Raw genomic sequence first — 72,089 nt, 5'->3', positions numbered from 1 at the left:
CTTCCTCTCCCTACCACATTCACATGCCTTCATTCTGCCATCTTTCTCAGTCCAGCTCAGAGATTTCCCTTATTTGTTAAGACTAGAAGTAATTTCTCTCTATTGCCCACTTTTATAATCTTCTCACTGTAGATTTCTGATGAATTAATCACTTTTCATTTTGTAATGTGGTTTTACATTTGAATCTCTTTTGACTCAAGGGCAGAATCTATAATTGACTCACTTTTTCATCTTCCCCAGATCCTAGCTTTTAATAATGAAAATGTCAGATTTAGAAAAAAAAAATTTATGATACCTAATTAAACTTGAGCTCCAGTTAAAGATTAATTTTAAGTATAATATTTTGAGTATTTTTCATATTTAAATATTACATGGAGCATACTTAGAAGAAGTAATTTTTCCTCACTCGAAATTCAGATTTACAGGTAACCTGTATTTTTATCTGGCAGCCTTACTACAGATGACTGACCAAATAGTTCTTAAATAAATGAATTTGATCTAAGTGCTCCAAATCTGACTATAAGATCACTAGCACTGAATGAACTAGCCTTTCATTTCAGTCACTCAGTCATGTCCAACTCTTTGTGACCCCATGGACTGCAGCATGCAGGTTTCCCTGTCTATCACCAACTATCAGAGCTTGCTCAAACTCATGTCCATCGAGTCGGGGACGCCATTGAACCATTCTCATTGTCTGTCGCCCCCTTCTCCTCCTGTCTTCAACCTTTCCCAGTGTCAGGGTCTTTTCCAATGAGTCAGTTCTTCGCATCAGGTGGCCAAAGAATTGGAGCTTCTTTGCATCATGTGGCCAAAGCATTGGAACTAGCTTCTGTTACTCATAAATTACAGGTAGCCTTGGAAAGGCTCATAGTGGTAATTTAGTCCAACCTTCTAGTTTTAGGATTACTTTTAAAAGTGGGATCTTTCTGATTGCTCCAAATCATATAATTAGCCAATGTCTTAGTATGTACCTCTTTGAAACTGGAAATTTTAAAAACATAAAGTAGATCATCAAAGCTTCAGAGGGCCATAAGGATGAAGATAACTTGAACTGCACTTCTATGTGTGCTCACTTGCTAATTCTGCTGCGAGCATTTGCACCTAGTTCAGCCCTTGTTTTACTGTTCTATATGAACATCCATCTGCACACATTGTTTCAAATAGGAAAGTCCTAAGAGTCAGTGACTGTCCTGTCTAGTGGACAGAATCCTGTATACGAAATATAATTTCAAACAGAACCCCTGAAATAGATCAATAGAACCAGGCCAGACCCAAGTAAAGTGATGTAGGCTACAGCTTTGTCTCCCCCCACTTCTGGCAGAGCTTTTCTTCCTAGCAGCCCTGCTGTATCCCTGGGGAGACTAAAGGAGCCCTGACTTCCAGACTTCCCTCCTTGTAAGGCTCTCTCTGGCACCACTTCCTCCCATCAGAGCTTCCCTGCTCTGCTCTCATCAAACTGCCAGGTGGAAAAACAAACTGATAAACTAATCTGAGCAAGGCGTTAAAGGCTACCACGGATTTCATAGGCTTAATGTGCACCTACTCCAAAGTGAAAGTCAAACAATCATGTCTGAATGTGACCCACAGTGCATGGAATTTTCCAGGTCAGAATACTGGAGTGGGTAGCCTTTCCCTTCTCCAGGGGATCTTCCCAATTCAGGGATTGAACCCAGGTCTCCCGCACTTGCTGGTGGATTCTTTACCAGCTGAGCCACAAGACCTACTGATTCTTTACCAGCTGAGCCACAAGACCTACTCCAAGAACCAGCTTAAATGTCATGCTTTCTGTGGCGCCTCTGTGATTTCCCTAAGAGGTCAATTGCGTCCTCCTGGGTGTTACTCTACGCTTCTATCCACTCTCTAGTATGTCTAGTAGTCCTCTGGTGGAGGTACATTAATAATCTCAGATATGCAGATGACACCACCCTTATGGCAGAAAGTGAAGAACTAAGAGCCCTTGATGAAAGTGAAAGAGGAGAGTGAAAAAAGCTGGCTTAAAATTCAACATTCAGAAAACTAAGATCATGGTATCTGGTCCCATCACTTCATGGCAAATATAAGGGGAAACACTAGAGACAGTGTTAGACTTTATTTTGGGGGGTTCCAAAATCATTATAGAAGGTGACTGCAGCCATGAAATTAAGACACTTGCTTCTTGGAAGAGAAGTTATGACCAACTTAGACAGCATGTTAAAAAGCAGAGACATTACTTTGCCAATAAAGGCCTGTCTAGTCAAAGCTATGGTTTTTCCAGTGGTCATGTATGGATGTGAGAGTTGGACTATAAAGAAAGCTGAGCGCCGAAGAATTGATGTTTTTGAACTGTGCTGTTGGAGAAGACTTTTGAGAGTCCCTTGGATTACAGGGAGATCCAACCAGTCCATTCTAAAGGAAATCAGTCCTGAATATTTATTGGAAGGACTGATAGTGAAGCTGAAACTCCAATACTTTGGCCACCTGAGGCAAAGAACTGACTCATTTGAAAAGACCATGATGGTGGGAAAGATTGAAGGCAGGAGGAGAAGGGGACAACAGAGGATGAGATGGTTGGATGGCATCACCGACTCAATGGATATGAGTTTGAGTAAACTCTGTGAGTTGGCGATGAACAGGGAGGCCTGGCGTGCTGCAGTCCATGGGGTCGCAAAGAGTTGGATATGACTAAGCAATTGAACTGAACTGAACTTATAAATACACACACAATGACCTTTTCAAGGACAGGTAATATCTTCTTTGATATCTCTTTATTTAATATTTATTTAAATATTTTGCAGCACGGCAGCTCTCTAGTTGTGCCTCACAGGCTCAGTAGTTGTGGCACATGGACTTAGCAGCTCCATGGCACATGGGATCTCAGTTTCCCAATCAGGGATTGAGCCTTCATTCCCTGCATTGCAAGGTGGATTCTTAACTATTGGACCATCAGGAAAGGCCCCCTTCTTTGTATTTATACTGCCAACACCTAACATGCTTTCTGCCTAATAAGAGGCCATCGATATATATTTGTTAAATAAATGTTTTGTTGAATTTATTCAAATGGGGATTCCTAAATATACAACAATCAGATACTGACTCTTTAATGATTAGAGGGTCACACACTGAGAATAGCTAAAAAGGCTTTTTTTGTTTTTTTAAAGCCTTCCTTTCTAGTTATTTTAGCTCAGTTGAGTGCATGCATGCATGTTCAATTGCTTCAGTCGTGTCCAACTCTTTCCAACCCTATGGACTGTAGCCCACCAGGCTCCTCTGTCCAAGGGATTCTCCAGGCAAGAATACTGGAATGAGTTGCCATTTCCTTCTCCAGGGGATCTTCCTCACCCAGGGATCAAACCCACATCTCTTACATTTCCTTCATTGGTAGGCAGGTTCTTTACCACTAGCACCACCCAGGAAGTCCCTTTAAAAAAGCCCTGTGGTCTAATAATCATCTTCAGTTATCTCTAGCTTGTCAGCCCTGAAGATCCCTTATGAGAATAGAACTATGACTTGATTCGAGAGTGTTTGCAGTGTAAACATTATAAACTGTTTCATTAAACATTAAACTGTTTCATTTCTTCTAATTATTACCTCCAACTAGGCCATCTTAAATCTCTCATTTAAGAGAATCTTAGACAGATTCTGTAATTTTCTGGTCACTTTTAATTACTAAACACAGAGTTGTTAGTTTAAAATGGGAGGGGAGTAGGTGAAGCATGGCATCTCTTCCACTTCTTCCCTCCTTTCTTGGGTCTATTTTCACTGAAATTAGGGGTAAGGCAGGGGGAGGGACAGGAGAACCAGGGTCATCTGACAAAACCATCCATACACCAAGGTGTAAGGCATTTCTAGAATCTCCCTGGCTTGGAATGGCTCTGTCCTTTGCTGGTGGAGTACTTAGTTCTTGAAAAGGTGTTCAGTTGTCCTAAGCCTAGTGTTTCTCCAGCCCTGCTGCAATATTTTTTCTGGATGGGGGCTCAGCCTCTAGATCCTATGGCTGTCTGAGGTACTTCAGGGATCCTGCTTCCCGCCCTCCCCCCCTCCCCGCCCCCGACCAGTATATCCTTTCTCATGCAGCCTCACAACCCATGGGTTCTCTTCCCAAATATTCCTTACTTTGGTGCCTTTAAGCCTTACAGGTGCAGGCTACACTAGTAAGCCTTCTGCTTTCAGAATAGCTAAATAAGAAATAGGCACTTTCTTTCATGTTTAAAACATGCTCTTTTGAATTCCTTGTCAAGCTTTCCTAATAATTCTCTCCTACCCCACTGTGTTCTAAAGGGAACTCTAAAGCAGGCCTGTAGGTTCTACAGATGAGCAAGGAGTAAGAGGACAAGCTCTCCCTTTCGTTGGCATCTCTATTTGTGATTCTCTTGCACCATACTTCCCTTACTTTATCCTCTCAGCCAGATTTTAAGTAGGGTCACAGGTCCTCAGCTGATCAGTTGTGACTGACACTACAAAACTGTGGTGCCCAATGCTGGTATATGGCTCCCTTCAGAATGATATGGATATAACATGGATCACTGATCACTGACTACACACATTAAAACAAAGTTTGTCAGTGTTAGCAAACTACTAGCACCTCACTCCAGTACTCTTGCCTGGAAAATCCCATGGACAGAGGAGCCTGGTGGGCTGCAGTCCATGGGGTCGCTAAGAGTCGGGCACGACTGAGCGACTTCCCTTTCACTTTTCACTTTCATGCATTGGAGAAGGAAATGGCAACCGACTCTAGTATTCTTGCCTGGAGAATCCCAGGAACAGAGCCTGGTGGGCTGCCGTCTATGGGGTCGCACAGAGTCGGACACGACTGAAGCGACTTAGCAACAGCAGCAGCAGCATGCTATCAGCAGGCTGGAGTTTGGGCAGATTTTTAAAGTTGTTTTTAAACTGATACATGCTCACTCTATTATGTTCCTTTCAACTTTTATTTCTGTGTATTTACTAAGCAGGCTTCCCTGGTGGCTCACTGGTAAAGAACCTGCCTGCTAATGCAGGAAATGCAGGTTTGATCTCTTGCTTAGGAAGATTCCCTGGGGAAGGAAATGGCAACCCACTCCAGTATTCTTGCCTGGGATCCCATGGACAGAGGACTCTAGTGGGCTACAGTCCATGGGGTTGCGAAAGAGTCAGACACAACTTAGCAACTATACAAACAACAATTCACTAAGTGCATAGTTTTAGAATTCAGAGACACTGTCAGTCCTCAGTAAATTAGGATAGCCGTCTATGATCTTTTGAATGAAACCTACTTTTCTCTATGACAAGACCCAAAGTGCCACCAATTCAATTACCTTTGCTTGTTCCCTTTGAAGATATTCAGACAGTGCTTTTTAAGAGTTCTGTTTCTGAGAAAAATAAAATGAAACACATAAATTGAGCATGTTGCACTCAAAGGACATTAGTCAATATAAAAATAATAAATTAGTACTCAATTTAAAAAGGAGGTACAAAAAAGGATTGCATTTTGCTCTGAGGAAAGCATGTACATCTGTCCTGGTTTGAACCCTCAGGCTATTTATAGATCCTGTTCAGGAAGGGTGTTGTGAATCATGTTTTATGGATTGAATTACACCCTTCATAAGAAATATGCTGAAGTCCTAAGCCCCCAAATCTCAGAATTTGACCTTATTTGGGGAAATAGGGTCTTTATAGAAGTCATCAAGTTAAAATGAGGTCATTTGGGTGATCCAATATGACTAGTGTCCTTATGAGAAATGTGGACACAGATACAAAATAGTGAGGATGTCATGTGAAGACGAAGGCAGAGATTGGAGTGGTATATTTGCAAACCAAGGAACACCAAAAATTGCCAGGAACCCATCATAAGCTAGGGGAGAGGCATGGAACAGATTCTTCCTCAGAACCCTCAGAAGGAACCAACTCTGTTGACACTTTAATCTGAGACCAAATGCCCCCAAGATCAAAACCCCCAAACTTTGTTTCCTCTGCAGTTTATGGTTAACCCCTCTATGCAAAATTGCATTCCCTTTCTTGTCCTGATCCTGTTCCCATCAAGATTGAGGAGCATCAAGTAAAAGGGGGATTGAAACTGCATACAAGCTCCTATATCCCTGTCCTTTGAAGTGAAAGGCTTTGCTTTAGTGTTCCAGGCCTCCCCTGATTCTGCAAATGTTGGCTCAAGAGTTAATGAGCAGAAAATCTGAAGATGTAAAAATGAGGAATAGCTGTTGGGCTAGGAAATTGGTAACAATTTAGACTATAAACCAGCTACAGCAGCAGAGTCACTCAACTCCCAGTTCCCTGAAAGATATAGATAGATAAAGTACAGACATACATTGCTAAGTTGTTTTTATAGGAAGCAGACTTCCATCAGATGAAAACTGCTGACTTCAACCATGTAGACCCCAGATTGGTTGAAACCAAAATGTCAACAATGCTCAAAATTTCTTTGATGTCAACCAGTCTGAGAATTGTACACAAGCCCTTCATGGCCTTTGCAGCCCCTTCCCTCACACTTGTCTTCAAAACCTTTGTCTTCCAACCTGAAACTTGGAGGTGGTCTTAGGACATTAGTCCACCAACCTTCTAGATTTCTGGTCTTCTGAATAAAATGACTTCACCTTTTCCACCAACACTTGTCTCTTGAATGCCGGACTTTCAGTTGGGAAGCAGCCAAGCCTGGGTTCAGTGATGGCCTTGTTTGCTTACAAATCTTGCACTTGTAGTCTTCAGAACTATGAGACGATGAATTTCTGGTTGCTAAAGATACCAAGTTTGAGGTACTTGTTATAGCAGCCCTAGCAAATTATTTAATAACACAAAATGCCTTTTTTATAATCTTTTAATTTCTGAATTCATATGCAAAAGAACTCATCTCATATTTGGGAGCAACTCCTATAAGAGGTAACACTAAAACAGAGGAAAGAGCTATGGGATTTTGATATGATTAGGCTACTGAAAGTGTGGTTTTCCCACTCTCTAGCCCCTGCTCGTTCTCCCTACCACATCTCCTTTCTGAGTCAAAGAGATGTCATCATATATATAAAAATTGACTCTGCTGCTAAGTCACTTCAGTTGTGTCTGACTGTGTGTGACCCCATAGATGGCAGCCCACCAGGCTCCCCCGTCCCTGGGATTCTCCAGGCAAGAACACTGGAGTGGGTTGCCATTTCCTTCTCCAATGTATGAAAGTGAAAAGTGAAAGGGAAGTCGCTCAGTCATGTCCGACTCTTAGCAACCTAGCTGCAGCCTACCAGGCTCCTCCGTCCATGAGAGTTTCCAGGCAAGAGTACTGGAGTGGGGTGGCATTGCCTCCTTTATTTTCCCTGAAATAAAATATTTTTTCCACTCTAAGTCTAGCATTTTACATTGGCAAAGTGGTAATAGTTGGAGAACTTAATAAAGACTTCTTAGTTTTTATTTATGAAATGGAAATTAGAAATTTCTGTCTTTTTTTTTTTTAAGAAGGAAAAATCTATTAAATTATCTAGAATAAGTTCCTGTTTTGAGTAGGAAACTGAAATAATAGCAACAATGCCCTTGCTTTCTGGAACAGAGTTCTTAAAACCTTTATAATTTAAGAGTTTCCTAAATGATAAAAGCACTAGGAGCATCTTTTGTTCTCATGATTGGTCTTTGACCCTAGTTTCTGAAACAGAGCTCCTAAATTCCTTAGAATTTCCTGGGTTATAGGAGTGTGTCTTTTGTTCTAATGAGGCAGTCTTGGTGGGCTCCTGGATAGCATCCAAGAGGGCTGGTCCCCAGGAAAAGCAAGCCATGACTAGACGCTTGGGACTTTTAGTTCCAATCCCCATTCTCTGGCAAGGGAAGAAAGGCCAGAGACTGAGTTAATGATTAATCATGCCTACATGATGAAGCCGTGATAAAAATCCCAACAGTATGGTGTTCAGAGAGCTTCTGGGTTGGTGAGGACATCTAGGAGGGTGAAAAAGTGAAAGTGAAGTCGCTCAGTCACGTCCGACTCTTTGCAATCCCATGGACTCTTTGGAGTGTACCAGGCTCCTCCATCCATGGGATTTTCCAGGCAAGAGTACTGGAGAGGGTTGCCATTTCCTGTTCCAGGGGATCTTCCCGACCCAGGGATTGAACCTGGATCTCCGGCATTGTAGGCAGACGCTTTACCGTCTGAACCACAAGGAAAGTCCCATCTAGGAGGGTAGGACATCTCCACTCCACAAGGACAGAAACTCCTATGCTCAGGACCCTTCCGGATCTCATCTTACGTATCTCTTCAGCTGACAGTTCGTTCATATCCTTTATTATATCCTTTACTGGTAAACACAAGTAAGAATTTCCCTGAGTTCGGTGTGCCATTCTAGAAAATTATCAAACCCAAGGAGGGATCACAAAAACCCTGGTTTGTAGGTGATTGGTCAGAAGTACAGGTAACAACCTAGGCTTTGTGATCGACATCTGAAATGGGGGAAGTCTTGTGGACTCAATTTCTTAACTTGTGGAATCTGATGGAAACTCCAGGTGGACAGTATCAGAAATGAACAGAACTGTGGGACACCCAGCTGGTTGTTGAATAATTGCTTGCCAGAAACTGCACTCCCCCTCTGAGTACCCTCTTTCCCCCATATCCGGTGTCAGAAGTATTGTGAAAGCGAATTAAGGAGAATTTCCCCAGACAGAAACCAACACCCAAATGTTTTCTAGACCATTTGGTTACTTGCTGGTAAGAAAAGGAGCAGCAGGAACCCGGCGATTAAGAAAGTACTATATTTCTGCTCCTTAATGACAAGTAGGATGACCTTGGCTTCGACAGTAATAAGAAAAAAAGACAAAAAAAAAAAAGTAACACACAATTGGTTGCAGTCAGAGTAATGTCAAATAAATTATGAGAAACTATTCTACTCATCAAAGTGTAAAGGAATTTCAAAGGAAGGAAAGGAAGTTAACTAGTATTTATTGACCATACTCATTGGACCACTACCTTATAGTCACCATCTCACTTAATCCTCATCTCAGCAGACTTATTAACCATATTTTCTAGAACAGCTGAGGTCTGTAGATGTTAAGAAACTTTCCCACCAAAAATGATGACTAGCAACTGGCACAACTGGGTCCTGAATCTAGATCTATAATTAGTCTGTTAGGTTAGCAGTTGTTCTCAACTCTAACGAACTGCATCAAAATGACTTGGGGAAACGACTTTAAAATGCTAAAATTCTTAAACCCAGAGATCCTGACTCTGTGGGTCTGAGGGTGGGGGTCCAAAAATTTGAATTTCAAACAAGTTCACCATCACAAATGGTTTTGACTACTGAACTACATTAAAAAAAAAAAAAAAAATTCTCTGTGAGAGTGATTCTTAACCTTTAGTTCAGATCACTTTACCAGAGAACATGGTCTGCCAGACAACAACTGAATAAAAAGAATCTCTCATTTCAGTGTTTACCAGCATGTACTCAATGTATTTAATATTTAATGCATTTTAAATTGAATTGGTACTCAACTGAAACTTGAATAAATGAGCCATGCAACATGAATTAAAGTAACTAAATCATTAAATTCTTATGTGATGGCAGTGAGGCTCTGACTTTTGCATTATCTGAAGCAGTACAAGCAAAAGTGAGGTACTGACACAGGACTGACAATTATGTACTTTGATGAACAGGAACATTTAGAAAACAGCCATCTATTATTACAGTCACCTTAGGAAAAAATGATGATTCAACGCAAAAAGTATAGAAAAGATATGATGTAATATTAAGCTGATTTTTAAACCAAACAAATCTAGCTTTATGAGAAACCCACATTGTCTTATTTTTCTCATTTAAATTGATAAAACTTTATCAGGGATCTAAATAGGTCCATCAGTTCAGTGCAGTCACTCAGTCGTGTCTGACTCTTTGTGACCCCATGAATCGCAGCACACCAGGCCTCCCTGTCCATCACCATCTCCTGGAGTTCACTCAGACTCGCATCCATCCAGTCAGTGATGCCATCCAGCCATCTCATCATCTGTCATCCCCTTCTCCTCCTGCCCCCAATCCCTCTCAGCATCAGAGTCTTTTCCAATGAGTCAACTCTTCACATGAGGTGGCCAAAGTACTGGAGCTTCAGCTTTAGCATCATTCCCTCCAAGGAAATCCCAGGGCTGATCTCCTTCAGAATGGACTGGTTGGATCTCCTTGCAGTCCAAGGGACTCTCAAGCGTCTTCTCCAACACCACAGTTCAAAAGCATCAATTCTTTGGTGCTCAACTTTCTTCACAGTCCAACTCTCACATGCATACATGACCACAGGAAAAACCATAGCCTTGACTAGACAGACCTTAGTTGGCAAAGTAATGTCTCTGCTTTTGAAGACACTATCTAGGTTGGTCATAACTTTTCTCCCAAGGAGTAAGTGTCTTTTAATTTCATGGCTGCAGTCACCATCTGCAGTGATTTTGGAGCCCCCAAATATGAAGTCTGACACTGTTTCCACTGTTTCCCCATCTATTTCCCATGAAGTGATGGGACCTGAAGTCATGATCTTCGTTTTCTGAATGTTGAGCTTTAAACCAACTTTTTCACTCTCCACTGTCACTTTCATCGAGACATTTTAGTTCCTCTTTACTTTCTGCCATAAGGGTGGTGTCATCTGCATATCTGAGGTGATTGATATTTCTCCCAGCAATCTTGATTCCAGCTTGTGTTTCTTCCAGTCCAGTGTTTCTCATGATGTACTCTGCATATAAGTTAAATAAGCAGGGTGACAATATACAGCCTTGATGTACTCCTTTTCCTATTTGGAACCAGTCTGTTGTTCCATGTCCAGTTCTAACTGTTGCTTCCTGACCTGCATACAGATTTCTCAAGAGGCAGGTCAGGTGTTCTGGTATTCCCATCTCTCTCAGAATTTTCCACAGTTTATTGTGATCCACACATTCAAAGGCTTTGGCAGTCAAGAAAGCAGAAATATATTTTTTTCTGGAACTCTCTTGCTTTTTCCATGATCCAGCAGATGTTGGCAATTTGATCTCTGGTTCCTCTGCCTTTTCTAAAACCAGCTTGAACATCCGGAAGTTCACGGTTCACGTATTGCTGAAGCCTGGCTTGGAGAATTTTGAGCATTACTTTACTAGCATGTGAGATGAGTGCAATTGTGCAGTGTCAGACTATATTTATAGACCAACTAAAGTTCACTGTTACAGGATGTATAAAGAAGAAATTTTAGGACTTGGGAGTAACTTTAGGACTTTAAGAGTATTTGCAATTTAATTAAGATAATCAAATTTACCTGTATGGAATGATCCAAGAACTTATAACATGGTATGTTACTATGTGGTACCTACTAGGAGAACAAATAAAAGAGAGATCTGTGTGGACTAGAGCAGGAAGTGAGGAATGGGTGAAAGAAGTGATAGCTGAATTCAATTTGGCTCGACAGGAAATAGAGGAAAAGAGAACCCTAAATGGAAAAGGAACAAAATACACCAGGATGGAAATAAGCTACTGAGGGCTGACGGTGATGGGAGCTGGGATTATGGTGAGGAGACCAGTCTGATGAGAACAGAGGGTATGTTTTAAAAGACAGTGAAAGACAGAAAAGACTCACAGACATACAGAACGGACTTGTGGTTGCCAAGGGTGAGGCCGGGTCCGAGAAGTGGGGGAGTGATGGAATGGAAGTTTGGAGTCAGTAGATGCAAACTATTACATATGAATGCATGGACAATAAGGTCCTACCACAGAGCATAGAGAGCAACGTCTTGGGATAACCCATAAAGGAAAAGAATATAAAAAGGAAAGTGTATATATGAATATATATACACACACACACATATGTATAACTGAGTCTGAGTCATTTTTCTGTACAGTAGAAATTAACACATTATAAATTAACTACACTTAAATAAAATACATGTAGTGGAAGATTAAGTTAAATAAGAAAAGTGGACTGGATGATGTGAGAAACACACTAGTACTGAAATAGTGAGTCTAAACATGAGCAGATAAAAGGACACTGTAGTTTCTTACTCTATTGTGATATAATAGAAAATTTGACTTTAGGCCCTGGCTCCTGGCCAGCACTGCTAAAACTTGTAATTTGCTAACTGATAAAGGTGCTAGGAATATCTTTTGTTCTAATAATTGGCCTTTGACCCTAATTCCTAACACAGAGCACCTAAACACCTTGGGTAATACGAGCATCTTTTGCTCTGAGGCAATTTATGGTGAGCTCCTGGATAACATCAGGATGAAGGCTGATCACCAGAAAGACCAAGCCATGATTAGAAGCTTGGAAATTTAGCTACAATCCCCATTCTTTGGAGAGGGGCCAGAGGTGAGAGGTTAGAGACTGAGTTAGTAATCAATCATGCCTGCAGGATGAAAGTGTGGGGTTCAGAAAGCTTCTGGGTTGAACACATCCATGTGCCAGGGAGCACCCCAACTCAATGGAGACAGAAACTCTTGTGCTTGGGGCCCTTCAAGACCTTGCCGTATGTAGCTCACATCTAGCTACTCCTTTATATCCTTTATCATGTAACAAACCAGTAGACTTGTTTCCCCGAGTTCTGAGTCATTCTAGCAAATTATTGAAACCTGAGGAAGGAATTGTGGTAACTCCAATTTATAGTCCATCAGTCAGAAGTACAGATAACAATGTGGGACTTGCAACTGGCTGCTGAAGGGGCAGTAGTCTTGTGAGAGAGAGCTCCCTGTTAACTTGTGGGCTTTGGCACTAATGCCAAGTAGATAGTGTCAAAAACAACACTGGTTTTTGTGCGTGAGTATTATAAAGGCTGGAAGGTATCTGGGCATACAGTCCTTCCTGGGAGGACCCAGGGACCCAACCTGAGGGACACAAGAAGGGGTCTGTGACAAAATTAACACTGCCCCTACCAGTTATAATCGGAGAAGGCAATGGCACCCTACTCCAGTACTCCTGCCTGGAAAATCCCATGGACGGAGGAGCCTGGAAGGCTGCAGTCCATGGGGTCACTGAGGGTCGGACACGACTGAGTGACTTCACTTTCACTTTTCACTTTCATGCATTGGACCAGTTATAATGGTTTGAGATTTGGCAGTACAGTAGAGTAGCTAAAGACAGCTTCCACTGTTTGACTGACTACATGGGTTCAAAGTTTGGCTCTTTTTCTAGATGTATGACTATAAACAAATTGTTTTTCTTAAGTGACTGAAGTTTTTGGTTTTACATCTGAAAAATGGGAATGGAAAGTACTTCATGCAGTTGTGAGAATTAATGAGAAAATGCATGGACCTAGCACCTAGAATATATTCTACGAATGTGAACTAGTATTATTTAAATGCTGTATGCAAAAGGTATATAAATGGAAATTGTCTTAATGGGTTGTCCTAGGGACAACATTCAGACATCAATTTGTTTATCTGTTGCCTGCTTAACAGTCAGTGAAAACTGAAGGGTAACTTTTTCAAATACTAATGACGAAATTAGATACTCTTACCTGGTACTTAGGAGAAGGCAATGGCAACCCACTCCAGTACTCTTGCCTGGAAAATCCCATGGACAGAGGAGCCTGGTAGGCTGCAGTCCATGGGGTCACACAGAGTCAGACACGACTAAAGCGACTTAGCAGCAGCACCTGGTACTTATATAGAAATGTTTTGATAAAACACACAGATACAGCCTTCTTTTTGAGAGAAATAAGATTAGGGGCTATGGAAAGATGTTGAGAACTTAGAAGTGATTTCCTTCTAAAAGTTCATTAAATAAAGTCCATACTAGAAGATTTACTCTAGATAACAGAAGTCACGAGCATAAAAGAATCTACTGGAATGACAATGTGACACTAAAACTCTGACAAAAAAAGCTAGTTTATCTCCAGAGTTTTCTGATACTGTCATTACTGGTCCTATTTTTTAACTTCCTTTTACAAAATTTGTTATAAATGATTAATTTATAATTTATAATTAACACATAAGTGTTCACATTTCCTAGCCCTCCTCCCCAAGAATCTCTTAAACTTCCTTGAAATCACTGTTAGCACTATAGGATATTACAATACCAAAATCAGAAATACCCAGAGTATAAAAATCGTATTTTAAAAAGTCACATTAGACAAATATTTTTATCAATATTCAATTTGCATGGGCTCCTGATTTCTTAGGCTCTCTGCTGCTGCTACTAAGTTGTTTCAGTCAAGTCTGACTCTTTGAGACCCTATGGACCATAGCCCACCAGGATTCTCTGTCCATGGGATTCTCCAGGCAAGAATACTGGCGTGGGTTGCCATGCCCTCCTCCAGGGGATCTTCCCAACCCAGGGATTGAACCAGCAACTCTTTTGTCTCCTGCATTGGCAAGCCAGTTCTTTACCACCAGCGCCACCTGGGAAGCCCAAGGTTCTCTACGCTATGTTACCATAATACAGGTTGATGTGAAAGTTGAGGATAGGATACTAGGAGGTTAAAGTAGAATATACCAAAAGTTTGCTTCCTTACATCCGGTTTAGAGTTCATCACAAATTAACAAAGGTCATATATTTTATCGTTTCAGACTAAAAATTTCATTTGAATCCAAAACAAAGATACTGTTTAAAGTAACTCAAATGTATAGCCCAGTTCCTAAATCTATTAATAAAGATGGACATAGATGAGGAATGAAGTAGATTAAGAGATTTGGAATGACTAAAAGGCAATACAGACACCTACTTTGAATTCAATGCTGTTTGTCTTAAGCCTGAACTCTAAATATGTATCTTAAAGCCAACAAATTCAGAATCTAACTTTTCCACCTAGAATACTGTGTTCAATGTTCATCACTCTGTTTACTTAGGTAAAAGAAAATGAAAACTTCTAAATTGTGTAAGGTCAACACTAATACAACAGCGCCACCCAGTGAATATGCTGTGGAAACAAAAATGCTACTAGAATTTACCTCTAAATATTAGTGCATCTGTAGTGGAATCCACTCCAGTGCTCTTGCCTGGAAAATCCCACGGATGGAGGAGCCTGGTAGGCTGCAGTCCATGCTAAGGGTCGGACACGACTGAGCGACTTCCCTTTCACTTTTCACTTTCATGCATTGGAGAAGGAAATGGCAACCCACTCCAGTGTTCTTGCCTGGAGAATCCCAGGGATGGGGGAGCCTGGTGGGCTGCCATCTACGGGCTTGCACAGAGTCGGACATGACTGAAGTGACTTAGCAGTACACCTAGAACCCCAACCTTTTAAATAAAATTATACACTAAAATGCCAATTCACAATATATAAAAGGATTATTACATATTCATTCATAATTAACTAGTTAAGATGTAAAAGGAACATTCCAACACTTGTAAAGAAAGGGTTTTGCCTGTTGGATACTACTTGTAATGTTAGCAAACAATAAATGTTAGCTGACAGGTCAAAGACGCACAGTGTTTTCTCTCATATGAATTGTTAGGCAGATATAAAAGTACCATACTCCTTTGGCTTGATAAGTTTTAACTATACCTCACAATACAGTTTCAAAGATTTCCTGATGCCCTTAATATGAAGTATGTGCTGATAATTTCACTTTTTTTAAGACATAAATAAATATTATTTATGTAAATGAACTGAACAACAGCAACAATGATATGATCATCAAATTTGTAAACAAGTTGATAATGTGATGTGGTCAAAAAATGCTATTAACAGTATGACTTCATATAGCATTAATATTCTACTCTGATCAGATCATAGGTGGAGTATTGTTTTCAGCTTAAAGTTCATACAAATTGAGCACTTCTCATCATTTTTATTTTTCATAGGAAATATAAGCAAATGAGGGAAAAGGCATGAAGAACCAAAATATATACAATAAAATCTTTTGAGCCCCAGTCTCCCTCCTCAGAGACTACTACTATTAATTTCTCCTGTTAGATGTACCATGTTTAAAACGGAGTAGTTCAGTTCAACAATGACTGGGTGCCCTGTTTGTGCCAGACATGGTGTAAGGTGCTAGGGAATCAAGTCATTTAGAATCAGCCCTTGTAGCCCAGCCAGGTGCTTTGTGATAACCTGAAGGGGCAGGATGGGGGTGGTGGTGGAGTGGGGTGGAGGGAGGCCCAAGGAAGTGATATATATATAATTACGGCTGATTCAAGTTGTTGTACAGTAGAAACTAACACAACATTGTAAAGCAATCTTCCTCCAACTGAAAAATAAGTAAAAAAAAAAAAAAAAGAATCAGTCCTGTGTAGTAATGGAGACAGACACAAAACAGATCATTTCAACAAAATATAAACCTTTATTTTTTTAAAGTATACAAAGAACATTTCTGAGATTTCTCCCAGTTGCATTGTATCTGCCATTTTCATGTGTATCTCCCACAGGCATCTTGAGCCAGACACATCCAAAACTCAATCATCAGCCACCTCCCCCAGTGAGTTCACCTCTACATTTCCTAAATCAGAAAACGGCATTCCATTTGTCCAGGCTCGAGCCAGAAAACTCTCACTTAGCAGATATTTATCAAGCATCTACAGTGTCTAAGAACTTCCAGGCTGTGAACATACGATAGCAAACAGGGTCTTCACTAAAACTTGTTTATGGAACTCTACCCTTTATTTCTCTCACCTATGCCCTTCCAATTCAGTTGTCAAATCTTGCCAGTTCTACTTCCTGAATTCCTCTGGGATTTATATTTCCATCCACACTGGCAAGCCCTAGTACAGGCTGCCATCTTCTTTTCCTTGGATTACTACAATGACGGCCTAACTGGTTTTCCTTCCATTAGTCTTGCCACTCCTCAATTCCATTTTCTCACAGTAGCCAGAGTCATCACCTAAAATACAAACCTAATCATGTTGAAACCCTTCAAACTTACTATTATCTTTAGGAAGAAGGTCAAACGCCTTAATATTATCAGCAATACTCTTCATGATCTGGGCCTGTTTACTTCCCCAGCCCTGCATCTAGAATCTCTGTTCCTGGACTATGCTCTCCTCTCATGTCTGGGCCTTTACAGTTATCTCTATCTTGCCCTCCAGCCTTTAACCTGGCTAATTCCTATCTATTCACAAGCATGGGACCGTTCAGACTGAACTACATTTTTTTTAATTCGTGTTTCCCTTCCCTATGAGAATATAAGCTCTGTCACATCAATTATTAGATTGATTTCTACATTTACTTGTTCATTATTGTATTTCCATATCTAGCTCAGTGTCTGGCACAAAATAAGAGGCTAAGTATTTTCTGGATAAATCAATCAACACTCAGAAAGTCAGAAGGAAAGTCAACTAGCTCAGTCTGTGGATTAGGGAAAGGCTTTTTAGAAGACATCTGAAAAATAACTAAAGAAAGCAAGAGTTAGACAAAGAAAATCAAGACAGTCCAGAGAGTGTCAATGAGAATATGAAAGTTCTATAAGTGTAAAACAGCGTCATGAATGGGAAGTGGATGTGATGGAAGATGATAGCGGAAATATAAACAGTGGTGAGATTATGGAGGTCCTAGGATACAGGCTATGGAGGTAGACTTTATCTTGTAGGTGATGGTGGTGGTGGCAGGGGGCGGGGGAGGGTTGTAGACATTTAAACAGACCAGTAAAATGGTCAGATTTACATTTAAGACTGATCATTCCAGCTGCTACAAATTGGGGGATGTAGGTGAGGATTGTAAGGCTGGAGGCAACAGTGAGATAGACTGGTAGTTGAAATAAAAGGAAGGGATAAATTAGAATCTGAATGGCTCATGAGACCTCCCAAACGGATCTATCTAGTAGGCAAATAAAAGTCCGAGTTTCAAGGAAGAAGTCAGATATAGCAGTACTTTTAGGATCCTTAAGCAAATAGCTTAAAACAATGAGCATGTATGGTACTCTGAAGGGGAATATTCATGCAAAAAAAGAGAAAAAAATCAAGGTTTAAACTTATACTGTTTAAAGGACACGCAAAGAGCGAGCCCCTAAGAAGCATGAGATAAGTAGAACAGGAGAAGAGCAAAGGGATTTAGGTTTCAAGAAGGGTCTGATCAAAGGTGTCAGAGGTAACAGAGGGTCTAGAAAGCAGCACTGATCAACAGCACGGGTAGAGTGGGTGCTATTCACTTTCCAAGATCAATAAGAGAGGCAGATAAATGTGGGGTGGACAGGAAGTTAAGATATGTTACTTGAATTTTCTCAATTAACTAGGTACAAGTTTGCTGGAAATGTTTGTGGCCCCTAGGAAATCTCCATCCTCAAATCAGTGGGTCTTTGATGGCAAGGAGGGCATAAGAGCCAGTCTTACTATTTCACCTATTCCTACCACACTAGACCAAGTGAATCAATTTTTTATCCTTACTAACCCACTAAAAAAGAGCAGAAGCGATCTGGAAATCTTGTCACTTAAAAAGAGATTAAAAAAGTTTAACCAAAAGCACTAACTACCACAGGAACACCGCCTGAGTTAAAGACGAAGTCCTAGTTGCAGGCTGTGACGGCCTCACTGAGCATCCCGTCTTGTCAGCCAAAGGTCTCTCAGTCTTTACAGGTCTGTCATCTGGGATCTCAAGCGCAATCTAGAACAGAAAAAGAACACGAACTAAAAAAGGAACTGGCATAAAAATTGCAGGCACATGTGAATGTGTGTTAAGTGCTTAAAAAATACCTTTTAGACAACTCTAGTCACCTTCTAATAAAAAAAGAAGTTGGAAGCTGAGGAAGGAGCAGATAGTTATCACTGAAAGTCATAAGACTGGGAGCTGACAAATGATAAAGGAGTGTCAAGAACTGGAGTAAGCTGAAGCTGCAGACCAAGAATCTGCTGTATGTCATTTTGTGTTATTTCCTCCAAGGTGCTCTGCTGGAGATTTATGGGACAGATTCAGGATTAAGGTCTTGACAGGCACTGGGGTCTGAGGCAAGGAAACACAAGGCATCTGGATATTGATAAATCATGTGGTCTAGGCTGGGAAGGAAGGTAATGGCAGGAGGGCTGAGAGGGAAAATGAAATATAAGAGCAGATATGGACCATGTGAGGGTATATAGGTGCAGGGGAAAAAGATGTTGCAGCCACAAAGAGTAATGGAATCTAATTTTCTGCTGTAGTTAATGTCTTTATGAATGATGACAAAACTCTAGACAGTCTAGGTTGGGATTTCTTTATTTCTGATGTTCTGCCTTCTACTCCACAATGACCAGTAACAGACAACTAAATGTTGAAAAGTCAGATCTACCCTTATAATCAAGACAACCTGAATAAATACCTATTAGTTTTTTCTTAACTTGAATTCTAATAAACTACCAACCTGCCATATCTACAGTAAAATTATCCTCCAAATACACAATTATTATCCTATAAATACCATCATTCTGCTCTTCTTTTACCTCATTTTTCTCTCTCCGTATGGTTTGCAGGATATTTTACTGAGACAGTGTATAAATAATAATAGTCAAAATAACTAGTAATATTAATACTTATTCTGCCAAATACTTTACATGAATAAATCTATCTAACCTTCATGACACCCTATAAATCAGATATTATAGCTATTTTAAAGATGCAGAAACCAGTTTAGTTAGGTTAAGCAAGCTGCGTGAGTCCACATAGATGGTAAGCAGTGTAATGAGGGATTTAAAGCCAGCTTCTTCTGACTCAAGATCTGAGCTCTCAGCCTTTACTGCTAACTATATTCCTTTTCTCTGTTTCTAAGAAGATATGGCCTAGGGGAGTTACGTGCATTCACAAGTAATCAGCTTGATTTGGCAAGTGCCAATGAGAAAGGTCTCTTTTTTTCCAGACTCAATGTCTTTAAAAAATCTATTTCCTAACTAATTTTTGAGTTTTATTAGATTCAGACTTTTGAGAATTACATCAGTAAATGTACATAAAGGGGAAAAGAAAGCCCTAAACTACTGAATATGAAATGCACTTTTACTTCAAATCAGCATAAATTTCTATATTAATAGGTAGAGCCTTTACTCCCCCATACAACAAAGTACAAGAATTTGTGTCTATTGTCAATACAATCTTTCCAGCATTATTTTTCACTTGATTCAGTGCAGATTTCCCAACCAGTACATCACCCTCACTAATTAATACTGTACCCTGCAGTCAGATGCAAGTTCTATTATATCTTCCAGTGTCCCAATACATAATAAAACTAAACGGTTGTCCCCCACTCTCCCCGACAACTAGGCCATCCTATCGTCCCATCTTCTGCTGCACGGCCTTGATTTGTGACTAGGTATGAGGCGCCTGCCCCTCGTTCAGGCATCAACTATAGAATCCAACTCACTGAGGGACATGTGTGTTCAGGGAACAGTTCAGTGTTGGAAGGCACTGGCAGTGCCTGGCTCTTGTGGCAGCATGAAAGAAGGGAGGCAGAAGAAAAGACCAGGATTCTATCCTACATGGGAGTAGGAACTAGCAACCCACTCCATTATTCTTGCTTGCAAAATGCCATGGACAGAGGATCCTGGTGGGCTACAGTCCATAGGGTCACAAAGAGTTGGATGCAACTGAAGTGACTTAGCATGCACGCACGAACTTCTGCACATAGCTTTCGGTGGCATAATTTCCCTGAATTAACCCCTAAGTTGATGATGGTATCTATTAGCCCCTTTTCCCTTTTTAATGAATCCTAAAAGAGATATTGTGGATCACAAAAAACTATGAAAAATTCTTTAAGAGATGGAAATACCAGACCACCTTATCTGCCTCCTGAGAAATCTGTATGCAAGTTAGGAAGCAACAGTTAGAACGGGACATGGAACAGACTGGTTCCAAATTGGGAAAGGAATACGTTAAGGCTGTATATTGTCACCCTGCTTATTTAACTTATATGCACAGTACATCATGTGAGATGCAGAGCTGGATGAAGCACAAGCTGGAATCAAGACTGCCGGGAGAAATATCATTAATCTCAGATATGCAGACGACACCACCCTTATGGCAGAAAGTGAAGAACTAAAGAGCCTCTTGATGAAAGTGAAAGAGGAGAGAGTGAAAAGCTGGCTTAAAACTCACATTCAAAAAACTAAGATCATGGCATCCGGCCCCATCACTTCATGGCAAATAGATGGGGTAACAACAGAAACAATGACAGACTTTACTTTTGGAGGCTCCAAAATCACTGGAGATGGTGACAGCAGCCATGAAATTAAAAGACACTTGTTCCTTGGAAGAAAAGCTATTACCAACCTAGACAACATATTAAAAAGCAGAGACATTACTTTTCTGACAAAGGTCTGTCTAATCAAAGCTAAGGTTTTTCCAGTAGTCATGTATGGATATGAGAGTTGGACTATAAAGAAAGCTGAGCGCCGAAGAATTGATGCTTTCGAACTGTGAGGGTGAGAGTCCCTTGGACTGCAAGGAGATCCAACCAGTCCATCCTAAATGATATCAGTCCTGGGTGTTCACTGCAAGGACTGATGCTGAAGCTGAAACTCCAATACTTTGGCTACCTGAGGCGAAGAACTGACTCGTTGGAAAAGACCCTGATGCTGGGAAAGACTGAGGGCAGAAGAGGACGACAGCGGGTGGGATGGTTGGATGGCATCACCGACTCAATGGACATGAGTTTCAGCAAGCTCGGGGAGTTAGTGATGGACAGGGAAGCCTGGCGTGCTGCAGTCCATGGGGTCGCAAAGAGTCAGACATGACTGAGCGACTGAACTGAACTGAAAAGAGGTAATACCTGTAAGCATCCAACAGAGAACCCGGGGGCTCTGCTCAAAAAACATCAGCATTATTATCACTCAGTCTCTATTACTTACCTTGCCCCATTGACAGCCCCAAGTCCTCCTTTCCTTCTTACCCTGAGCTTAGCTTAAGTCTCCAGAAACCCTCTATTCATTTTCGCTCTCCATTTCTAAAGCCAAACACGTCCACGGACCTCGGGAATTCTGCGGCAACGCCGCATTACTTCCCCAAACCGCGGCTCTGTCACTTCCTGCAGAAGTTCCGACTGGACGTCAACTCCGCGAAAAATAGTTCCGCCTAGAGCCCAGCGTTCTCTCTCGCAACTCCAGCGCCAACCGCTCTAAGCATATTGAGCCCAGCCGGTACCCGGCGCGGCCGGAGCGCAGGAAGTGGGCGGGGCGGAACGGGGAGGGACTTCCAGGAGGAGGCGGCTGGTTTGAAAATTGACAACGGTCGATGTTTGCTGACTTTTGACTTCGCGTGTAGCTGCTCCACGCACTCGCCGCCGTCCTGTGGGCGGCTGCTGCGGTAGGTGAGAGCAAAGAGACACGCGTGGACGGAGTCCGGGAGACAGCGTGTGCTTTCTCGCTCTGGAGCCACGGGCCTGACAGTGTTTTCGTTACACGCGTCGCTGGGGAGGAGGCTGCAGAAGCCCGCCTTTGGGTGCTGCGGGTGAGCGCGTAGGTCGTTTTGGTTAGATTTTAGTCCCCCAATCTGAACTCATTTCCTACGAAACGAATGTCCGCCGTCTGGTACAGCAAAGATTACTCGAGAAGAAACTTGCGGTCCAGCTGGTCAGTTGAAGGTTGTATTTCTGTTTTTTTAACCGATTTGTTTAGAAGCTAATGGGGTTCCAGATGCTGTCATAAATTTCCGTTACTCACACATCGCTTAACCAAAGTCAAACCAAAAATCGAAAGGCTAAAATATCATGTTGTTGTTGTTCAGTCGCCAGGTCGTGTTCTTTGCGATCCACTGGACCGCAGCTCGTCAAGCTGCGGTGTGATATTAGACATATCATGCTTAATCCAAAAGTCAGAGGAAGAGGGCGGTGTATATATAGCGCTTTGCGTGCATGGCGCGATCATTTTTCCCTGAATAACTTAGGGAAACAATTTTTTTTAGGTTGGGACTCTTTTCTCTTCGTTTAGCATCAGCTCCCTGGCCTTTTGATTTTCACGATGTAGTTTGTTTTAGAAAAATGAACCTACTGTGCGCTGGTTTGTGGTGTTGCAGATAATGGGACACCGAGAGGTGATAAGCAGTAAATGGCCTGCTACTTTACATATTAGGTCATTTATATACTTTATTTCACCAGAGAGCTCAAACTGGATTGGAAGGCCTCTTCACCTGTCTTTTTCTCTCCCTCTCCTCCCTATTCGTTCTCCCTCCCTCTCCACATACTCGTGAATAAATTGGAACTGAAGTTGTACTATCAAAGAAAATAGAAGTTAGATAGGAGAGGTGGTTTCAAAGGGAAACATTGGAAGTTTGGGAAATGTCCTGGAAGAGACTAACTTGTAACAGAAAATTGATTAGGTTATTAAACTGTAGAAGTTTTTAAAGCCAAGCAGAAACATTTGAATTTGATATGATGGGTAGGGCAAGTAATTATTTTTGTAAAGATGTTACCTGATGCATTTGTTGTTCTATGCAGATTAACTTGATAGCAAAGTGCACAAGACTTTAGAAGGTAGAGATGTGTGATAATAATTATGAAGATATTGTATTTTTGCACCTCTTTCTATATTGGAATAATCTCTGATCCAGATATATTAATAGTTTGTTTTGGAAAATTGACTTTTTCTGCAGTCTTTCTTTGGGCAGTGATTTTTAAATCTATGACTTAGATGAAAATATAGAATGCATATTTATGTTAAAAGGGACATATAACATGTGAGGTGTCAGAAGCTGGATACAAAAAGATTCTGACAGTAAGAGTTGGACTGTGAAGAAAGCTGAGCACCGAAGAGTTGATGCTTTTGAACTGTGGTGTTGGAGAAGACTCTTGAGAGTCCCTTGGACTGCAAGGAGATCCAGCCAGTCTATCCTGAAGATCAGTCCTGCGTGTTCATTGGAAGGACTGATGGTGAGGCTGAAACTCCAATACTTTGGCCACCTCATGTGGAATTGACTCATTGGAAAAGACCCTGATGCTGGGAGGGATTAGGGGCAGGAGGAGAAGGGGATGACAGAGGATGAGATGGTTGGATGGCATCACCGACTCGATGCACATGAGTTTGTGTGATCTCCGGGAGTTGGTGATGGACAGGGAGGCCTGGCGTGCTGTGATTGATGGGGTCGCAAAGAGTCAGACACGACTGAGCGACTGAACTGAACTGAACTGATAGAAGGAAAGTCTGGAATTATGAAATTCAATAATAGGAAATTGGGATAATAGGAAATGTTTGCATTATGAAATTCAATAGTATGAAAGAGGAATAATGGGGAATTCAGTCATAGGAAATACAAATCCTTAAGGTTCAAATAATCAGTTATGTAAAAAGAGCATGGAGAAGTCCTGGCTTATGGACTACAAAGTCATATAAGAAGTCATGGAGAAGTGGGCTATGTTGAAAAAGTTCTGGGACTTGGAGTCAAACACACACACACACAAGTTTGTCAGTAAGTGTTATAATAGCATTAGATCAGCAGTGACTATTGCCAACTGTATTGATATTCCACCGTAATCAGACCATATCTGGAGTGTTATGTTCAGTTTGAGCATTACATTTTAAGAAGACTCTGATGAAGTAGTTTTAGAGGAAAGTGAGTAGAATGATAGTTTCTAAAACAGTCATAAATGGAGTGGCTATTCTTAAACTATACTTACTTTAGATCAGAGAGGACTGAGAGATAGGATAGCTTTCTTCACATTTTTGAAAGTGGAGTCATGTGACTGAGGATTAATAAATTCTATTTAGTTGCAGTGACGAGAAGTAGAACCAGAAGATGAGTTATAACAAACTGATTTCTGTATAGTATGAGAAAGAGTTATCTGATTATTAGAGCCACACTAAGGTGGACAAAAAGTTGCCTTGAGACAGTGAATTCTGTGATGTTTCAAATGTTTAAGCAGAACTGGGAAGTTATTTGTCAATCACGTTTCAGGGTGTTTAGCAGCTTGCTGGGCCTACTACCCACTAGATTCCAGTAGCATCCTCAGTCTAGTGCAGACAAGCAAAAGTGTCTCCAAACTTGTGAGAACAACTGCTCTAGGAGGACACAGGTGCGAATATTTCACTATTGAAGGACCTTGTAGGGAGTAGTGTTTTTGTTATTTTGTTTTTCAAGTTCTCACTCTGGTGATTTGAGTTCCTGCCAGTTACAGCTATTCATGGGCTTCTCTGGTGGCTCAGACGGTAAAGAATCTACCTGCAGTGCAGGTGACCTGTGTTCAATCCCTGGGTCAGGAAGATCCCCCGGAGAAGGGAATGGCAAGCCACTTCAGTATTCTTGCCTGGAGAATTCCATGGTCAGAAGAGCCTGGTGGGCTACAATCCATGGTGTCGCAAAGAGTGATGATGACATGACTGATGACTTTTACTCACTTACAGCTATTCTATTCTTACTCTTTTTTTTTTTTTTTTCTCTCTGGTCCTACTTACATCTTAAACCTTATTAATCATCTCACTGTATATCATTAAATAGAATGTCAAATCAGAGTACAATGCAGCTTATTGTTTATTTACCCTATGTTGCTGTTGTTTGTGTATAGATTCTGCTGATAGTGTTACCTATATATTTTACTTTGAAGATTAATTCTCAGGATCTTATTGAACTCTGCCTCCTAAACTTTAAAAAAACAAAAAACATAGTTTCTCATCTGTCTGTTCAACCTAAGTCCTTTTTCCTATGAAAAAGAAAACAATATTAGTTAAATTAGAAAATGACTGTGTTGCTTTAGAATAAAAGCTGTTTTAGAATATATATGTGTGTGTAAATATATGTGTGTGTGTATGTGTGTATATATTTGTTTTTAATGTCACCTTACTAGGATGTGTGATGGTTTGATGATAGCACCACGTTAAATATGGCTCAACCCTGGCTTGTTAATTTTGTCCTTATATTTGTCAGCTTCCAGGTGGTGAGAACTGCCGGTTGTGCCATGTTTCTGACCTTTGTTTTTAATTCCTTCAAGGCAACAGGAGACTCCAAAGATGGAAACTTTGTCTTTTCCCAGATATAATGCAGCTGAAGTTGTGGTTCATATTCGAAACAAAATCTTAACAGGAGCTGATGGTAAAAACCTTTCCAAGAATGATCTTTCTCCAAATCCCAAGGTAAAATGTGGTTCTTTTTGCATGTGGTTAGTATACAGGCTACACTAGGTCTGTAATGTGTGGGGAAAGGCATGTATATCACTGTTTGATATAGGCTAGTAACTTTAATCTAGAGAAAATCTGTCAACTAGAGTTATTTTAAAATAACACTGTTTTTATGTGGGGCAACTTCTGCATTCCCATTAGGAATTCAAGTCTTTAATGCAGTTGTTTTCTTCCGAAAAAAGCTTCTAAACCATAGATGTATTACAGTATATTAAACTTTTTATTATTGGAGTAGTGGTCTGAGGGTATCATTTATTGGTAAAACTTGAAGGAACTTACTCCAGGTGGTTTCCAATCACAAAAAGTGCTTAGAAGCAATCTTCTTAGAAAGCTTACAGATTAATTTTCTTGCATTATGCCCCAACAGGGAATTGTCTTGTTTTGACAGATAGTGTTTTTTTATGTTTTTAGTTGTTACATGCAAAAATGAACTATTCATGTGTCACAGAAAATCCCAAAGTCTCCTTCCATTTTCCTGTGTTCATGTTGAAGTGATAACATAATAAAACCTAGTTTAATGATGTAGAACTTAAACTTTTTGATCTTGATGACTCTTTAATTCTTTAAAATGGAAGCAATAATCTCAGAATAAATAAACTTGTTTGTATATGGATGACAAAATGTTCTATAGGCCAGTGTTTTGGAATTGCTGATTTAGAAGATGAAAGTTAAAAATCCCATACTATTCTATTAAATGTATACCTCCTGGATCATAGTAGTCCCTTAAACAGCTAAGGCATCTTAATTAACATCTGAGGCGTCAAACAAGGTTTCCCATGTTCTTTTTAAAAACAAAACAAAACAAATAAAACGCCCTCATTATTTTTGTCGTATGTTTGATGACATGTTTTGAAAGACTAACCTATTCTTCCATTCCCTAATGTGGATAGATTGCCTGGATTAGATTTGAATATTCTTGTTATCATTCTGTGTATAAGCCTAAACAACTGATCTTATTGACCAGTACATATGACTTAGCACATATGAGCAAACTGATGAGTATATAAGATGTTTTAAAATATGGAAAAATTAAGGATGAGATGTATGGAGAGAGTAACATGGAAACTTACAGTACCATATGTAAAATAGATAGCCAACAGGAATTTGCTGTATGACTCAGGGAACTCAAACAGGAGCTCTAACAATCTAGAGGGGTAGGATGGGGAGGGAGGCTCAGGAGGGAGGGCGCACGGGTGTACCTATGGCTGATTCTTGTTGATGTTTGACAGAAAACAGCAAAATTCTATAAAGCAATTATCCTTCAATTAAAAAATAAAGTGGCAAAAAAAAATATTTCAAGGGAAACAGAGTAATGTTGTCACTCTTCTTTTTATCCATTAACTACAGTATGGGACAGTAATGGTGATAGTGGTACAACAGAGTGTTAAAAACTATTTTCCTGTTATAGCCTGAAGTCTTGCATATGATCTACATGAGAGCTTTACAGATCGTGTATGGAATTCGACTGGAGCATTTTTACATGGTGGGTTTAAGATGAAGCGAAGTTATGTTCTTTTGCTGCATTTCTCCTGCTCACATTGAGTATTGGTTTTCAGGATAGGAGGTTCTTCACTTTATTTTTAGCAAAATCAAAGGCTTATTTAAAGTTAATGTCATTTACAAAGGAATCTTAGGTGTAGTAATGATATATATTGATAGCTTTACTAAGATGAAAACTACAACTGAAAACCTAGATGACACAAGTAATTGATTCCCTGCAGTTATTCATAAATTTCCAGGCTCCTCTTCAGAGACTACAATAAGCAATAGCAAAGTCTTCACAGATACTGTTCTCTTCTCAGGAAAGACTTCCAAATTGGGATAAGAGATATGCACTGAGATTGAAAACAGTTGAAATAAAGCAGTTGAGCTTTTAGCAAATTAGGTATTTTTAGTAGGAAGATTATTTTTCTTAATCTTTTTTTGCTGTTAAATCATCAGGGCATCAACTGAAGATGTACAAAAAAGCAATATCTGTAGAATCTCAATATCTATTGTTTGAAAATCGAAAGGTTTGTCTTTTATTTGCTGTGAAACCTTGTTAAGGCTTAGTTTCTTTGTCTATAAAATAAGATTAGTACTCTGTTCTACTGTTGTTATAGAAATTAAGAAAGGATATGTTAAGAATATGTGTATAAAATTTAGGAGGGTACGTGATACTTAGCAAATGCTAACCTTTACCCCTTTATTTTTTCATTCATTTAAAAAGCATTGAGCACTCACTATGAACTGAGCATTATTAATATTAGTGACATTGTCAGGTTTGGGCCAGGATCTGCATTGTTTGTTTAAATTAATGATAGTAAGTTAATATATTTTGATTTTAATCTGTGATTAAACTTTCTTAAGGTTGAAAATTTTTCTCATTTTGTCTAATCAATTTGTAACTTGAATTTTGTGATTTATTACATTTAGATGCCAGTGAACTCTGAGGTCATGTATCCACATATAATGGAAGGTTTCTTACCAGTCAGCAATTTGTTTATTCATTTGTAAGTAAAGAGTCATTATTTTCTTAGTCCACATTCGTATTTACATTACATTTGGCTTTCTTAAAGACATGATTTTCTTTGGAAAGGAATTTCTACCATTTTTGTCTCCACTCCCTCCCATAAATTTTCAAAATTGTACATTTCCAGCAATACAGCTAACTGCTCCCACTTCAGTTCTTTCAGTTGATGTATTAAGATACTATGAGTCTAAAATTGTTAGAGTTTTGCATCTTAGAGTCCTAGTACTTCCAAGAGTATGTGTTGTTTATTAGAATCTATAACTATACCTTGGTATTACATGAATACTTTTGTAATATACAGAAAAAGTAGATTTCAGTGCTATATGATTATGTATTATAGACTTCTGACTCAGTCCTATGATACTGAGAAATATATCCAGAAATGTTTTTGATAAAAAGATGTTTATCCTTTTTGACTTAGTATGTAATTCAAAAGATACTTTTCAATATGCTTGCTCCTCTTTATCTTCAAGGGACTCATTTCTGCCCATCTGTCGGGTGAATGACTTTGAGATTGCTGATATTCTATATCCAAGTAAGTGAAAATTAAGACAATTTTTAATGTTTGGCCTTAATCTAACATTTTACCTTTCTATCAATAATGTGAAAAAAAGAAAAGACTTAATGGAACTTGGATTTAGAAAGTGTGTCTTGATTCTCAAGGATGAATTTTTTAATATCCCATTATTGGAAATTATTCCTTTGTAAAGTCACAGAAAAGCTGTTTTTTTGATTAGTTTTTCTCAACTCCTTATATTTGAAAATGTTCTGTAAGTTTGAGATTATGAATACAAACAATATGTAAGCTGTGATGTTGCATAATGAATTAATCATACCAGTTTTATCAAATATCATAATTACTTTTTACCATGAAGAAAATACCTTTTAACAGGATAATCATGATGGTCATGGTATTGTATTAAAATGTAAAGTTCTCCTAATTTTGTATCCCGTAATTTATTTGACTCTTTAGTATTTACAAATCAAGTTATTTTATGTTTTAAGATATTAGGTGTACTATATAAAAACTTATTTTTATCCCATTTTGGATCTCTTTTTTTGTTTATTGGCATATAAATTATACAAAATAAAAATTCACTAATTTTAAATGCATAACTGAATAAATCTTAGTAAAAGTATATAGTTATATAACCAGCACCACAGTCATGACCCCCAAAGTTCCCTTATATCCCTTTACAGTCTACTTTTTATCCCTGTAATATTTTGACTTTTCAGAACCTCATATAATTGAAATCGTATAGTCTATAGTCTTTTGTGTCTGGCTTCTTTAATTTAGTATAGTGCTTTTGAGATTTGTCCATGTTATTGCATTTATTAGTACTTTGTTCTTTTATTTTAGAGTAGCAGTCTATCATAAGTATACAGTTTATTTATCCATTGTCCAGTTGGTAAGATGTTTGAATTGCTTCCTGTTTTGGCCATTGTGTATAAAGTTGCTGTGAACATTAGTGTACAAATCTTTGTATGCACATATTTTCATTTCTATGGATAAAGGTTGCTGTTGTTCAGTTGTTCAGTCTTGTCTGACTCTTTGTGACCTCATGGACTGCAGCACACTAGGCTTCCCTGTCCTTCACCATCTCCCAGAGCTTGCTCAAACTCATGTCCATGGAGTCAGTGATGCCATCCAACCATTTCATCTTCTGTCGTACCCTTTTCTTCCTGCTTTCAATCTTTCCCAGCACTGGGGTCTTTTCTAATGAATCGACTTTTTACATCAGGTGGCCAAAATATTGGAGCTTCAGCTTCAGCATCAGTCCTTCCAATGAATAGTTAGGACTGATTTCCTTTAGTATTGAATGGTTTGGTCTCCTTGCAGTCCAAGGGACTCTCAAGAGTCTACTCCAACACCACAAATCAGAAGCACCGATTCTTCGGCGTTCAGCCTTCTTTATGGTCCAACTCTCACATCCATACATGACTACCGGGAAGAGCATAGCTTTAACTATATAGATCTTTGTTGTCGAAGTGTTTTTTCCTAATTTTTAATATGCTATCTAGGTTGGTCATAACTTTTCTTCCAAGGAGCAAGTGTCTTAATTTTGTGGCTGCAGTCACCATCTCCAGTGATTTTGGAGCTCAAGAAAATAAAGGCTGTCACTGTTTCCATTCTTTCCCCATCTATTTGCCGTGAAGCTATGGGACTGGATGTAATGATCTTGGGTTTTTGAATTTTGAGTTTTAAGGAAGCTTTTCACTCTCCTCTTTCACCTTCATCAAGAGACTCTTTAGTTCCTCTTCACTTTCTGCCATAAGAGTGGTGTCATCTGCATATCTGAGGTTATTGATATTTCTCCTGGCAGTCTTCATTCCAGCTTGTGCTTCATCCAGCTCGGCATTTCACATGATGTACTCTATGTATAAGTTAAATAAGCAGGGCAACAAGATACAGCCTTTCACAATTTTGAACCAGTCTTTTATTTCATGTTTGGTTCTAACGGTTGCTTTTTGACCCGCATACAGGTTTCTCAGGAGGCAGGTAAGGTCTGGTACTCTCATCTCTTTAAGAATTTTCCACAGTTTGTTGTGATCCGTACAGTCAAAGGTTTTCAGGTCAGTTCATTTCAGTCACTTAGTCATGTCTAACTCTTTGTGACCCCATGGACTGCAGCACACCAGGCCTCCCTGTCCATCACCAACTCCTGGAGTTTACTCTAACTCATGTCTATCGAGTCAGTGATGCCATCCAACCATCTCATCTTCTGTTGTCCCCTTCTCCTGCCTTCAATCTTTCCCAGCATCAGTGTCTTTTCAAATGAGTCAGTTCTTCGTCTCAGGTGGCCAAAGTACTGGAGTTTCAGCTTCAGCATGAATCCTTCCAGTGAATATTCAGGACTGATTTCCTTTAGGATGAACTGATTGGATCTTCTTACAGTCCAAGGGGCTCTCAAGAATCTTCTCCAACACCACAGTTCAAAAGCATCAGTTCTTCAGCTCTCAGCTTTCTTTATAGTCCAATTCTCACATCCATACATGACTACTGGAAAAACCATAGCCTTGACTAGACGGACCTTTATTGGCAAAGTAATGTCTCTGCTTTTTAATATGTTGTCTAGGGTTGGTCATAACTTTTCTTCCCAGGATTAAACATCATTTAATTTTATGGCTGTAGTCACCATATGCAGTGATTTTAGAGCCCAGAAAAATAAAGTCAGCCATTGTTTCCACTGTTTCCCCATCTATCTGCCATGAAGTGATGGGACTGGATGTCATGATCTTCGTTTTCTGAATGCTGAGCTTTAACCCAACTTTTTCACTCTATTCTTTCACTTTCATCAAGAGGCTCTTCAGTTCTTCTTCACTTTCTGCCATAACGTTGGTGTCATCTGCATATCTGAGGTTATTGGTATTTCTCTCATCAATCTTGATTCCAGCTTGTGCTTCATCCAGCCTAGCATTTTTCATGATGATACTCTGCATATAAGTTAAATAAGCAGGATGACAGTATACAGCTCTGACATACTACTTTCTCTGTTTGGAACCAGTCTGTTGTTCCATTTCCATTTCTAACTGTTACCTCCTGACTTGCGTACAGATTTCTCAAGAGGCAGTTCAGGTGGTCTGGTATTCCCATGTCTTTAAGAATTTTCCACAGTTTGTGGTGATGCACACAGTTAAATACTTTGGCATAATCACTAAAGCAGAAATAGATGTTTTCTGGAACTCTCTTGCTTTTTCAGTGATCCAGCAGATGTTGGCAATTTGATCTCCGGTTCCTCTGCCTTTTTTAAAACCAGCTCGAACATCTGGAAGTTCATGTTTCACGTATTGCTGAAGCCTGCCTTGGAGAGTTTTGAGCATTACTTTACTAGCGTGTGAGATGAGTGCAATTGTGCGGTAGTTTGAGCTTTCTTTGGGATTGGAATGAAAACTGACCTTTTCCAGTCCTGTGGCCACTGCTGAGTTTTTCAAATTTGCTGGCATATTGAGTGCATCACTTTCACAGCATCATCGTTTAGGACTTGAAATAGCTCAACTGGAATGCCATCACCTCCACTAACTTTGTTCGTAGTGATGCTTCCTAAGGTCCACTTGACTTCACATTCCAGAATGTCTGGCCCTAGGTGAGTGATCATTCCATCGTGATTATCTGGGTTGTGAAGATCTTTTTTGTATAGTTCATCTTTGTATTCTTGCCACCTCTTCTTAATATCTTCTGCTTCTGTTAGGTCCATACCATTTCTGTCCTTTATCGAGCCCATCTTTGATGAAATGTTCCTTTGGTATCTCTAATTTTCTTGAAGAGATCTCTAGTCTTCCCCATTCTATTGTTTTCCTCTATTTCTTTGCCTTGATCACTGAGGAAGGCTTTCTTAACCCTCCTGGCTATTCTTTGGAACTGTGCATTCAGATGGGATAAATACTGAAAGTAGAAATGCTGGTTTACATAGTAAGCACTTAACCTTTTCGGAAACTGCCAAACTCTTCTTCTAAGTGGCTGTATCGTTAAGCTCTGGTGCATCGCCGTTGGCAGTGTGGGGTAGTTTCAGTTCCTCTACACCTTCTTGTACTCGATGCTGTAGGTTTTTAATTAGACATGCTAAAGGCTGTCTCTGGGTTTCCCAGGTGGCACAGTAGTAAAGAATCCACCTGCTAATGCAGGAGACACAGTACATGGGTTTGATTCCTGGATCAGGGAAGACCACGTGGAGTAGGAAATGACAACCCACTCCAGTATTCTTGCCTGGAAAATTCCATGGACAAAGAAGCATGGTGGGCTACAGTACATGGATCACAAAAAGTGGGACATGACTGAGCCCGCATGCACGCAAAGACTGTCTAGTTATGTTTCATGGTTTCAATTCACATCTCCCTCATGGCTAGATAATAATGAGCAAACTTTCATATGCTTATTTGCTATCCATATATCTTTGGAAGTATCTATTTGAATCATTTAGGTAGTTTTTAAAAATTGAATTGTTTGTCTTGTGATTGAGTTAGAAGGTTTCCTCAGATATTTTGGAAACAAGGAGTTTATCAGATATGTGTTATACAGGTTTTTCCCTTGGTCTGTTACTTGCTTTTTCAGTTTCATAACCATGTCTTTTCAAAAGCAAGATGTATTTCAGTTTTTAATATTCTAATTGATATTTTTTCTTTTGTCATTCATAAAACTATTTTTTGCATTCTATCAGAAAATCTTGGCCTCAAGGATTTATTTGGCTAAATTTTACTCCTTTATTTTGCTGTAAGCATATTATAGTTTCCACCTTTATTATTTAATGCCTAAATTTTTGAATATCATGTGAGGCAAAGGGCAAGGTTAATTTTTTCCTTTATGCATATGATTATCAAAGTATTCTAGCATCACTCATTGAAAAGCTTATCCTTTTGCCATTGAACTACCCTGGCACTTTTGTCAAAACTAATTGATTCTGCACTTCTATTAGGATGGCAGAAATCTAAAACACTGACAATACCAAATGCTGATGAGGAAGGATATGGAGCAACAGGAACTTTCATTTATCGCTTGTGGGAATGCAAAATAGTATATAGCAGCCTTGGAAGACAGTTGTCAGTTTCTTACAAAGCTAAGTGTATTGTTACTGTATGATCTAATACTCATGTGCCTTGTTATTTATCCAAACATCTAGAAAGTGCATGTCCACACAAAAACCTGTTAACATCTTTTTGCAGCTTTATTCATAATTGTCAAAACCTAGAAGCAAGCAAGACATCCTTCAGTAGGTGAATGGATGAAATAGTACATCAAGCCAGGGGAATATTACTTAGTGCTATAAAGAAATGAGTTATGAAGCAATAAAAAGACGTCAGGAATCTCAGATGCGTATCACTAAGTATAAGAAGTCAGTCTGTAAATGCTATTTACAGTACTATTACAATTATGACAATCTGAAAAAGGCAAAAACTATGAAGATAGTAAGAAGATCATTGTTTGCCAGGGACTGCGGGAGGAGAAAGAATGGGTAGCCAGGGCAGAGAGGATTTTTTACAGCAGTGAAACTATCCTGTATAATACTGTAGTTATACAGTGTTATATTTGTGTTATTATACCTTTGTCATATATACGGAATTTAGAAAGAAGGTAACAATAACCTTGTATGCAAGACAGCAAAAGAGACACAGATGTATTGAGCAGCCTTTTGGACGCTGGGAGAGGGTGAGGGTGGGATGATATGGGAGAATGGCATTGAAACATGTAAAATATCATATATGAAACAGATCGCCGGTCCAGGTTCGATGCATGAGACAGGGTGCTCAGGGCTGGTGCACTGGGATGACTTGAGGGATGGGATGGGGAGGGAGGTGGGAGGGGGGTTCAGGATGGGGAACACATGTATACCCATGGCTAATTCATGGCAGTGTGTGGCAAAACCAATACAATATTGTAAAGTAAAAATAAATAAATAAATAAAAAGGCCAATACCTTTGTCAAAATCCGTAGAATGTACAGATTTCTACGTACATTCCAAGAGTGAATTCTGATGTAAACTATGAACTTTGACTAATATTGACATGTCATTGTAGTTCATCTTTTGTCACAAATGTACCACTCAGGTGGGGGATGTTGATAGTGGAGTAGGCTATATCAGGACATAGAATACATGGAAACTCTACTTCCTGCTTAATTTTTCTGTGAACCTAAAGTGCTCTAAAGATTCTGCATTAAAAAGTCAGTTACTATATGTATTTCTGGCTGCATTCTTTGCTCCATTGATCTATATGGTGTCTCTGCACCAACCATACTGTGATTACTTCAACCTTTATAGTAAGTCTGGAAATCAGGCAGTGTTTAAGTTCTCCAACTTTGTTCTCTATTTCATAATTGTTTTAGTTATTCTGGTCTTTTGTATTTTCATATAAATTTTAGAACTAGCCGGTCAATTCTATGCTCCTCTACCCTCCATAATCTCCTAGAATTTTGACTGAGATTACTTTGAATGTATAGTTCATTTGGTGGATAATTGAGACAACTTGATAATATTAGGTCTTGTAATCCAAGTGTATTTACCTCCATTTATTTAGGTTGTCTTTAATTTTTCATGACTATGTTTTATAATTTTCAGAATACAGGTCATATTCATTTTGTTAAATTTATCTGAAAGTAATATGTATTTCTTTCAGTTTAAATTTTGGATGGATTGGTCATTACTAGTGTAGAGAGACAATTGATTTTTATATATTGACCTTATTTCTAATAGATTTTTAGAATAGATTCCTTAGGGTTTTCTACACTGGCAGTCCTGTTGTTTGAGAACAAAGACAGTTTTACATCTTGCCAATCTAGATGTATTTGACTTATTATTCTTTCCTTCTGCAGTGGCTAGGACTTGTAGCATAATGTTGAATAAAATATTGAGAGTATGCATCATTGTGTTATTCCTATTCTTCAGGGGAAAGCGCTTAGGCTTTTATCAGGAAGTATGTTAGTTATAGGATTTTCTTAGATGGCCTTTATTAGGGTAAGTAACTTCTCTTTGCATTTTGTATCATGAGTGGGTGTTCACTTTTGTTAAATTTCTTCTCTGTATCTAATGAGAAAATCATGTGCTTTCTCTTCTTCAGTCTAGTGGATTACATTGTTTGATTTTTGAATGTTAAGTCAACTTTGTATTCAGGATGAACCCCATTTGGTTATGATATAGTGTTTTTTAACATATTGCTGAATTTGATTTGCTAATATTTTGTTGTGTTTCTGTGAGCATGTTCATGAGAGCTGTTGGTCTGTATTTTTTTTTGTAATGCCACTGCAGTGACAAATTTGGATATCAAGATATTGCTGGCCTTTCAGGATGAGTTTAGAGAGATTCCCTTTCATTTCCAGAAATAGTTATGTAAAACTTGTATTCTTTCTTTCTTAAATGTTTGTTAGAATTCACCAGTGAATCCAACTGAGATTGGAGTTTTCTCTGTGAATTATTAATTAATTAATTTTTTAAGAAATAAAGGATTATGCTGGTTATTTCCAGAGCTACTAAGTGAGATTTGTAGGTTACCTTTTTTCAGAGAGTTTATCTATTTACTTTAAATGGGCAGATTTATTAACATAACATTGCTCATATTTTTCCTGTATCATTGAACAGTCTTTGGGGTCAGCAGTGATGTCCCTCTCTCATTTTGACATTAATAATTTGTTTCTTCATTCATTTACTTTTCCCTGATCAATCTGGCTAGAAGTTTCTCAATTTTGCTGATCTTTTGAAAGAATGAGCTTTTTGTCTCACTAATTTTTAGCTATTTTATTTCTTTTTTTTGTTTTATTGGTTCTTGTGCTCATTGCTATTCCTTCTTTTTTCATGCTTGCTTTGGGTTTTCTTTTCTTTTTTTTGCCTCCAGTCTTTTAAAGATAGAAGCTGAGGCCATCAATTGAGACCTTTCTTTTTTTCTACCATAGATGTTTAATGCTATAAATTTCCCTCTAGCCTTGCTTTAGCTGCATCTCATGACCTTATTATAGATGTTTGTGTGATAGTTACAATTCCTGTACATCCTCCCTGTACTTGACACACACACACACACACACACACACACACACACACACACATGCATTTGTGATTATAAATTTAATTTTATCTTCAACAGAGTAGTCCTGTGACACTCTGGCTTCGGGAATTGAGGCCGCATCCCTTCTGAGATATCTTTTCTTTTTGGAAGTTATTTCAGGATTATCATTGGTCAAAGACCAATTTTTAATCTAAATGCCTAATTTTGATAGTTCTTAGATCAAATATATAGTTTAAAATAAAAATCCTTATGGCAGTGTGTCCACAATTTAGAGTTCTCAGAGGAGATTATTTCCTCACAGAGACGATGCAGAAACACTACTAACTTTGTCATTTCCCTGCATTTTTTTCCCCTTAATCTACCATTTCACTAAGGATGTAGCCTTTCTAGAGTCCCACATCTTTTAGGGACCTCAGCTCCAGTTCCCTGTGTCATGTGAGTCCAAGGTGTGATCAGCTGTTTCTTCATGAAAGTTAATAATCCAAACTAACTGCTTACTGAGCCTGGAGATATTCTCTCTTGATTCTCCTCATGTCTGGCTGTTTTTAATAAGACTTTCTCTTTATCACAAGTTTTCAGCTAATTGATTATCATGTGCCTTTAAAGATTTTATTTTTGTCCCCCTTCCTTAGATATGTTTATAGTTCCTTGGATATGTTTATGTGTGTGTGTTAGTCACTCAGTTGTGTCCAACTCTGTGTGACCTCATGGACTGTAGCCCTCCAGGCTCCTCTGTCCATGGAGTTATCCTGGCAAGAACAGTGGAGTGGCTTGCTATTTCCTCCTCCAGGGGATCTTCCTGACCCACGGATTGAACCCACATCTCCTGCATTGCAGGCAGATTCTTTACCATCTGAGCCACCAGGGAAGCCTGGATATGTTTATAGTTTCTGTCAAGTTTGGAAAATATTTAGCTATTGTATAAAAGTTTTTTCTACCGTTCCTTTTTGTAGGACTCTAATTAAACATTTATTATGCTGCTTGATATTGTCCTTAAGTTCCTAAATACTCTATTCAGTTTTTTCTCTCTGGCTTTCATTTTAGATAGCTTTTATTCCTATGTTTTCAGTTTCATTAATCCTTTCATCTGTAGATATAATCTGCCCTTAATCCTATCTATTGTATTTTTCATCTCAGATATTTTATTTTTCAACTGTAAAAGTTTGATTTGGGTCTCGCCTTTCTGTCCTTAAAATGCTAGTGCTTTTCTGAACCTTCCTGAACAAACAGAATGTATTTATAGATTATGTTCATGAAGACTGAGTCAAGAAGATAGAGTTTTTATATATTCTAGCTTCCTTGGCCTCTTTAAACTCTAAAAATCCTATTTTTTTTTGTTCTCTCCGAACTCTAAATTCTGTCTTCATGTCTCAGCAATACCCAAGGTTCTGTTTGTGATCGCCCTCAGGATATAGCCTAAAAATTCACTCAAGTGGTAGGCTAGTGCATTAGTAGGGTTCACCTCATTTGCCTTTCTTGAAAATTGCTATTGTATATTACTTATAGTTCAGTGTCTACACTGAGAAGGCAATGGCACCCTATTCCAGTATTCTTGCCTGGAAAATCCCATGGACGGAGGAGCCTGGTGGGTTGCAGTCCATGGGGTCTTGAAGAGTCGGACACGACTGAGCATCTTCACTTTCACTTTTCACTTTCATGCACTGGAGAAGGAAATGGCAACCCACGACAGTGTTCTTGCCTGGAGAATCCCAGGATCGCGGGAGCCTGGTGGGCTGCTGTCTATGGGGTCACACAGAGCTGGACACGACTGAAGCAACTTAGCAGCAGCAGCAGTGTCTACAACTTGTTATTTTATACTTTTTATCTGCTTTTCTGCTTGTTTAGGATGGGATAGTATATCTGGTTTCTGTTCTCTCATGGCCAAAAATGCGTTTTGTTTTTTGGGGTTTTTCTTAAGATAATTGTGATCATTAAGTTAGAGCAGATATTCTGTACTTTGGTTAATTAGCATACAAATATTTTTTTCTGTATACTATAAGCAGAATATATGGTGGGAGAAAATAAATTTTCACTTATATTGTTTCAAAGATTTATTTAAGGAGGCTTGCTTTCTATTTTTAGAGGCAAAACGGACAACTCGGTTTTTAAGTGGCATTATCAACTTTATTCACTTCCGAGAAGCATGCCGTGAGACATATATGGAATTTCTTTGGCAATATGTAAGATTCAAATGTATTTTGGGGATCATATACCAGTTCAGTAACATCATTTATATACCAATAATATGTCTTGAAATGATTGTTACAGATAACTAACTTTTTATGGCCATTAGAATCAAATTTACATATTACATACATATGAAATTTCAAATTTAGTAAGCTTATCTTAGAATGAGATTTTCTTTTATATTTGGTATCATTAGGGAGAGGCTGGGTTATTTATTTAAATTTTGTACCAGAGACTCCTTTTCCTTTATTAGGAAATGGAGGGGAAGACAATATTGATAATTCTATTCTTTTTCTTTAGAGTTTAATAGATAGGATAATGTTCTTTAAATAATTGAGATATTTGAAGTTTATATTTTGCTTACTAAATAATGGCCTAATTAGGTGTTTTGTTCTATTCATCTGCTTGTTCAGCATTGCATTATAAGAACCAAGTAAATCACTTTAAACTCCTTTTACCAACAATTTAGAGAATTTGGAAAGATTTTGGGTCATCTGTGTGATTTGTTCCCATCTGCTCTCAGTTTGGGGTACCATCCTATTAGAAAAGCACGTGGTTAACACCAGAGAAATTAGTACTTAAACAAGTGAGCTACGTAGATAAATATTTCCTTGTACAAATCATGATCCGCCTATACTACCTAAACATCAAATACTCTCCAAAGCATACAGATGTGTGTGCCCACACATACTAACATACAATTTTGCTTGGCTAATTGCTCATTTTTTTTAAGATATGGCTCAGAGTTCTATCATTTCTGTGAACCCTCTGTGATACTGCTTCCCAGACATTACCCAAGTTGGGTTGAATGTCATTATATTCAGTCCTAGGACAAGTTGTATAGTTTTATATTTATTTTTCTGACTCGTTAAAGAGACTGAACTATGTAAGTCCAGGGACTACAAGGTAGTCTTCTTGGGAGTTATTCCTGGTACCTAGCACCATGATTAACTGTGTTAATAAGAACTCAACATTTATATGTTGAAAAAGTAAAGAAATTCCTAACTCATTTGTCATAGATGCCTAATTCTTTCTTCAATTTCTTAATTCTCATGGTGAAAGTTGTAGAGTGTGCAAGTACTGGTAGATATTTTTTAAACACATCATTGATTATGTTGAAAAATGTTAATATTAAATTGTTAAAATTGCTTTAATAGAAATCTTCTGTGGACAAAATGCAGCAGTTAAATACTGCACACCAGGAGGCATTAATGAAACTGGAGAGACTTGAGTAAGTAGGAAATTTACAAATAAAATGCAATTTCAAAATGCAAAATGAAAGTAAAGAGTATTTTACAATTTACAGTCTACTTCATCTCTTTTATCTTCCTTACTAAATAGAGTATTTAAGTTGACCTTTTTTGAAGAAAAACTAGGGTGTGCTTCCTTTACTCTTAATATACACATAGTGTATTCTTTTTATTTCTTTTTTTGTTGTTAGCACATTAGCCAAACATGTTTAGAGCCATTAAGTAACTCTCCTAAATTATATCTAGTGGTATTTATCTTATGTGTAAGCAGTAACTGACAGGATTCTCTTTTTTCCTTGAGATCAGTTAATTCTTTAAATTTTTTATTCCTTCAGTGGAGCTTTACTGTTTGGTTTGTTTCGTTTTGACTTAAAGATCAGATAGGAGAAGAAATCATTCAAGGGTTATAATTTCTTGGCTTTATATATATTGATTTTGAACAAAAGGATTTTTTTATCCCTTCTAATATGTTGATGTTCTGGGTTTTTGTGTTTCAGTTAAAAACTTTGTTTTTAGCCTGCTCTGGCATAAATTGCCTTTAGAGACAGCCCATTTTCTTCTCCAGGGGGGATCTTCCCGACCCAGGGATCAAACCTGGGTCTCCCGCATTGTAGGCAGATGCTTTACCATCTGAGCCACCATTAAAGTTAGAGACAGCAGTAAACTGAAAAGACTGGGAGTAGGAGGCCAATAATAAAATTTAAGATGGCAGGTTTGCACAGTGTTCAAATATCAACAACCTCAGATATGCAGATAATACGACTATAATGGCAGAAAGTGAAGAACAACTAAAGAGCCTGTTGACGAGGGTGAAAGAGGAGAGTGAAAAAGCTGGTTTAAAACTCAACATTTAAAACAGATCATGGCATCTGACCCCATCACTTGATTTCAAATAGAAAGGGAAAAGTGGAAGCAATGACAGACTTTATTTTCTTGGGCTCCAAAATCACTGTTGGTGACTGCAGCCATGAAATTAAAAGATGTTTGTTCCTTAGAAGGAAAGCTATGACAAACTAGACAGAGTATTAAAAAGCAGAGACGTCACTTTGCCGAGAAATGTTTGTAAAGTCAAAGCTGTGTTTTTTCCAGTAGTCATGTATGAATGTGAGAGTTGGGCCATGAAGAAGGCTGAGCACCGAATTGATGCTTTCAAATTATGGTGCTAGAGAAGACTATTGAGAGTTCCTTGGACTGCAAAGAGATCAAACGAGTCAGTCCTAAAGGAAATCAATCCCAAATATTCATTGGAATGACTGAAGCTGAAGTTCCAACACTTTGGTCACATGATACAGAGTCAACTCATTGGAAGACTGATGCTGGGAAAGATTGAAGCCAAAGGAGAAGCGGGTGGTAGAGAATGAGATGGTTAGCATCACAGACTCAGTGGACATGAATTTGAGCAAACTCCAAGAGACAGTAGAGAACAGAGGAGCCTGGCTATCTACAGTCCAGGGGCTCCCAAAGAGTTGGACATGACTTAATGACTGAACAGCAACGAAATTGATGATGAGCCAAGTCAAGAGAGAAATGGCAAACTGGAAGTGAAGTCTGCAACATTTGCAGCAAAGTGTTCCAATCTCTAAGAATGCTCATATAGTATTCCTAAAATACAAAGGACTACAAACTGATGGGAAAATATAATTTTAAAAATGGGCAAGGAATTTACAGAGAATTAAGTGCAAATACTAATTAAAAATATGTAAAGATCATTAAACTCAATAGCAGTCAAGGAAATGAAAATTAAAGTAACAATTCTATACCATATATCACATATCAAAAACTAAAGTTGAGAGCATTCATATGGAAGAGACTAGAACATGAGAAAGTGCTCTTAGGAAGGATTTGTGGAGCAAAACAGATGGATGATACAGTAGAGAGATGTGAGGAAGTGAGAGCCAGAGAAAGATGGAATCAGCACTAAAATTAGGAGCGGAGTTAGGGTAGATGTGTGTGCAGGTGAGTCCATACATAGATCGGTGGCAGAAATTTAAAGAGCTCATCTGATTTTTATTTTTGCTGGATAGTAGAGTCCAGGTCATGGATTTTAAATTATTGTCATGTGGAAGGATGAAAGTTCAGAAACATGAAAGCAAATAGTTTTTTTCCTTTAAGTTGTTGAACAGCAGAGACTTTTTTTAGACTTTCTAGGTTAAGAACTTGATACATCTTATTTTAACTTACTTCGCTGTGTTCAGTTCTGTTCCAGTTGAAGAGCAGGCAGAGTTCAAGCAGCTTTCAGATGATATTCAGGAGCTGCAGCAATCGCTGAATCAAGAGTTTCGTCAAAAAACGGTATCTAAGCAGGGCACCCAAAACCGGTGCCCAGGTATCCAGGCTGGAGGGATGGGGTGGAGAGGGAAATGAGAGGAAGGTTTGGGATGGAGGGGCACACGTATACCTATGGCTGATGAAGACTGGTGAATGGCAAAAACCATCACAATATTGTACAGTAATTATCCTCCAATTAAATAAATAATAAATATATATATTATATATATATTTACATATATAAAAATAATAAATAAAAACGAGGTCTATTGTTAGATACCTTAAATCTTTTTCAAAAGATTTTTGTATTTGTGATATGGAGGGGCCAACAGCACATTACTTTCAGTTACTAAACAAATAGGATATATTGCTGCGTCCATTTGTTCACCTTACAGTGAATATATATTTCTGTTGTCCAGGTCAACAGAATTTTAATTATTGATGGTGTCAAGGGTATATGCTATCTTTTTTTCTGTATCTAGTCGTAATGTTTCTAAATTGTGCACTGAGGCACCCTGGGTGCTACAGCAAGCCCTCAAGGGTGCTTCAGGATGTTTTAAATTTTAAAGGAAAACAACATTCAGCATCTGCCATACACTGCTTGAATATCTAGCTCAAGGCGGTTCACAGTTTCAACATGAACTCATGTTACCTTCCTTTCATATCTTTTGAACCTGGGTTTTTGGCTTTTGCCATAATAAAACGCAAGTGCTGTGTGAATATTATCATGCAATAGGAAATGATAATTGCCTGTGACCCATGATTCTAAGATGTGTTCAGTACTCAGTTTTTATAGTATACCATACCCATCCAATTTGGAAGTAGTTGTAGCTGTTTAAGAATAAAATAAAAATAGTATTTTTCTTTCAATTTCCATATATTACTTTTTCAAGGGGCTACTAAGTTGTTAGGACATAAATACTCAGTTATTGGAATTTAATGACCCAATAAAGGATCTGTTAGGGGTTTATTATGGCCTTAGGGTCATAGGGAACAGAGAAAGTTTGGGAATATCTGGTCTAATCTGTTTAATTCCTCTACTTTCTGACTTCTGTTTTGTGAAAAAGCATTGACTAAATTTAAATCTGTTTGAATCACTGGAAAATAGTTGTTTGCTTTTTTCCCTAGATAGTGCTGCAAGAGGGAAATTCACAAAAGAAATCAGATATTTCAGAGAAAACTAAGCGTTTGGTAAGCATCTTTTCATTTAACTAGCGTTTAACGTTTGAATCTTGTGTGTAGGAGTATTTTAACTGTGCGTTATTATTAAATGTTTCTCTCTTCCCTTTAAGTGAAGCTAATTTAACTTTTTCCAATAGAATAGATGACTATTCTAAAAAATACAGAAACACAGAAATGTATGACAAAAGTGAAAATCACCTGCAAATTCACCACACAATCAGATGCATGTCACAGATTACGTTTCTCTAAGCAAATATACATATATATATGTAATTTTACATAAATGATATTATACTCTATGTGACTCAAAGCTGCTTTTTTTCACTTTATAGTATAGTTATCATATCTATATAGATCCCCATTATTTTGATAATTGCACCTTAATGTCAATCCTGTGTCCTATTGATAGACATTCACATTGCTTCTAACTTTTTGCTATTGAACAATAGCCTATGTGTGCTACACACCTATACATGTACCTGTATATTTGCCCACCAGGCTGCTTTTTATCTTAGTAGATTCCTAAATGTATGGTTTTGGGGCTAAAGAAAATTACACTTAAATTTAGCCCACGTTGCCAAACTGACTTCTAAAAAGATACCAGTATAGAATATGAGAGTATTCCTTTCTCTGCATCATTGTCAAAATTGGATATTTTTATGTTTTTCTTTTCTTTTTAATCTGTGTCATTCTTATAGAGGAATAAACGTCTCATCTTCATTTTGGTTTTTTTGATTTTCAGTGATTTAGACCACCTTATTCAGAGGTTTGTTATTATTTCTTACCTTGTAAATTACCTGTTTATGTTCCTTTTTAATTTCACTTTTTTTTAAACCTCCATGAGTTAGGGGTTTTAACTCTATTTGTCTTTCAAATTCATCATTTTTTCCTATTAGAAGGTTCATGTTTTTATGTAGTAAAATTGATAGACATATACATTTGGGATTAAGTCTATGTATAGAAAGGCCTATCTCATTCCTCATTTTTTTAATCCCATATTTTCTCATTGTACTTTTATGATTTCCCTATTATTTTGATACTTGTATTTTATAACTATCTAAAACTTACTTTAATTTAAATATTCCTTATTTTTCAATCACTCTTTTTATTGCCAGATGTTTTTATCAGAATAGTGTTGACTGTGGTTCAATTTTATTCATTTCTCTGTCCCATTTAAATCTATATTAAAATGAAATCACTTTGTATTTATATATAATATCAAATTTTAGAGTTTTTGTGAAGGGACTAAAAGTGATAAAGAGTCAGTGCTAATGTAAGGAAAATGACCTTTAATTTCATAGGGTATTTGAGTAGATACCATGGTGGTATGCTAAATTCTAATAATAAAATAACAAATACATTGTTTCAAACATTCAGTTTTGGCTTCTGAGTTGATGAAAAAGTGAGAACTTTAAAAAATTTTTTAGTTAAAAATAATTTAGACCAATTATACAAGTGATACAGTAATGCATTCCTGTTGTAAATATATATATACTGAGTCCCTTCTCAGTGCTGTTACTTTCTTTGGGTTGTGGGAGAGCAAAAATAGCTGTTCTTAACCCCAGGTTGCTCAGTTAATTCAGAGACACATATTAAATACATAATTATAATTACCATGTACATGATTATACTGTTTATAGAAAGAATATAGAGTAGGTAGGAACAGGATTTTCAAAGTCAATGGAAATTCATTTGCAGTACAGGAATCGAATGGCAGTATTCCGAGATCAGAGAGAGATCACTTGTAATTGTCCAGACATAAGGCAGACTGGAATTACCAGATTGTAGGCTATAGTAGGAAGCTGGTAGAAGATGACACTGGACAGGAGGGTAAGAGCTACATGATATTGTACAAGGGAGCCTAATCTCTGGCCTGTAGACAGATGTGAGCCATCAAGCAGGAAAGTGATATGGTCAGAATTTAATATGTTGTTCTGACTACAAAAAAAACAGAGCCAATTTCTTTTTTCTTTTCCATTATTATAGTGGCAAATCACTAGTTTTATTATTATATCTAATATATTTAAATGTTTTTTCAACAGAATGAACTAAAATTGTCAGTGGTTTCCTTGAAAGAAATACAAGAGAATTTGAAAACAAAAATTGTGGATTCTCCAGAGAAAGTTAAGAATTATAAAGAAAAAATGAAAGATACAGTCCAGAAGCTTAAAAATTCCAGAGTGAGTTTTCTTTTTATTTTAATGCTTTTCTGTCCCTCTTATTTTTTAACAATTCTTGTTTAATCATGTGTTAATTTTCTAATTTCTAAATTATCTATACATCTCTTCCTCTTAGACATTTTGCCCTTGTCTCTAACTTTTAGCTCTTCTCTAAAGTGGATATAAGAAAAGAAGTATAATTTCAAGACATTTTCTTAATTATGCAACAGATTTTTTTTGCCCTGGTTGATCAAAAACAGAAGTGATTTGTCCTCATAGGACTTAGTCACTATATCTTAAGGGAGAATGGTGTTATAATCAGTTATATAATTTTAAATTATAATATAGTTATAATTATATTATTATATTTATATGATATGTTTATAATTATAATTACATATATTTATATAATTATACTTATAGTTGTATAATTTTATATTATATAATTATATAATTTTATAATCAGTTATATAATTTTAATATATACTGTGAAAAAGTATAGGATATGCATGTATGGAGGCAGGAAATATATGGGAATTCTGTACCTTCTGCTTAATTTTGCAGTGTACCTAAAACTGCTCTAAAAACAGTGTTGTTGTTTTTTTTAAGCACCAAAAAGAGAAACAAATAAATAATAAACAGCATAGGGTGCTTCAAAAAAAGCATAATGAGAGTATTCTAGTTTAGTATTGTGAAAGTTAGAGGTAAAGATGGGGAGGAAGTAGAAATTTATGCTTACATCTGAAGGATGAATAGAGGTTATCTTAGTAAATTTATACTCTGAAGAGCATTCAAGGCAAAGAGAATAGCATGTGCCAATTGTATGAGGTAAGTAGTAGAGAGGAAGTTATATTCAAAGAAGACAGTATGATGTATAAGAAGGAGAATGGTGTGAGATGATGGACAAATAGGCCATGAGCAGGTTTTTCAGGATGCTGGATTTTACCATAAGAGCAGGAGTGCACCATTGGCTAATTTATGAGTTGGGGATGTTGGAACATGGTATGATTTATGTTTAGAAAAGATTATGAGCTACAGTGGGAGGTAGATTTAGGAGGGGATAGAAGTAGAAGTGGTTAGACAATTTAGCATCCTTTATGAGGAAAAGTTTAAGAACTATTAATTGAAAAAAAGTTTCTGGTTTATTTCTGAATTTGTTATTTAAGTCATTTCTGAGAGAATTATCACATGAGAATAGACAAAGATTAATAGAACAGTAGTGAGAGCCCAGAAATAGATCTGAGTGTTTGAGGTCTATTTATTTAATAAGCAATTTTGGTTCAATTGGCTGTTCATCTAGAAGAAAATTAAGTTGGGTCTGTACCTTGTACCATTTACAAAGATAAATTCTAATTGGATTGGAAATTTAACAGTTTTAGGTGAACATTGATATTATCTTGGATAGAATTTTAAAATTAAGATCGAAAACCCAAAAGCTGCAGAAAAAAGTAGACCTGTGAAACATATATAATGCATAGATAGGTAAAGGGATTATATCCATGATATGCAAAGACACAAAAGAGTATTTACAAATTAGTAGGAAAAAGACAGCTTAATGGAAAAATGAGGTGCTATGATTAAGCTATGATTAAGCATTTCACTGCAGACAAAATCCAACTGGTTAATAAAGCGGGAAGAAGGGGTAGACTCAGAAAGAAGCCTTTGTATTATTGCAGTGCTCGTGGTAAACATGTGCTCATTTCCTAATTTTAGAAGAAGAATTAATCATTTTGAAAGAATTACTTGTAGTAATAGTTATACAAATGAATAGGAAGATTGTAATTGGTAATATAATTGCCCAGGAGTAATTGGGAGTAGTTTGAGTATTAGCAGAAATGAACTCTTTTAAAATCATTACGAATAACCTTTGGAAGGTACTTCAGTGAGTGGTTTAGTAAAATTATGGTATGTTTTCTTTGTTCAAGGATATTTAACAATTAGGAAACCTAATTATATGTGCTTAGACACATGTCAGTAATATTGCTTTGTTACTGACCTAGAAACTTAATTGTTCTTTGCTCTTAAGCTTTCAGTATTAAATACAGAAATTAAGAGCAAACAAATTGACATTACTGCAGTTTCATAAAGGAGAGTGTCAAACCGGTATCTGTTTTTTTTTTTTCTTTCAAAGCAAGAAGTAATGGAAAAATATGAAATCTATCGAGACTCTGTTGACTGCCTACCTTCATGTCAGCTGGAAGTGCAGTTATATCAAAAGAAAATACAGGACCTTGCAGATAATAGAGAAAAATTAACTACTATCTTAAAGGAGGTTTGTATTGTGTGGAATTTTTATGCCTTTTTATTATGTAATAGTTTACTGTAGTCCCTCGGATTTGCTTTTACTTTCTGTTGCTACTTTCTTACCAAAACGCAGGATCATTCTACAGTGTAATAGATGTGGCAGTGTATGCTCAGGAATAAAACACTATTCTTTTTAAACATAGCAGTAGACGACCCATTGTTACCTTCAGAGGAAATGAATAATTAATTAACATAGCTTATTGCCATGTATATTTTGGGGAAAAGTCATGGAATTTTAAACTCGTTCTGACAGTTGGAAATGATCTTCTAGACAGTAAGCATAAAGTCCCAACGTACTGCCTAACAGTGTAGCTAGGATATATAAAGAGATTTAACGTTCATGATACAGACCCTGCCCTGAGTGATGATGGACCGCTAATGCCAACATTTTGACAGTTTCTCAGGCTAGAAACCTGAAAATCCTTTTCACTTCATCATCCCAATCCAGAGTGTCCCCAGGATCACTAACATAGATTTCGATGAAAGATTTCTCTTTTCAGGGAAGAAGGGGCTGGAAGGTGAGATTGTCTGGGATATTCTTTCCCAATTACATACTTCCCTTATCTCCCATCAAGAGTCAGCAAAAAAAAAAAGAGGCAGGGGGGAGGATTGAGATCTACTGCTTTAAATTGTTTCTAGGGTCTACCCTTTCCTCTTCATTTCTGCTCCTTTAATTCAGACCCTTTCCCCCTGAAACCTAGCCTGTTGGCTGATCTTGATATGTTCCTCTGTTCTGGTCCTTGCTGATAAAATGACGTGATAAACACACCTCTCTAGGTGTCACATACTTTCTCAGTATCCCTAGTGCCTTCCTAGGGATTCTCCAGGCAAGAACACTGGAGTGGGTTGCCATTTCCTTCTCCTTGTCTTTTGTTGAGTCTGCATTCTTGTACTGGGCTTTCAGTTTTTAAACAGCTTTATCACATTTTGAAATTGTATTTTATTACAGCTCATCCTTGAAGACAGTCCTTTGTAAATTCTAATTTGTTGTATTGACTTTAAAATCTCATATAAAATATAGAGCCTGAACTTGGAGGACCAAATTGAGAGTGATGAGTCAGAATTGAAGAAATTGAAGACTGAAGAAAACTCCTTTAAAAGACTAATGATTGCAAAGAAGGAAAAACTTGCCACAGCACAGTTCAGAATAAATAAGAAGCATGAGGATGTCAAGCAGTACAAACGCACAGTGATTGAGTATGAACTTATTTTCAATTTAATGTATTAGAAAGTAATTAGAAAAGCCTAATTCATTTTATTTTCCTTAAGATTCCAAACCTCCTATAATTTCAAAAAGGTATTCCACCTTTGGGTGACTAAAGCAGTTGTGACTTATAATGCTGCCACATCTAAATGTATAGAGATGTTTTAGGTATTCGTTTTTTAGTTTATTTTCCCGATAATCACAATTCTAAATCTTTTGCATAATTTGTTAGAAGGGTTCTAGTGCTATTGCTTATTTCAGTACATTTCAGAGCCAGCTATCCAGAGTTGTATTAGAATAAATCAACTGCTACTACTGCTGCTCAGTCACTTCAGTCATGTCAGACTCTGTGCGACCCCATAGATGGCAGCCCACCAGGCTCCCCCGTCCCTGGGATTCTCCAGGCAAGAACACTGGAGTGGGTTGCCGTTTCCTTCTCCAGTGCATGAAAGTGAAAAGTGAAAGTGAAGTCGTTCAGTCGTATCTGACTCTTAGCGACCCCATGGACTGCAGCCTACCAGCCTCCTCCATCCATGGGATTTTCCAGGCAAGAGTACTGGAGTGGGGTGCCATTGCCTTCTCTGAGAATAAATCAACTAGTTCACGTTATTGTTCAGCTAGTCTAGAGCATTATAGCATATTTTGAGAAAAAGTCTTCCATTTTTATTTAAGTACCAAGTACTTTGCAAGAATTTTGTCACCGTGGTTGTTGGCTAGGATGTTCGGATGTTTCACTGGTAGAATCTTCTTCCCATCAGTTCTAAAAATGTGTTTTTAGAACAAATGCCCCAGATATGTCTATGAGATGACACTATTTCAGTTTTTAAAAGGTGTATTAGGATGGTCTGAAGATTTCCTTTCCTCTTCCTCATGCAGATGAAGAAAAAGGGCAGAACCTGAGGGTTTTAATTTGTCACTTACCTTGCAGGAAAGTTGTATTAATTCACACTCCCACCAACAGTCATGAGTGAGTGCAGCTGGGAGAGGTGACTTAAAAATCTCATTTTTAAATAACAGCTTTGTGTGGAGGAGCTTACTCTTCCTGATTATAGCACCACCTTGTGATTCTCATCTGCTTGCTTTTAAATCTTGAGATGTAGGTGTGTCAGCCAAATATTAATACAAATAATCTCTCTGGAATCAAAATTAGAGTTAAATGTTTGACTGTTTAAATGCTTAAGTGGAATTATAATTTCACCTGTCTCTCTTTTCCTTTAGAGACTGTAATAAAGTTCAAGAAAAAAGAGGTGCCGTCTATGAGCGAGTAACCACAATTAATCAAGAAATCCAAAAAATTAAATTTGGAATTCAGCAACTAAAAGATGCTGCTGAAAGGGAGAAACTGAAGTCTCAGGTGAGTATATGTTCATAAGAAATAATTTCAGATAATCTCGTGGGTTTAAAATGTAAATTATGTCACCCTCATTTTGAAGATTTTGTCAGTTCTTCAGAGTAAAAATTGGCCCCTCAGGTTTGTTGCTTTTGTTTCCATTTGTAGTATCTTTTCCATTACCCTGGGAGAGTTTGCATGTATGCCTCCTCACACCTTTTTCTTACTCACCTTTTTTCCCTGTCAGCACCTAGAGTCATGCTTTGCAGTAAGAGTAGGTGCTCCATAAAGTTTCTGAATGTTTTTGATAAATTAACTTAGATGGTGATTTAAAGTAAAGTCTTCCAAAAAATTTTTATATCTTCTTTCTGATAAAAGAATCTCAAAAGTGTTTCTTAGGATCAGTTTAGATGTATTTGAGTTGTTACCTGAAACAAAGTAGCTTAGGTTGGCTCCTGTATTTTGAGATTTTTTAATGATAATTTTATCACAATTACCAAGTTACTTTGCCTGTTTCAAGTATATTTATTTTATTGTTTCATAGACAGTCTCAACTTAAATGTGGACAGGCATCTTCTACATTTTTGTCTTCCAGAATATCAGTACAGCGCCACACATGTTCCCTGCTTCTGTTTTTCCTTGACTTCCAAAGACCCAAAGAAGTCGTCTATTCCTACTCTGTTTATCACATTATCATTCTCTCTTTAACCTTTAAAGTTTGTCCCGTAGCCTCAAGGTGGTCCCAAACTGCTCTACCAGGAGTCACTAAAAATAGCCCTTTATCATGTAAAATCCCTTGGCCTCTTTTTTTTTTCATTTTGCTTCATCTTGCCTACATTGATATCCTCCAACCTCTGAAACCTGAAAGATATTTAAACATGCTGTCATTACCTTTCACCATTTACATTTTATTTGCAAGGATTCTTAATACTAAAAGAAAGAACCACAGTAAACAATCCCCTCATCTGTTCTCAGGAATCTTTATCCTCTGAAACATTAAGTTGTTAGCACGTGCAAATGCAAGTTTATATATACAGCTGAGAATTATCTCAGGGCTGCTTTAAAAGGAAGGAAAGAAAGAAATGAAAGAAAGAAAAAGAAAATAGTTGGGATTCCTCTTCCGTGGTCTGCCCAGTACACTGTCCTGAGCTTTTTCTTTCTTTTTACACTCCAATTACTTTTCTTTTACATTCCAACTACTTTCCTTCAACGGGATATTTGCCAATCCTTTGGCCCTCAGTTTATCTCTGGAATGGGGGTTAGAAAAACCTTATTTAATCCTACTTCTTTACCAAATCGTATGAGCAGATTTATTATCAGCTTGTCCGATATAATTAATGAACCAGTTACTCATATAAGTACCTTTTGTCTGTGATCATAAAAGGTGCCTCTCCCTGCTTTAAATTCCTTTTAGTTTTGTGCATATGTGTCTCATCAATAATATTTTAAGTTTCTTAACAATAATGATCAAATTTTTTACCTTAGTATGCCATGCCAAACCATGCCTAGAATGGTGCCTTATATTGTAGTATGCTTTCCATAAATATTTGTAGCATGCTGTTTCTTAAAACTAGCAGTGTATTAGAATACAATAAAGAATTCAAAAAAATTAAAGATGAGCAACCCCTCACCCAAATATATTGAATTAGAACCATCAGCAGTGGGGCCCGTGAACCTAAATTTTTTAGCATAACTCTTGAGAACCACTGATGTATTCTGCTTCATTGTTTCAGTATTACAAAGCTCATCACCAGGCAAGCTGTTCTAGTAGGACAGCTTTAGTTATTAAAATGTTACCTCTTGTTTTGAGTTTAAAATTTTTCATTTCTGTACTCTAGTGGACCAAGATCATCTCTCTGGAACAAATCTGTACCCTCTTCTACTTAATAAAATTGTGCTTAAGGTATTTGAGGATTAAGATCGTGGGTTCTTTCAGCCTTCTCATCAGGCTAATTAGTGCTCGTTTTCCAGCCACTCTTTATATAGTTTAATTCCCATTCTGTTTACTGTCCTCTGCTCTGTTTTCTGCTTTTTTTATTCTACTCAATATGTAAAAATCAGTACTGAACGTAGTCTTCCAAGTAATGGTGTCACCAGCCACAGAACACAATGCTTTTGTTAAATGAAGCATAATATCAAGTTGGATTTTTAGCAGCAGCAAAACTTTTGATGCAGTTAGTTGTTGAACTTGTTAAGTTGTTCTACCTTTACCCAGATGACATTGTCATATCCATTTGTTCCAAAATAGCTTGGCAGAGTCTCTAAGTCCTGTGATGACACTGAGACACATTTTGTCAAAAAGAGAAAACCCTTTCGCTTACTTTATAATCATCTTTCATGAAAAGGAAAGAAGGATGTGTTAAAATTGCCAAATTTTTCTTTTCATAATTTTGTTGGATCCTAATGATCCTTCTTTCTCATTAAAAATTCTTTTCCATAGATATTTCATCACTTCTAGCTTCAATTGTCATCTTTATTTATAAAGCTTTCAAAAATCTATTTTTCCTATTCTGTCCACCTCAACTCTACTCGTTATTTTAGCTGCCTGATGGATATTTTCAGTGGATAAGCTTATCATTACAAAATAACATTTATGAAATTTAACATCTTTCAGTGTCTTTCCTCTTCCTCACCCTCACTTTCTTCTTCCCCCTCTGCCTCTGTCTCCTTCCCCTTCCCTTTCCCTCTCCTCTTCATTTAGTTTCCTCATATTCTTCAGTGGCATCATCATTTCCAAAATATCACAAAGAGTTGCAGTTTTGGATTTTCTTTAAATAACCCTGATATCCAAACAGTCACCAAGTTAATGTCATGACTTGTAAAAACTCATTGATAACTATTCATAACAACTGTTTTCTAATCATATTTCTATTACATCATTTTCTAATATTCGTGAATTGCAGCAAAAACTTGCAAAATTTATTCCTTAAGATTTCCTGCATCAAATCTGCCCTGAATCCTAAGTAAGGCCAAATTATTCCTGTTAAAATATCACTCTTATTGCTACACTTTCTTGTTTAAAACCCAAATTCCCTGTTTTCCTGTAGTTATTTCTACATTTAGTCAACCATTCAGCAAATGGTCTACATACTTACAAGATTGTTGATGTTCAGTTTTTAAATCGTGTCTGACTCTTTGCGGCCCTATGGACTATAGCTCACCAGGCTCCTCTGTCCATGAACTTCTCTAGACAAGAGTACTGGAGTGGGGAGTCATTCCCTTCTCCGGGGGATCTTCCTGACCCAGGGATCAAACCTGGGTCTCCTGCATTGCAGGCGGATTCTTTACCATCTGAGCCACCAGGGAAGCCCCATATCTCCCGGAGTTTCCTCAGATTCATGTCCATTGAGTTGGAGATGCTCTCTAACCATCTTATCTTCTGCTGCTGGCTTCTTCTTTTGCCTTGAATCTTTCCCAGGATCAGGGTCCTTTCCAATGAATCAGCTCTTTGCATCACGTGGCTGAAGTGTTGGAGCTGCAGCTTCAGTTGTTCCAGTGAATTTTTGGGGTTGATTTTCTTTAGAATTGATTGGTTTGATCTCCTTGCAGTCCAGTGGGCTCTCAAGTCTTCTCCATCACCACAATTTGAATGCATCAGTTATTCAGCACTTAGCCTTCCTTATAGTCCACCTGTCACATCCGTACATGACTACTGGAAAGATCATAGCTTTGACTAGGCAGATCTTTGTCAGCCAAGTGACACCTCTGCATTTTAATATGCTGTCTAGTTTGTCATAGCTTTCTTCCAAGGAGCAAATGTCTTAATTTCATGGCTGCATTCACCATTTGCAGTGATTTTGAAGCCCAAGAAAATAAAATTTGTTGCTGCTTCCACCTTTTCCCTTCTATTTGCCATAAAGTGATGGGATCAGATGCCATGATCTTAGTTTTTTTGATGTTGATTTTCAAGTCAGCTTTTTTATTCTCCTCCCTTGTCAAGAGGCTTTTTAGTTCCTCTTCACATTCTGCCATTAGAGTGGTATCATCTTCATGTCTGAGGTTGTTGTTGATATTCTCCCGGCAGTCTTTATTCCTGCTTATGATTTGTTCAGCTCAGCATTTTTCATGATGTTGTCTGCATATAAGTTAAATAAGCAAGATGACAATATACAACCTTAACTTGATAATTTTGAACTAGTCAGTTGTTTCATGTCTGGTTGTAACTATTGCTTCTTGACCTGCGGAAAGGTTTCTCAGGAGGCAGGTAAGGACATCTAGTATTCCCATTTCTAAGAATTATCAACAGTTTGTTGTGATCCACAAAGTCAAATGAAGCCAAAATAGGTGTTTTTTTCTGAAAAACTCGGTTACTTTCTCCCTGATCCAACAGATGTCACAATTTGCTCTCTGATGCTCTACCTTTCCTAAACCCAGTTTGTACATCTGGAAGTTCTCTTTTCACATACTTCAGACTCCTTACTTGAAGGATTTTGAGCATAACCTTTCCAGCATGTGAAATAAGCGCAATTGTACAATAGTTCGAACATTCTTTGGCATTGCCCTTCTTTGGAATTGTAATGAAAACTGACCTTTTCCAGTCTTGTGACCATTCCCAAGTTTTCCAAATTTGCTGACATACTGAGTACAGCATTTTAACAGCGTCATTTTTAGGATTTTTAAATTGCTCAGCTGGAATTTTGTCATCTCCACTAGCTTTGTTCGTAGGAATGCTTCTAAGGCCCACTTGACTTCACACTCTAGGATGTCCAGCTCTAGGTGAGTGACCGCACCATTGTGGTTCCTTGAGTCATTACGACCTTTCTTGTATTAGCCTTCTGTTTTCTGTGTATTCTTGCCAACTGCTCTTTTAATCTTTTCTGCTTCTGTTGGGTCCTACCATTTCTGTCCTTTATCATGCTCATCCTTCCATCTCACATGCTAGTAACGTAATGCTCAAAATTCTCCAAGCCAGGCTTCAGCAATACGTGAACCGTGACCTTCCAGATGTTCAAGCTGGTTTTAGAAAAAGCAGAGGAACCAGAGGTCAAATTGCCAACATCCACTGGATCATCAAAAAAGCAAGAGGGTTCCAGAAAAACATCTATTTCTGCTTTATTGACTATGCTAAAGCCTTTGACTGTGTGGATCACAATAAACTGTGGAAAATTCTGAAAGAGATGGGAATACCAGACCACCTGACCTGCCTCTTGAGAAACCTATATGCAGGTCAGGAAGCAACAGTTAGAACTGGACATGGAACAACAGACTGGTTCCAAATAGGAAAAGGAGTACGTCAAGGCTGTATATTGTCACCCTGCTTATTTAACTTATATGCAGAGTACATCATGAGAAACGCTGGCTGAAAGAAGCACAAGCTGGAATCAAGATTGCCGGGAGAAATATCAATAACCTCAGATATGCAGATGACACCACCCTTATGGCAGAAAGTGCAGAGGAACTCAAGCCTCTTGATAAAAGTGAAAGAGGACAGTGAAAAAGTTGGCTTAAAGCTCAACATTCAGAAAACAAAGATCATGGCATCTGGTCCCATCACTTCATGGGAAATAGATGGGGAAACAGTAGAAACAGTGTCAAACTTTATTTTTTGGGGCTTCAAAATCACTGCAGATGGTGATTGCAGCCATGAAATTAAAAGATGCTTACTCCTTGGAAGAGAAGTTATGACCAACCTAGATAGTATATTCAAAAGCAGAGACATTACTTTGCCGACTAAGGTCCGTCTAGTCAAGGCTATGGTTTTTCCAGTAGTCATGTATGGATGTGAGAGTTGGATTGTGAAGAAGGCTGAGCACCGCAGAATTGATGCTTTTGAACTGTGGTATTGGATAAGACTCTTGAGAGTCCCTTGGACTTCAAGGAGATCCAACCAGTCCATTCTGAAGGAGATCAGCCCTAGGATTTCTTTGGAAGGAATGATGCTAAAGCTGAAACTCCAGTACTTTGGCCACCTCTTGCGAAGAGTTGACTCATTGGAAAAGACTCTGATGCTGGGAGGATTAGGGGCAGGAGGAGAAGGGGTCGACAGAGGATGAAATGGCTGGATGGCATCACTAACTCGATGTACGTGAGTCTGAGTGTACTCCAGGAGTTGGTAATGGACAGGGAGGCCTGGCGTTCTGTGATTCATGGGGTCTCAAAGAGTCGGACACAACTGAGTGACTGAACTGAACTGAACTTCCATGAAATGTTCCTGAAGAGCTCCCTATCGTTCCCATTCTATCGTTTTCCTATATTTCTTTACATTGTTTATTTAAGAAGGCCTTCTTATCTCTCCTTGCTATTTTCTGGAACTCTGTATTCAGTTGGGTATACTTTTCCCTTTCTCCTTTGCCTTTCTCTTCTCTTCTTGCCTCAGCTATTCTTAGAGCTTTATCAGACAACCACTTTCCTTCTTGCTTTTCTTTTTCTTTGGGTTGGCTTTGGTGACTGCCTCCTGTACACTGTTAGGAACTTCTGTCCATAGTTCTTCAGACACTCTGTCTACCAGATTTAATCTGTTAAATCTTTTCATCACCTCTGCTGTATCATAAGGGATTTGATTTAGGTCATACCTGAATGGCCTAGTTGTTTTACCTACTTTTCTCCAATTTAAGCCTCAATTTTGCGATAATGAGCCGTAGTCTGCTCCGAGGTTTTTTGTTTGTTTATTTTTTTACTGACTGTATAGAGCTTCTCCATCTTTGGCTGCAAATAACATAATCAGTCTGATTTTAGTATTGACCATCTGGTGATGTCTATGTGTTGCGTTGTCTCTTGTGCTGTTGGAAGAGGGTATTTGCTATGAGCAGTGCCTTCTTTTGGTAAAACTCTGTTAGCCTTTGCCCTGCTTCATTTTGTACTCAAGGCCAAACTTGCCTGTTATTCTGGATATCTCTTGACTTCCTACTTCCAATCTAATCCCCTATGTTGAAAAGGGATGTCTTTTTTAGTTCTAGAAAGTGTTGTAGGTCTCATAGAACCAGTCAGCTTTAGCTTTTTCTGCATTAGTGGTTGGGGCATAGACCTGGATTACTGTGATATTGAATGGTTTGCCTTGGAAACAAACCAGGATTGTTCTGTCATTTTTGAGATTGTACCCAAGTACTCCATTTCGGACTCTTTTGTGAACTAGGAAGGCTACTACTACATTCTGCTAAGGAATTCTTGTCCAAGTAGTAGATACAATGATCATCTGAATTAAATTTGCCTATTCCTGTCCATTTTTAGTTCCCTAATTCCTAAGATGTTGATGTTCACCCTTGCCATCTCCTGCTTGACCACATCCAATTTACTTTGCATGAACCTGACATTCCAGGTTCCTGTGCAGTATTATTCTTTATAGAGTATTGCAGTATTGTTCTTTATGTCTGAGGTTGTTGATATTTCTCCCAACAGTATTTTTTTTTTAATTGAAGAATAATTGCTTTACAGAATTAGGCAGTTTTCTGTCAAACCTCAACATGAATCAGCCATAGGTATACATATATTCCCTCCCTTTTGAAGCTCCCTCCCATCTCGCTTTCCATCCCACCCCTCTAGGTTGGTACAGCACCCCTGTTGGACTTTCCTGAACCATACAGCAAATTACCCTTGGCTATCTATTTTACATATGATAATGTAAGTTTCCATGTTACTCTTTCCATACATCTCACCCTCTTCTCTGGCAGTCTTTATTCCAGCTTATGATTCATCCAGCTCAGCACTTCACCTGATGTTATCTGCATATAAGTTAAATAAGCAGGATGACAGTATACAGCCTTGGACTTTACTTTCACTACTGGACTTATCCATAAGGGAGCATTTTTTCTGCTTTGGCCCAGCTGCCTAATTCTTTCTGGTGCTATGAGTAACTGTTCTCTGCTCTTGCTCAGTAGCATGTTGGGTGCCTTGCGACCTGGGGCACTCATCTTCTGGCACAGTATCTTTTTACCTTTTCATATTGTGCATGGTGTTCTCCAGGCAAGAATACTGGAGTGGACTGCTATTTCCTTCTCCATTGAACTGCGTTTTGTCAGAACTCTTCACTATGACCCATTCATCTTGGTTGGTCCTGCACAGCATGGCTCATAATGTCTTTGAGTTACTTAAGCCTCTGCTGTGACAAAGCTATGATCCATGAAAGGAATCTACTAGGTAGTAGCCTTTATATTTGATTCAGAGAATAAGTGTGAACAAAGAAGCCATGATCCCTACCTTCTAGGATTATTAAAGTTTTGTATCAAAGCTAATTGTTTTCATTGTTTAAGGTGTAATGAAAAATATATTCTCCGTATAACTTTCTGTGGCTCCTTTCAGATATCATAGATTTCTCTCCTCACATACTATAGCATTATTAGTCTATTCTGATCTGTGCTGTCCATAGCTACTAGCAACATGTGGCTGTTTACACTTACATTTAAATTAATTTAAATGAAGTAAAATTTAAAATTTAGTTCCTGGTTTATACTAGCTATATTTCAAGGGCTGAGTATCCAAACTAGTCTGGATTGTATGTTTCACAGTAGAAAGCATAACTGCATGTCCCATTGTACTGTTATACTACTTACAGTGCTGTTGTAGGAGGCACTCAGTAATATGTTGGTTGATGAGTTAATACATACTTGGTGGATAAATGGCTATATTGGCCGTAAAACTCCATAGATATTATATATTCCTGATATCTTTGATTTGGAAAGTGAGATAATTACCTAGACCAATGCTGTCTGATAGAACTTACTGCTGGGAATGTTCTGTACTACTCAGTATGGTAGCCATTAGGTACTTGTAGCTACAGTGCATTTGAAGTGTGGCTAGTGCAGCTGAGGAGCATGCAGCTGTTTAAATAATCACATGTTCCTCGTGGTTGTCATGTTAGACACTGTAGAACTTGAGTTTGAGTTTAAAAGTATTTAACTTCAGCCAAGCCATCACAGTAAGACTTACTTATTATGCAAGTTAATATAAAATTCCACTTGGATACAGAGTTTAATTGGAAACTGAAATACGTAGCTTTTGTGAGGGCTCTGATCAATTTCTGTTACCATCCTGTGAGGCCTGGCTTAGAACTTCAGATGTTCTTTTGCTTCTGTGGGCATGCCAGTGGAATTGGGCTTTAATATTTCATTCATTCATTGAGGCTCTACCTGCTAGATTTGGTTCCTCCTTGAGAACATAGTTGTCCTCAGGAGAAAATTGTTCCTCTCAGTGTGTCTAAATGGTTGGTTCAGATATTTAGATTATATATCTTTATTTAGCTACACTTCATTTTAATAGTTTCTCCTGAGTAATGTCTTTCTACCAAATTTATTCAGCTTTTAATATGAATAAATGCATATTCCTATATAGAACCATGATATTAAATTGATCTGTAGCTGCTGATTGTGCCAATTTTTTAAAATGATGTTTATATAAGCTAACAACTAATTCACCTTATTATTCCTATAAGCTTTAAGAAATAAAGGTATCAAAAATTTTTTATTTATTTCCCTAATGATTTATATTCCATCATAGTTGTTAATTTTATGTCTGATTAGATGTTGGGAATCTAAGTATACTCTTCTGTTTTTGTATTATGATTTAATAATGATCCATGTTTAGGTTTTAGAAAAGTGTTTAGCCTTCACCATCTATTTATATTCACTTAATCTAGAGCAATAATTCTTAAACTTGCATAGGTAGCAGTCTCTGGAAATAGTGTTGTTCTTTTTTGAAACATTTTTAATTCATAACTATATTTAATTATAATCTATATAATTTGCTCAAAATCAGATAGTATCTACACTAGAATTTAAACTAAGATAAGTACTAGCTATACTCTGGGTTTAAGAAAAGTTTAATGGGAGCAGCAGTTAAAATTGAGAATATTTATAACCATTATACCCATTTATTGCTTTTTTCTTCCATTGGAAAAGGCCTGCTGTTTTATTTCAGTGGTGGAACACCTTTTATAATCTTTCAGCATACTACTTTTTCTTGTATCAAGATTTGAGAATTGTTTTGTGTAAGAAAAATCAATGCTGCTGCTAAGTCACTTCAGTCGTGTCTGACTCTGTGTGACCCCAGAGACGGCAGCCCACCAGGCTCCTCCGTCCCTGGGATTCTCCAGGCAAGAGCACTGGAGTGGGTTGCCATTTCCTTCTCCAATGCATGAAAGTGAAAAGTGAAAGTGAAGTCGCTCAGTCATGTCCGACCCTCAGCGACTCCATGGACTGCAGCCTACCAGGCTTCTCTGTCCATGGGATTTTCCAGGCAGGAGTACTGGATTGGGGTGCCATCGCCTTCTCCAGAAAAATCAATAATGAATGGATTAAAATTGCATTTGATAAGCATGAGATAAAAGATAATTCATGCAGACTAATTGGTTTATTATTCAGTCTATAAAAATTGTTTTGTAGTTTTTTCTTAATTCTTAACATATCCATATAGGTTTATACGAAAACTCATTATTGCTTATAATAGGACTGCCCAATCAGTTTATTAAAACAAAGCTATTGGTATATTTTTCAGTCCTGTTGATACTTATTAAACCTATTTGCATGTAATTTAAATGATGATCAGAGTCAAATGCAGAGGTTATAGCTGTTTACAGAAATCTAGGTATTTGCCTGGTAAACATGAAAAGCTCCAAAGTAAAAACTTTTCTTTGGTTATTAAAAATATGTCGTTAATGTCTTAGAATTCAAGCCATTGTTAATGTCTCTGCTTTGTTCTTTCTAAGTAGCTGACTTTGATCCATCTGTGTGGCTTAATAAGAGTAGGCACACATGTGTCTGTATGTGCTTGTGCATAAGATAATTTAGGCTTTAAAATATTATGAATAAATATGAATGAGAGTGTTGGAATTCTTATAACTCACTTTTAGTTTCAGTCATTGCATGGAATAATCCTTATTGTATTTCATTTTCTACTTAGGAAATATTTCTCAGCTTGAAAGCTGCTTTGGAGAAATACCACGAGGGCATTGAAAAGGCAACAGAGGACTGCCATGCTAAAATAGATGCAAAAACATCTGAACTGAAGAAGAAAATGTTCAGAACCCAACCTGATTAACAGAATTACACATCTTTTTATAAAAAGCTTGTCAACTTTTAATTTTATATTCTGAAAGGGAATAGTTAAGTTGAAGTTAATGAAAGTATAAAAAGTACCAAATAGTGTTGGCTCAGTCATTTTTTATATACTCTCATAGATTATTATTTTGAAAGATAATACATTTATCGTAGACTTCCATGAACTTATATTGTGCAGGTATTCATGTCTCTGCTCCTTGTTGTAGTGGTTGAAATAAAACAGACAATTGCATTTGAAATTTTTTTTCCCTGTTATTTTCATGGCTTTTGTCGCTTCATTTGTCAACATACAGAGGTCTAGTATTATTGAGCCCTGACTTTGCACCAAGCGTTGTGGGATCTCATTTGGTCTGCACTCAGACAGCTCTAAGTAGACATTTTTATAACTACTTGATGGGTGAAGTAACTATGAAGGTCCTGAAAGAGTAGATAGTTGAGCCAAAATTTGAACAGTGCTTTGTATAATACTGAGGTCTGGAATGTTTTTACTATACCATACTTCCTAATGTAATTATTAAAAGAGGAAGTATGATTGTGGTGGTCTTATGCTATGACATTTTTATGAGGAAAGTAAAATGTGCTTAGAACAGTGCCATGGTAGATAATGTATATTAATTAATGGTATTTAGAGTTTCCAGTTCGGAGAAGGCAATGGCAGCCCACTCCAGTACTCTTGCCTGGAGAATCCCATGGACGGAGGAGCCTGGTAGGCTGCAGTCCATGGGGTCGCTAAGAGTCAGACACGACTGAGTGACTTCACTTTCACTTTCCATTTTCATGCACTGGAGAAGGAAATGGCAACCCACTCCAGTGTTCTTGCCTGGAGATCCCAGGGACGGCAGAGCCTGGTGGGCTACCGTCTCTGGGGTCACACAGAGTCGGACAGAACTGAAGTGATTTAGCAGCAGCCGCAGAGTTCCAGTTATTTTTCTCTTTGACAGAAATATAAAATACTACAGTAAGTAGAGAGTAGGCTTTCAGTAAGAGGAAAAGCCCTAGGAAGAGTGGAAAGGGCTATGTGTCCAATGGAGGAATAGTTGGGGCACAAAATTGAGCTATTGCCCTGTCCCTTTCTTGCTTTTTAAAAAAATAAGTTCAGCCTATGGAAAGGTCTATTTATGGGGCTGGGCAACAGGTGTAAACATGACCATGTCTCTCATTTTATGTTTAAAAAATGTTAAACTCACCAACGCCTGTCTCTACCTTTAGCTCTTCTTCTTTTTTTTTCCCCCACAACCAAATTTCTAGAGAACCTAATTTATATGTGCCTCTATTTCTTTCCCTGCCCATAGTAGTGGTGGTATTTCTATTCATACTGGTTCACTGAACTTTTTCTAAAGTCATTTTACTAGTTATCAAAATTCCCTGGACCATTTTAATCTTTATCTTCCTTACATTCTACCTGTCCAATACTTTTTCCCCTGTGTCTCAGTAACACTGCTCTCTTGGTTCTCTTGTCTGTTCCTTTTAGATGTTTTCCCATGAGGGTCTCATTCTCTGTTCTTGCCTAGAGTGTTTGTGTTCTCCAGGCATCTGCCCTTGACCCTCCTTCTCTTCTCAACCTCTGAACCCTTCCTTGAAAACTTTCATCTATACCCACCGCTTCAGTCATGAATTAAACATCCATGCAACTTTTACTGCACTGTGGACATGGTTCACATTTGTCATATTTTTCCTGAATTTCAGACCTGGGTGTTCAATAGCCAGTACAGTATACCCTGACAACACTGCGGTGAGCTGCAAGGGTCTACTTTTACATGGATTCGCTTCAGTCGAACTTTTGAATGAATGATCCACAGTGGGTTGAATCCATGGATGCGGAACTGTGGACACGGAGGACCACTATGGCCCTTGAGCATCAGCAGACACAATCTGAGACTGCCGGTCCTGGGGCCAATCCCCTGTGGATACTGAGAGGTGACTGTAGATATTTTTAACCTTGTGGCATTCTGGTGAAGCCTAACGGACCTTTTCAGAGTAATGTAATGTTTTTTGTGCATAAAGTAGAATACAGGATTGCAGGTGGAACCAATTAAATTCAAATATTTTGAATTTAAAAATTTTTAAATATTTTATATTTTAATATAAAATATTTTAAATATCAAAATACTCAAAAATATGTTATGGAAAAGGAACTTAGCCAACTTTCTCTCTTATGCCACTACTCCTCATCCTTTATATCCATTTAGTTAGCAAGAACTATGGATTGATGTACGCAAGTCTCCTCTCACATCTTTGCCCATGTTGCAATTTATATCATCCTCATTTCTTAGCTGGTGTACTGGCAGTAATCTTTTTTACTAGGTTTACAATTTCTAATCCACCTATTCAAAGGTATTAGGTTATTCTAAACATGCTAATTAGATTATTTCCATTATTTTTACAAAAGCTTTTAGATTTTCAAATTGTGCTTGGGAAGTAATTAGCCTCCAATTAAATAAATTTAAATTTAAAAAAATTGTGCTTGGGTGTCATAGTAAACTCAATATTTTAAGTTTGCAAAGGAAATACAATGATCGTTGCTATCTGTTGGTCACCAATGCAAACTGCTAGCTCAAGGTAGTTCACAGTTTCAATGTTAGATCACACTAAATTCCTTTCAATGATACCTCTTTATGAAGCTGGGTTTTGGGTTTTGGCATTCACTGGTTTGCTGCAATACAAATCACATGAAAATCATTATAGAATAAGAAATGAGAGTACCAATATCCAACCTGATTTATACAGTGCCAAATTGGCATGCACACTCAGTTAATAATTGCTATCCAACAGAAGAAAATACTTTTTCCATGTTGTTTTGTTTTGTTTAAATGAACATCAGTTCAGTCGCTCAGTCGTGTCCGACTCTGCGACCCCATGAATCGCAGCACACCAGGCCTCCCTGTCCATCACCAACTCCCGGAGTTCACTCAAACTCACGTCCATCGAGTCAGTGATGCCATCCAGCCATCTCATCCTCTGTCGTCCCCTTTCCCTCCTGCTCCCAATCCCTCCCAGCATCAGAGTCTTTTCCAATGAGTCAACTCTTCGTATGAGGTGACCAAAGTACTGGAGTTTCAGCTTTAGCATCATTCCCTCCAAAGAACACCCAGAGCTGATCTCCTTTAGAATGGACTGGTTGGATCTCCTTGCAATCCAAGGGACTCTCAAGAGTCTTCTCCAACACCACAGTTCAAAAGCATCAATTCGTCAGCATTCAGCTTTCTTCACAGTCCAGCTCACATCTGTACATGACCACTGGAAAACCTATAGCCTTGACTAGACGGACCTTTGTTGGCTAAGTAATGTCTCTGCTTTTCAATATGCTATCTAGGTTGGTCATAACTTTCCTTCCAAGGAGTAAGCGTCTTTTAATTTCATGGCTGCAATCACCATCTGCAGTGATTTTGGAGCCCCCAAAAATAAAGTCTGACACTGTTACCACTGTTTCCCCATCTATTTCCCATGAAGTGATGGGACCAGATGCCATGATCTTCATTTTCTGAATGTTGAGCTTTAAGCCAACCTTTTCACTCTCTTTCACTTTCATCAAGAGGCTTTTTAGTTCCTCTTCACTTTCTGCCATAAGGGTGGTGTCATCTGCATATCTGAGGTTATTGATGTTTCTCCCAGCAATCTTGATTCCAGCTTGTGCTTCTTTCAGCCCAGCGTTTCTCTTGATGTACTCTGCATATAAGTTAAATAAGCAGGGTGATAGTATACAGCCTTGATGTACTCCTTTTCCTATTTGGAACCAATCTGTTGTTCCATGTCCAGGTCTGACTATTGCTTCCTGACCTGCATATAGGTTTCTCTGAGTTCCCCGACAAGAGATCCAGCCCACTGCAATATAAGTATGGATTCCTAACCACTAAACCGTCAGGGAGTTCTAAATGAACATTGCTAGGGCATAAATACCTATTTAGTTGTTTGAACCTAACTACTTGATAATGGAATTGTTCATCTTTTGGGGTTTTTTGTTTGTTTGTTTTGCCAAGGGACATAGTAAAAGAGTTTCGGATACACAAAGAGCTTCTTGAACTGAGAAAGTTTTGGGACCTGTCACAGGAGAAATTTGCATGAATTTCAAGACCTTTTGTTCTCTAGACTCCCATGCCTTTTCTCTTGCCAGTTCTCATTTGAACTTTATCCGCGATTAATACCTATTTTCGCTTTCTTAGCACCTCATACTTCCATGTGTTTCCACGTTTCTTCTCAGTTTTTTTTTTTTTTGTATGTCCAACTGAACATACAACACTCATTTTTCAAGTCTCCAACCCAAACTATAGCTGTCGGGTTTTCCTCTCCTGTCTCTGTTTAATACTAATAGGATAGTATAGTGCCAGTAGCCACTTTGTTTCCTTAAGAAATGGGCTTTTCTTTTTTCCTCTTTGACCAAATAATATATCCACTGAGGCCAAGTTCTCTTAATCCAAGAAGAAGCATTTATCTTTCATGTATTTTTTTTTTTTCACACCAAACATCAGCATAGATTCTAGTAGTTCAGTATCTTCACTCACCATTTTTTGTCCTCAAACAGATAAAAGCCTTAATCAAGAAGCTGTCAGTATTCCCCATTAAAACCATTATTTGGCTGTTTTGATTGGAGGGCAAATTATAAAATTTAGAACTTTTTTCTAACACCTTCTTGAAAATGACTACTTGGGCTTATGTAACCTTGAAAAGTTTTTTAATAGAGGGAAATTAATGCTCTGAAAGAAGCCGATGGTATTGTGTATATGTGACATATGCTAAAGTCTGATCTTGAAGGAAATTCTGTATATAGACTTCAGTTATGTTTTATGAGTGTAGCTACTTCTTAGCTGTATGTAGAGCAAATATTTAATTTCAAGGTCAACTGACATTTTCCAAGGAGCTAATCCAGTTTATGACAAAGCAAGGAAAATTGAAATATGCACCTTGCAGGCTGAAGTTAACACATCTGATTTTAGTTTTAACGGGATGTTTCCTATTTTTAGTAAGACCAGAAAAGTTTTATATGAAATTCCATTTCAAGTTCAGGGCCTGTCCCCTGTTTCAATTAAGTCGGCTCTCTCATTTTGATTGAAATATGCTTCTCATCTTCCTATCCTTTTTGCCACCAGGGGGCATAACACAACTTGTATAACCAATGATATTAAATAGAATAACTTGATTTTAAGATTTGAAACAGCAGAGCTGAAAATTTTTAAAGTGATAGTAACAAGTCAAAAAAAAAAGTATCAGAATTTATAGACAATCTATTTAGGAATTGAAGTAGGTTCTAAATAGTAACTTAAAATTATTTTAAAAGTTTGCTAAGAGGACGACTCGGCCAAAGCTCCAATTCTGACCCTATTTCGTTATCTTTCTTTAGATTACCTAAATTAGCCTCCTAGTACTTGGTTCAGGATTTCTAGCTTAGATTCCATGCAGCTCTTAAAACAGCTTTCCTGCACACAAATTTGAGATACCCATACTAGAATGAACAAGTCACTCAGGAAATTAACCTAGACCACCACCTGGCCTTGTTTTAGTGTGACATTGTTTGTTTGTCTTCAAGATAAGATGATAAAGTCATTCTCTATTACTACCATCCTCCTCTAATCCATTCATACTGCCAATACATAGATCTCCCTAAAATACAAATTTAATCATCTCTGCTACTGCTTTACAAATATTTGATGCTAACTCATTTCAGGATATGATCCATAATACTTGGAAGGATAGTATACTTTGACAGAGGCAATGTGGTATAATACAGTAGTTCCCAAATTATACTGTGTATACCATTTTCCTGGGGTGCTTGTTAAATATGCCTTGATTCGGAGGGGTCTCTGGGAGGCTACACTTAAAACAAGTTCACTAAGTGCTTATAACAGTGATCTTTGGAGATCACTTTAAGAATCTCTGCTGTGTGATTAAAAGCATACACTTTGGAGTCAGTATTTATATTTCTTATAAAATGGGAATAATAAATACATCTTTAGCTCATAAGAATTGAGTGAGTTTAAAAAAAAAAAAAAAACAGCACAGTGCCTACTACACAGCAAATATATGGTATCTGGTGCTGTTATAAACATAACTGGTAGTAGATTGCTCCAGGGAGCAATCTTTCTATTTTCTGCACTACCTCTATTTGCAGTCCTTTATACATACTTGGTGATGAATGAATGTTTGCTGAATTAAAGGATCTTGTCAGCTTGGCCAAAATGGGCAGAGGATTCTAAAGCATATAGTTTACCGGGTAGCAAATCAGCTTTGTATTTTTAGTACAAAGAACATAGATCATGACGGTTTTATCTTTCTTACTAGGCGAAAAAGGCAAGTACACTCATAGAAAACATGCAAGCTTCCCTTGGCTCCACAGGGTGTCACTGCTGACTCCTCGTTCCAAGTAGAGCACAGGTGTGAGGATTGTACAGCCTTTGAAGGATGGTTCTCAAACCTTGGGTTTCATCAGAATCACATGAAAGGCTAGATTACTGCCTTGGAATTTCTCATTCAGAAGGTCTGGGATGGGGTTCTAGAATGTTCATTTCAAATTCCCTGGTGAAGATGACACTCCTGGTCAGGGATCCCACTTAGAGAATCACTGCAACAGAGAAATCCATTCACAGATGGGGATAGGTTTTTTTTCCATAGGTCTTCTATAGCAATTGAAATACATTGATGTGCTTACAAGTCACCTAGACTACCTCTTGTTAAAATACAGATTCTCATTCAGCTGGTTTGGGTGGGATCTGAGATCCTGCAGGGCTTCCCAGGTGGCTCAGTGGTAAAAAATCTGCCTGCCAATGCAGGAGACCCTGGTTCGATCCCTGGGTCAGGATGATCCCCTGGAAAAGGGCATGGCAACCCACTCCAGTATGCTTGCCTGGGGAATCCCATGGACAGGGAAGCCTGGTGGGCTATAGTCCATGGCGTTGCAGAGAGTCAGGTGCAACTGAGCACACATGCAAAAAACTGAGATCCTGCATTTCTAAACAGCTTCTGGGTGAAACACACTGCGGGACTTCTGACAACACTTTGAATAACAAATTCAATATCACTCCCTGCCTCTCATCATTGATTCCACGTTCATATCACCAAGTCCTTTACTTTCCAAGGAAGTGATGGTATGTATAAAGTGCATGGCACAGCACCCTGTGCATAGGCAAGCACCTTACATTGTGTTAACAATTATTAGGATGAGCTATTTAGTGTAGTGGTGAAGAATGTGGGGTTTGGAGAGACTTTGAAATTCCATGTTTGCAACTTACCAGCCATGTGAACTGGGTCGTGATATAGAATGTCACGGAGCTTCACGTTCGTCATTTGTAAATTAGGGATTATAGTAGTCTTTACTCCACATAGTTGTTGTAAGAATTAAATCAGAAAATAAATGTGAGCTTCTTATCATTCTTTGTAAATGGCTATTATTACTAGTAAAACCCAAGAAGTAGAGATGACAAAAATAGCTGCCAGAGGTGCTAGGTGAACTTTTACAATTTGAAAGAAATAGAATCTAGCCAGAAAAAAAAAAAAGTATGTGTTACTTGCGACTGTGATCTACCCACTACTAATGTTTAATGCCAGGTGACATACCTGAGAAAGGATTCAGAAAACAGTGAGATGCTTAAAGCCATCTTTTAGACTAGATTTGAAAAAAAAAGTTATAGAAATATTAATATCTTTTAAAAAGTTCTCAGTAAAATGTATTTTATCTTAGAGGTAAATTTGTCCTAATGTAAATCAAGGCAACTTTATATAAAGTGCTCATTCAAGTCAGAGACCACAAATTTTTACAGAATTTAGCATACAACAGAAGCAAACTAATATTTGTTGAAGAAACAAATGGAGAAACCCTACTGTATTCAAAGGTGTAGTCATCTGTCCCTCGGGTTCTCCCATTTTCTATTTTTCTTAGAAAGTTTCTTTAGTTCTCTCACTGTCCTAGTTTTTAACCCTGTATGTCCCACATTCCAGGAAACCCCTCAGTTCAGAGCAAGCCAGAATGATTGGTCTCCCTAAATATGTGAAAGATACACATATATCTTCACACACACACACACACACACATACATACATATGGGCCTCCCAGGTGGCACTAGTGGTAAAAAACCCACCTGCTAATGCAGGAGACATGAGACGCAGGTTTGATCTCTGGGTTGGGAAGATCCCCTGGAGAAGGGCATCACACACACACACACACACACACACACACACACACACACACACACATACATATGGGCCTCCCAGGTGGCACTAGTGGTAAAAAACCCACCTGCTAATGCAGGAGACATGAGATGCAGGTTTGATCTCTGGGTTGGGAAGATCCCCTGGAGAAGGGCATGGCAACCCACTCCAGTATTCTTCCCCAGAGAATCCCGTGGAAAGAGGAGCATGGTGGGCACAGAGTCAGACACAACTGAAGTGACTTAGCCCGCATGTATAGCTATACATGTGGCCCTATTTGCTCCCTTACTCATATCCATGGTTGGGCTTCATTTACTTTCACAGAATTTAGGTGTCCACTTCAATCCATAATACAATGGTCATTTACTAAGAGTAATTATACCACACGCAATATGAGTATATACACTGGAAGAAATCAAGTGAAAAAGTCAGCTTCTACTGTCAAGAAGTATCCATGGACACTGTCAACTCTCAAGGGCTTTCTCTCCATGCAAATGTTATGCTTTCCTTTTTGCCCAAATCCTTTATTAGTTATCCACTGCTATGTAACAAATTAGGTTAGCAGGCTCCAGGGAGTTCTGAAGAAAACTCTCTTGTCTTTTGCTCATACAGAGAAGGGGTAACTTTCTCTCTCTCTCTCTCTCTCTCTTTTTTTTTTTTTTTTTTTTTTGCTTAATTTTTATGTTCAGAGTGATTATTCTTCCAACTTCTCAGAAAGGTGGACGGGAACAAAAATCAGCTCCACATGCCTTACCGCACTACAGGGCATCTACCCAGAGATACACCTCTCTCCCCCAACACCTGGATCGTCTGTGGAAGTGAAGGCATTCCAGGGTAAAAGCCCTTCTCCTTTGTATACACTCAGCCCCAAAGTCACCCTTACCCCCGCCCCTCTGTAGATATATGAAAAGGAAAAAAGAAGCAAAGCTTGGGATTTGGGCCTGAATTCCCCCAGGTGGTCCCTGATTTTGTTAATAAAGTTTTATTAGAACACAGCCAGGCTCATTGTTTACATATTGTCTATGCCTGTGATCAAGCCAAGATGGCAGAGTTCAGTAATTGTGACAGACACCATGTTGTTAGGGGAAGCACACTGGAACCACCCACCCTGTCCAGGCACTCTAGTAACCATTTAGATGAGTTATTTCACAACAGGAGGTCCTAGTAAGAAACATGGAACTAACAAACCACCACCAACCAGAAGAGAAGTTAAAGGAGATGCCACACGTCCTATCATCTCCTAGAATCCTTCTCATTGGCATCCATCTTGCCTGAGCAATGCATGCGTCACCAAGAAGGACCCTGAGCCAGAATGACTGATTAGAGACAACTCCGAAAATAATCGCATCACCATAAAACCCAAGACTGGGAGCCACATGACAGAGCAGTCCTCTTGGTTTCCTTTACTTTCCTGCCCTCTTCCGGGGCACCCATTCCCAATAAAATCTCTTGCTTTTTCAGCACAAGTGTCTCCTGTGACGATTCATTTCCTCGTGTTAGACAAGATCCCCCTTTTGGGCCCTAGAAGGGGTCCCTTTTCTGAAACAATATGACCTACATTTCCAAAAATATTTACTATTTGGCCCTTCACAGAAAAGGGTTACGCCCCTGATCTGGTAGATAAAGGTGGACGTATGGGAAGCATGCCTATATCATATGAAGTGAAAGTGTTAGTTGCTCAGTCGTGTCCGACTCTGTGATCCCATGGACTGTAGCTCACCAGGCTTCTCTGTCCATGGGATTCTCCAGGCAAGAATACTGGAGTGGATTGGCATTCCTTTCTCCAGGGAATCTTCCCAACCCAGGGATCAAACCCAGAGCTCCCACACTGCAGGCAGATACTTTACAGTCTGAGCCACTCGCGAAGCCACATATTTATGCTTTGAAAGGAAACATGCACCTCGTCTCTTTTCTGTCACTTTCCTCACATTGCCAGACTGTGTTTTGCGACTTCTTACTTCATCCTATCTTAAAAGAATGAATAGCAAAGTATATAGAATATTTTAAAATAATCTCAATCAATGTAGGTCCCAAATAATGCTACCAGCCCTGAAGTTATGTTATCATTCTATCTTTAATTGGTCAGTACAGAAATGTATCTTACTTCATAAGAATGCTTACAAAAAATTACGTCTAGACCATCAACTATTGAAGGACAAAGGGAATGTCTTCAGATTCCTCTATAACCCCTTTCCCCTGCCCTCCTCCACCTGCCCCTCATT

The 72,089-nt window shown here is 38.1% G+C and overlaps 1 protein-coding gene across 1 annotated transcript; it reads left to right on the top strand.

Annotated features, from left to right (window-relative positions):
- The first annotated feature begins 25,692 nt into the window (after positions 1–25,692).
- Positions 25,693–61,711, top strand: NUF2 (NUF2 component of NDC80 kinetochore complex). The gene is made up of 13 exons (XM_052637929.1): positions 25,693–25,815; positions 27,269–27,343; positions 28,276–28,352; positions 28,846–28,907; positions 38,942–39,039; positions 40,204–40,277; positions 42,492–42,588; positions 43,693–43,755; positions 45,789–45,926; positions 48,037–48,177; positions 49,231–49,406; positions 50,632–50,767; positions 61,574–61,711. The coding sequence occupies exons 1-13, from the start codon at positions 25,693–25,695 to the stop codon at positions 61,709–61,711; spliced, it is 1,398 nt and encodes a 465-aa protein (XP_052493889.1).
- The last annotated feature ends 10,378 nt before the right edge of the window (positions 61,712–72,089 follow it).

This window comes from Budorcas taxicolor, chromosome 3 (genome assembly GCF_023091745.1).
Source record: "Budorcas taxicolor isolate Tak-1 chromosome 3, Takin1.1, whole genome shotgun sequence".
Lineage (NCBI taxonomy): Eukaryota > Metazoa > Chordata > Mammalia > Artiodactyla > Bovidae > Budorcas > Budorcas taxicolor.
Note: the sequence above shows the minus strand (reverse complement) of the source record. Positions and strands in the feature narration are given on the sequence as shown.

Coding starts and splice junctions, on each gene's coding strand:
- NUF2 (XM_052637929.1), top strand. CDS start 25,693: ATGGAAACTTTGTCTTTTCCCAGATATAATGCAGCTGAAGTTGTGGTT. Junction 49,407..50,631: donor TACAAACGCACAGTGATTGA/GTATGAACTTAT, acceptor CTTTTCCTTTAG/AGACTGTAATAAAGTTCAAG. Junction 50,768..61,573: donor GGGAGAAACTGAAGTCTCAG/GTGAGTATATGT, acceptor TTTTCTACTTAG/GAAATATTTCTCAGCTTGAA.